At 47.4% G+C, this 58,377-nt stretch overlaps 4 protein-coding genes across 7 annotated transcripts; 2 read left to right on the plus strand and 2 right to left on the minus strand.

Annotated features, from left to right (window-relative positions):
• Positions 1 to 439: 439 nt before the first annotated feature.
• Positions 440 to 9,280, plus strand: RHOC (ras homolog family member C). Of its 2 annotated transcripts, none has more exons than XM_040535670.1 (5): positions 440 to 458; positions 7,317 to 7,474; positions 7,792 to 7,912; positions 8,190 to 8,320; positions 8,545 to 9,280. In XM_040535670.1, the coding sequence occupies exons 2-5, from the start codon at positions 7,319 to 7,321 to the stop codon at positions 8,716 to 8,718; spliced, it is 582 nt and encodes a 193-aa protein (XP_040391604.1). In that variant the 5' UTR covers positions 440 to 458; positions 7,317 to 7,318; the 3' UTR covers positions 8,719 to 9,280. The 2 variants fall into 2 exon arrangements, with proteins under 2 accessions (XP_040391604.1, XP_040391603.1); XM_040535669.1 differs by lacking the exon at positions 440 to 458 and adding an exon at positions 649 to 735.
• Positions 9,281 to 9,380: 100 nt separating this feature from the next.
• On the minus strand, positions 9,381 to 15,924 carry MOV10 (Mov10 RISC complex RNA helicase). The gene is made up of 22 exons (XM_040535667.1): positions 15,703 to 15,924; positions 14,835 to 14,931; positions 14,558 to 14,688; positions 14,227 to 14,465; positions 13,906 to 14,146; positions 13,543 to 13,665; positions 13,274 to 13,427; positions 13,010 to 13,164; positions 12,693 to 12,869; positions 12,448 to 12,595; positions 12,200 to 12,361; positions 12,005 to 12,108; positions 11,722 to 11,819; positions 11,513 to 11,632; positions 11,333 to 11,435; positions 10,979 to 11,102; positions 10,708 to 10,899; positions 10,550 to 10,624; positions 10,319 to 10,444; positions 10,093 to 10,181; positions 9,883 to 10,004; positions 9,381 to 9,809 (listed from the first exon to the last, which is right to left on the minus strand). Exons 1-21 carry the CDS (start codon positions 15,834 to 15,836, stop codon positions 9,890 to 9,892), a joined length of 2,907 nt encoding a protein of 968 aa, XP_040391601.1. The 5' UTR covers positions 15,837 to 15,924; the 3' UTR covers positions 9,381 to 9,809; positions 9,883 to 9,889.
• A 294-nt stretch (positions 15,925 to 16,218) lies between these two features.
• On the plus strand, positions 16,219 to 51,968 carry ST7L (suppression of tumorigenicity 7 like). Of its 3 annotated transcripts, XM_040536277.1 has the most exons (19): positions 16,219 to 16,546; positions 17,115 to 17,188; positions 29,110 to 29,319; positions 29,588 to 29,648; positions 31,135 to 31,217; positions 31,895 to 32,054; positions 32,590 to 32,644; positions 33,315 to 33,430; positions 34,970 to 35,048; positions 35,819 to 35,973; positions 36,497 to 36,594; positions 37,235 to 37,349; positions 39,134 to 39,206; positions 39,891 to 39,993; positions 43,046 to 43,196; positions 43,334 to 43,426; positions 46,166 to 46,305; positions 51,123 to 51,194; positions 51,426 to 51,968. In XM_040536277.1, exons 4-18 carry the CDS (start codon positions 29,639 to 29,641, stop codon positions 51,174 to 51,176), a joined length of 1,485 nt encoding a protein of 494 aa, XP_040392211.1. In that variant the 5' UTR covers positions 16,219 to 16,546; positions 17,115 to 17,188; positions 29,110 to 29,319; positions 29,588 to 29,638; the 3' UTR covers positions 51,177 to 51,194; positions 51,426 to 51,968. The 3 variants fall into 3 exon arrangements, with proteins under 3 accessions (XP_040392211.1, XP_040392210.1, XP_040392209.1); XM_040536276.1 differs by lacking the exon at positions 17,115 to 17,188; XM_040536275.1 differs by lacking the exons at positions 16,219 to 16,546; positions 17,115 to 17,188; positions 29,110 to 29,319; positions 29,588 to 29,648 and adding an exon at positions 30,632 to 30,863 and having other exon boundaries at positions 46,166 to 46,307; positions 51,125 to 51,194.
• On the minus strand, positions 18,553 to 30,400 carry CAPZA1 (capping actin protein of muscle Z-line subunit alpha 1). Its single transcript, XM_040536280.1, has 10 exons — positions 30,256 to 30,400; positions 25,090 to 25,153; positions 24,792 to 24,843; positions 23,868 to 23,931; positions 22,380 to 22,586; positions 21,884 to 21,963; positions 21,372 to 21,450; positions 20,820 to 20,891; positions 20,136 to 20,198; positions 18,553 to 19,555 (listed from the first exon to the last, which is right to left on the minus strand). Exons 1-10 carry the CDS (start codon positions 30,292 to 30,294, stop codon positions 19,415 to 19,417), a joined length of 861 nt encoding a protein of 286 aa, XP_040392214.1. The 5' UTR covers positions 30,295 to 30,400; the 3' UTR covers positions 18,553 to 19,414.
• Positions 51,969 to 58,377: the final 6,409 nt, after the last annotated feature.

Genomic DNA, 58,377 nt, shown 5'->3' on the forward strand with positions numbered 1-58,377 from the left:
TGGCTGCCGCTGGCTGGGAACCAGCTCTGCCTCCCGCAGCTGCTGGGTGAGGCGAGGCGGCGTGGGCACAGGCTGCATTTAGCGTTGCCTCTGCGGTTCCCTTTCTTACTACGGAAACATTTCTTTTGGCGCCAGCTCCTGGCCTGGGGCTTGACAAATTAAGGAAAAGTTGTCCCCGAGACCTGAAAATAGAAACCGTTCGTAGGCCGGGGCCCGGGCCAGGACCGGGGCTGCCGCTCCCTGGCTGCGCCGCAGGGATCGGCGGGAGCCGTGCGGGGCCGGGGGAGAGCGGGGGCTGCGGGCCGGGGGCCAGGGGCTGCGGGCCGGGGGCTGCCAAGGCACCGCCGCTCTCCGCCCTCGGCGCTGCCCGGCGGGGTCTGGGTGAGGCAACCCCGGCTCCCCTGGGCGCGGCCGCTGCTTCGGGGGCCGGTGCCGGGGCTGCCGCTCTCCTCCCGTCGGTAACGACACCCGGGGGCAGCTCGGGGGCGGGGGGGGCACGGGGCCGGGCCGGGCCGGGTCGGGGACCGCGGGCGGCCGGGCTCAGCCCGCCGGGGGCGCTGGCGAAGGGGGCAGCGCGGGGCCGGGTCCCAGCTCGGCTCGGCTCGGCTCGGTTCGGCCCCGCGCGCTCCGCCCCCCGCGGGCGGCCCCAGGCCGGGGCGGCCCCGCCCGAGCCGCGCTGCGGAGCCGGGGCTGGAGCCGGGGCCGGGAGCGGGTCCGGAGCTGCGGCGGAGCGAGGTGCGGGCAGCGCTCGGGGCGCGGAGGCCAGGGGAGCCCCGCGGCGGGGGGAGGCAGCGACGGGGCCGGGGGCTTGGCGGGGGTCGGGGCTCACCGGCACGGGAGGGGGGGGGGGGGGGGGGGGGGGGCAGCGCTGGGCGGGGCAGCGCTGAGGGGGCCGCGGCGGGGCCGGGCTCGGGGGGGTCCCCGGGGCTGCCCTGGGCAGCGGCGAGGCCCGAGGGGGCGAACGGCCCCGGCCCCGCCGTGCCTGCTCCAGAAAAAGGGACAAAGTCGGCTCTGCTCGCCGCGGAGCTCGGTGTTAAACATTTATACGAGGAGGGTGGCGGACAGCTGTGTAATGTCTTAGGAGCAGGGGCGCATTCCAAAAGCATGAGCGCGCCGCTGCCCCAGCGCCCGGCGGCCCCCCAGCCCTTCCCGAGCCCCCCCCAGCCTTTCCCGCGGCCCCGGAGCCCCTCGGAGCCCCCCGAGCCGTGGCCGGGCCCTGGGCGGCTCTGCGGGCGGCTCTGCGCCGCCTTCCCCTTCCTCCAAGCGCCTTCGGGGGTCCCGGCAGTTTCAGCGCACCTTTCGGCTCTTCCCTCTTGGCTGCGGCTGGCAGGGCTAATTGCACGCCTGAAACTGAGCCCGTGTTCCTTACAGCCTCGGCGTCTGCAGGGAGATGCTTTTCCAAGTGGAGAAGGAGCCAAGTCACTGCCTGCCAACAGGTTATCCGGGGCGTTTAACCGTTCTTACCTGGTGGCCTGCAGTTTGCACTGGGGAGGCCCCATTGACAGAGTAAGAAAGGTGTTAGCAAATATTGGCTGGCCCTGGGGCAGCGGCTGTGAGGCACTGCGCCACTCCGGGCATCCACTCAGATTGGGGCACCAAAGCTTTCGGCGAGGTCCTCGTGCTGCTGTGAGCTGGGGAAGGCTGGCCCTTGGCGGGAGGCACAGTAAGGATGTCCTCTGGGGTAGGAGGTGAGGGCAGGAGGCGAACAGACACCGAACGGAGCCCAAAGTGGGAAGGAGGAGGGCTCGCTGCCACCTCGGCTCGCCGGAGGGGTGTTCCTTGCTGCCTGTTCCTGCTGTGCCACGTATTTTGCTCATATTGTTTTCAGTGTGCCCAATTAAAATAAAATACAATCGGTAGCTTTAGCAGTTCAGCAGCAATACATAAAAAGTTAGCTTCTCTTCGTTAGCTTCTTCTTCTTTAGTGATACCCAAAAGTCCGAAGTCCACGGCTGTTGTCCTGAAGTCAGAACTGTGAGCTTCATTTCAAAGATTCTGTGCACTTGTGGTGTATTCACTGCTCCAAGAGCGGTCATCCTGCTCTCGCTTCCTTGGGTGTTATCATACGACAGAAGACGTTTAAGTTAGTTACAATAAGACTCCTTGTTCCTGTTAGTGTTTGTATAATGCGTTGATTTCTGAGTATCTGCACACAAACTATCAGCCCTGCAAAACAAGCCGTGTGGGATCTGCTGAGCAATAATCCCACGGGGTCCCGGCTGGCACAGGAGGGGCTCTGCTGCTCTAAGGGGCTGGAGGGGGTTGAAGAGGGAGCTGTGTGCTCCGCGGCATTTCTCCCTGGCAGCAGCGAGCAGCAGGCACAAGTTTTCCCACAAATACAAGCACTCCGGGTATCGTGACTGAGATACGCCCAGGAGCTGGGAGCGGAGCTTCACTGCCATGGTGTTTCACTTTGGCATTGCTCTTCCCTTCCAGCTGTTGGAATGGTTTTCTGCTTCTGTTTAAGAATCCCCCTGATACCCGAGCCAGGAACTTGTCTGGCGCTGTGGGACTTGCTGCTGGTGATTCACGCACATAGCTGCGTACCCCTGCCATTGTCCCCAGACGCCTTCAGTCCCCTTAGAATGATTTTAGCTTCAGGGACGGCAGTAGCCGTGAAACACTCTTGTGAGGCTCCCCGCTTTGCTGTCGCAGAGCTGCATGCAACCGGTTGGGGGGGGTGGGAGCCTCCCCCCTGCTGGGGTTTCTGGGGGTGCTGTCACCAGCCCCGGCCCCGTTGGGCTCCGGCAGCGCCAGCACCGACTCACGCCTGCCCGAAAGCGGCTCCTGTTTGCCTCTCTCCTGGGGACCTGTCCTGATGTGCCCTCGACTGGCGCGTTTCGGGATGTGGCAGCAGCCCTTTGCACACACAAAGCCATGTTTAGAAGTGGAGACAGCCTGTCCTCGGCTGCTCTGGGTATAAAACCTTGTTTGTGTTCCCTGATAGTGTTTCGTGCTCTCTGGGTGCCGCGAGCTCCCTTGGATCTTGTCTGCGTTACGGGTTGCGCTGCCTGAGCTGAAGGCCTGTGCTTTGGGGGATTTGAAACCCAGTTAAATTCCTCGTGAATATTTTAGCCTTGAACCTGGTTTGTGTTGCAATTAGCTCGGCTCCTTCCCAAGCAGAAGTTAAATCAAAACAGTCTGAGTACCCAGGATGCCTGAGTACCCAGGACACTGTTGTTTGTTAAACCTCTGGAAGTTTAGCAGAAGCTGAAGACACAGCAGCGCCAAGTGGACGGAAGCCTATCTCGGTCCCTTCAAAGGCTCGGTTTCCTCCCATAGTGCTGGGGGGGCCCCCATGGCCGCAGCCCTGCCCGGGGCCGCAGGAGCTGGGCCCTTGGCTTCCCCCTCCAGCTGTGAGCCCTGCAGCTTTGGGGACGTAGTGAACTCGGCGTCTGAAGTGGTGGGGTCCGAACGGTGGTGCTGAGTGTTTCGTTAGCCCGTAGTCCTAGAGGAGTGACTACAGAGGTGCCAGAGGTGGAGAAATATTTTGGATGGTCTGTCAGGAAGCCTGTAGGGAGTTGTCTTCTGACAGCTCAGCAAACTGCCGCGGCAGGACGTGGCCGCGAGCCCCAGGTCTGTCCTCCTGCCTGTCCTCCTGCCTGTTCTCTGTCTTCTGCCAGGAGAGGCCGGCGGCCGTGCAAGTGCTGCCTGATGCTGGGCCTCTGTCTCGCCCTGCTCACCACTGCTGGTCCCAGGTGAGGGGGGCTGCTGAGCGGGGCCGGAGCCAGCCCTGCCGTGGGGCAGCGCCGGGTGTCCCTGCAAAGGTCCGATGCCTTCTTCAAAGCGTTAATGTCTCCCTCTGCCATTTCCTGAGATCCGGTAACAGAAACTAGATGAAAGATGCATCCTGCTCCGGAGGAATTGCCCATTTCCTGCTCAGCAGGAACTTTGCTTTTTGAGGCATGAGGCTCAGGAGAGGCTGATCACATAACAGCTGTGCCCGAGCCCTTGCTATTTTTATGATGATGACTTTAGAATAGCTGCTTGGAGGATGGAGCGGAGCAATTTTGTTTCGTTTTGCAATCTCTTGGCTTGCTGGAGGAGCTGCCCGTTCAGGGCTGGGCTGCGCTGACCCGCGGCAGTCAGCGCTGGAGGAAGCGGCGGTGCCACGAGACGCGCGTTGTGCCTGCGTGCCCGAGCACGGCTCGGCTGCGGAGCTGCAGCCCCAGCACCCTGCAAAGGCTGGGTCGGTGCTGCTCAGCACCGGGTGCTGGCAGGCAGGTGCCACTCTGTTTCATGCGCTCCATGGAGGAGCACAAGGCGTCTGAACTGAGGCACCCGCAGCGCTGCTCCCGCTGTGCCCTCGGGTGCTGTGTGCGCCAGGCTCGCTGTGGCCAGGCAGCAGCCCTTACAGGGACTCCGGGCGGTTAATGGTAGAAGAGTTCAAAATCTTCCCGGCCTCCTCCCGCCCTCCCTTTGGAGGCCGGCCTCGCATTAGCAATGGGCTATTTCTGGGCCACTCGGCTGAGTAATGGAATGAGTTGTGCTGAGATTTTGGGCGGGTCGGTGCCTCTGCCCTGTGAGTCACCGGCGGGCAGGGCTCAAGGCGCTGCTGGGGCCCCCCTGCTCAGGGTGGGTGCTGGCCCCAGCCCCAGCCCTGTCCCTGTCAGCTCCTGCTGGGGGCCGTGGGGGTGGGCTGGGCTGTGCAGCCCCTCTCTGCTGGGAGCCGGCAGCCCCCAGCGTGCCGCGTGGCTGTGTGCAGATCAGGTCTCAGGTCAGATATCCTGCGGGCTTGGCATGGGCAGACCTCGTCTCCCTGTCTGGCCCGGGGCTGCCTGCCTCCGCTGCTGTTCTCTGTTCCTTGTGCTGCAGATGTGTCTCCCCCTGCCTTGTACTGAGTAGATACCAGCACTTCCCACAGCACCTTTCTTCCTCCATCACTCTGAGGTGCGGAATACCAAAGCAGCAAATCGCATTTTACTGTGGGCAAAGGCATTTTCTAGTAGATATTTTTGCCCATGAGCTTTCCTTTTCCTGTGCTGTGGAGATGGTGGCAGGTGAGTGGACGAGTCTTTGCCCAGATGAGAAGGCTGGTTTGCAACAGGGGGGATGCATTTCTTGTATCCCCAGGGATATGCCACCCTTGAGCCCCCCCTCCCCGAGGGCAGGAGACAGCAGACTGCTCCATCCCTTCCCTGGCTCCATACCTCAAACGTGGTGTCTCCTCCTCGTGCCCTCCCCGGCTGGTTGCCCATGCGTGGGGCCGGGGGGTTCCTGGCCCAGCTGGGGAGCCGTGGGGCGGCAGGAGGAGGAGGAGGAGGGCAGGGGGACGTGGGGTGTGAGCCGTGCCGGGGGGCTCCCCTCAGAGCTCAGCCTGGCAGAGGAGCCTGCTGGGCACTTCAGGTGCCTTCTTCAGCTTCGGCGGCGCACAAACATGCTTGCTCTGTGCTGGGGCACACTGCTCACCGGGGTGAGAGTTTTACGTGTGAGGCTCTGGTGGAGGATTGCTGGATCCTGCCGGGCCCTTGGTCCTCTCTCTTCTCTCATTACAAGTGCTGCCTTACTCTTTTTATTAATGCCTCTACAGCAGTCTGTAGCCACAAAACATTCGTGCTTCACCTTGTTAGCCCAAGTGCTTATAACTTGTGGAGATCTGGGGCTGTGGCCAGAGCCCGTATCTGGATGAAACCTTTCTGTCTCCTGCTCGGTCTGCGGGAGCTGTGGTGGTGCTGGGCGCCGGGAGGGTTTGTGGGAGGCTGCGGAGTGGGGCACAGCCCTGGGAGGTTTCAGTGGGGCAGAGGCAGCTTGGCGGTGACCTGCTAAGTGTGCAGATAAGAGGAGCTCTCTGCAGCCTGCTTTGAAATGCAAGTCAGCCACAGTGTCTAATTTCTTAATCCCTCGCTTGCAGCTAATTACAATGCAGCCTTACTCGTGTTTTTCTCTTTTCCTTCCTTTATGTCAGGGCAGGGTGTGTGTGTAATTGCCCTGGGAGACGCTGGCTTCTCTCGCAGGAGCTGTTTGTGTGCTGGGCTCCGGCTGAGCGCAGCGTGGGGCATTGCCAGGATCCCGAGCGTGCTCTGGGGGAGCGGTGGCAGCTCCGAGCCGTGGGTGTACGCATCCCTCCTGCGGGGTCACGGCAGCTGAATCACCCCAGCACCTCGAGCAAACACTTGCCTGCCAGGGCTGCCGCAGCTCCGCAACAAGCGGAGCCCCTGCCTTCGTGCCTGGCCCCTTGCGAGCGGCTTTCTGGTGAGCTGCAGCCTCCCCAGCCCGCAGAGCAGTGCGTGCCCTCCCAGGGATTAAACCGTGAGCTATCGTGTGCCTTGCCCTGGATTCCTGCAGGGATGGAGAAGTAATGGTGTCATGCGGGTGCCTAAGAAATGGGTCGGGCTCTGGACCGAACTTTCTGGGGCCTGGAGGTGTCAGAGGGCTGCTGGGTCCCAGCCTGAGGGTGAGGAGGGCTGCGATCCCAGCCCTGCTGCTCGATCAGACTTCAGGGCAGGCATTTCCTGGCATCCTGCTGGGCCATTCCCAGCTTCAGCTGTAATCGCATCCTGTAACTCAGGGATGCGAGGCGTAGTCTTACTTACGGGGGAGCATCCATTTCACTAGGGGCAGAAGGCAGCTGGCTTGGCTGGGGGGCTCGGCTCTGCTTGCTGAGCCATGGCTGGCAGCTTCTCCTGCCCCGGTGTCAGTTCCCAGCCGGGTGGCAAAGGCTCCTTTGTGACAGGCCTGGGACAGGGCCAGCCCAGCGCCCGGTGCCAGGCACAGGTCGGGCTTGCTCAGGGCCCCGAAAGCTCAGCTTGGCGTGCTCCTGCCACTGAGCTGATTATTTCGGAGCCAGTGAGCATGCCCGGGTGACACCCTGAAGAATTTATAATCTGAAAATAAAGCCAGAGGGTGTGTGCGACTGAGGTCACCACACAGCCCGTGTGCCCGGGTTGGTGGCATAGCGAGGAAACTCAGCTGGGGGAGTTGGTGGCCGGGGCTGGGCAGCCGCGCTCTGCAGCGTTACGGGCTGAAAGACGCTCGTCTCGGTAAGGCGGAGCTGGTGCTTTTGCAGGGGGCCCCCACATGCAGCCTCTGCACCGCTTGCGGCGGCTGGGCCATTGCACGCAGCGCTCCTCGCAGTGGTGGGTGTAAATGTGGGGCTGGTTCCAGCTGCACTGCTCCCTGCAGTGCCTGTGGGCTGCTCTCCTGCTGCCTGCCTCCTGCCCTGGAAGCTGCTCACGCCGAGGTGTGCTGACGTGCCCGGTCGTGCGCTCTCCGGGGCAGCTGCGCAAGAGACCGTGGGGTGTCGGGGCCAGGAGGGACCGGGTGTGCGCACTGCCTGTGGCCGCGGCCCTGCTCACCGGTCCCCTCCCGTTCCCGCAGCGATGGCAGCCATCAGGAAGAAACTGGTGATCGTGGGAGACGGTGCCTGCGGGAAGACATGCCTGCTGATCGTGTTCAGCAAGGACCAGTTCCCCGAGGTCTACGTGCCAACGGTGTTCGAGAACTACATTGCTGACATTGAGGTTGATGGGAAGCAGGTGAGGGCTGTGGCTGGGCACCGGTTCCCGCGGCTCTGCGGGGGGTGGTGGTGAAGGAGCTCCGGGGACAGTGCGCCCTTGCACACCGCCACCACCCGGCACTGCAGCGTGGCGAGGTTCGGGCGGCTCCGACGCTCCCTGCACCGGCAGAGCTCGGGTGGGAGCCCCGCGGCTCCTGGGTTTCTGGGTCACCCTGAACCTGCCCCAGTTTGAAAAGGACCCTGGTTATAGCCGAGGGAGATAAAGTGATGCTCCGGGCCCGATGAGCCTGCCTCCAGGGTCTGCGAGCTGCTGAGCCATGTCCCTCTGCCCCGCAGGTGGAGCTGGCGCTGTGGGACACGGCAGGACAGGAGGACTATGACAGACTGCGGCCCCTCTCGTACCCAGACACGGACGTTATTCTCATGTGCTTTTCTATCGACAGCCCGGATAGCCTAGGTAGGGTCCAGGGAAAGAGGGGAAACCTGGGGTCCTGCAGAGCTGGGTGCTGCTGGCTGAGCCCCTGCCGCCACCCTGAGCTCCGGGAAGACCCTGTGCCATTGTGTTTGGGGGTGTCAGGTCTCCCCACTGCACCCCGTGGCTTTATGTGCACCCTGAGAAGATGCTGGGAATGCACAAGGTTGGGGAGCTTGGGGAGGGCACAGCCTGGGCTGGGACCGTGCTGCTGCGCATCCCAGCGCCCCTTGGCTCAGTGGCTGCGCGCCGCCTCCCGCAGAGAACATCCCGGAGAAGTGGACCCCGGAGGTGAAGCACTTCTGCCCCAACGTGCCCATCATCCTGGTGGGGAACAAGAAGGACCTGCGGAACGACGAGCACACGCGGCGGGAGCTGGCGAAGATGAAGCAGGTGGGGAACGTGCTGGAGCTGGGCGCGTGGCTGTCGGGGGGGGTCCTGGCTTTGCGGTGTGTGAGGGGCTGGGGCCTGGGGGCCCCGCTCCCTGTGCCACCTCCCCGGGGTTCCCTCTTGCAGCGCCTGGTCCAGGCGCTGGGGGATGCCCCGCAGGCCGTCGCTGTGCTTCTTGCTGCTGTTGTCGGGTGATGTTCCTAAGCCTCCTTTTTGATGCCGTGTAGGAGCCCGTGAAGCCAGAGGAGGGAAGAGATATGGCCAACCGCATCAACGCCTTCGGCTACCTCGAGTGCTCGGCCAAGACAAAGGAGGGCGTGCGGGAAGTCTTCGAGATGGCTACCCGCGCAGGGCTGCAGGTCAGGAAGAACAAGAAGCGCAGGGGCTGCCCGCTGCTGTGAGCAGCCGGCCGGCGAGGCGGGCACTGTCCCGAGCAGCGTCCGGACACCACAGCGAGAGCTCGTCCTGCCTGCAGCTGCCCCGGACCCTCCTCCCGAGAGCTGCCCCAGGTACGCGGGCATCCCTGTGTCCTGCCGGGGGGGGCAATGCCTTCAGTCCCTGCCGCTCCCCGCGGGCAGCACGGTGCGTTCGGGCAGCTCCGTGTTGCCCCGTTTTACACCGATCCCCCTGATTTCGCCTGTGCCGTGCGCTGGGCAGGGCTCACGGCCCGGGGGCTGCTGGCCGCCCCCCACGGCTTGTGGCCATGGTCTGCTCGGGCCCCCAGCTCTCTGCCCCTGCCCGGGACGGCGCCCACCGGGGTTTTATAGGGACTTGCCCGGGGCAGCTTTCAGCCCTGTCCGGGCACAGCCAGGCCCGGCTGCTGCCAGGAGCACTCCCCAGGCCTGGTGCTGGGGCAGGGCCTTGTCCAGCCGCCTCCGAGGCTGAATCACTACGGACTTAGCACCAGTAAATTGAACTGTGTAATTGGGAGAATAAATGCAAACTGGTATTTCAGTAATTGCAGCGCTGCTTCCATGGCCTCCTTTGGGCTGTCCTTACTGGTCCTGGTCCGTGCCCCTTGTGCCCCCAGGCAGGCCCCAGGACTCGACACCAACACTCTAAATGTTTTGTCTAAATGTTTATTCGGGGAAAGAAAGTTGTGTGTGTCTGCACACCGCCCAGTTTGGGGGCTAGGTGAGAGCAGTCAAAGGCAATTGGTTTTCTTTGGCTGTATCAAAAACTGATTAAAATAAAATTGGTCCATGGTCCCATGCTGCGGGGGGGGGGGTCTCTGCCCTGCGGTCTGGGTCAGGCTCGCGGCTGGCAGCCACAGTCACCTCTCCCCTGCCACAGGGACCCCAGGCAGGCCCCGTCCCCAGCGCACAGCCTGGGCTCTGGCCCAGTGCTCGGCTCCACAGGGATGCGTGGGGTGGCCGGGGGGTACCCGGGGGGTGCCAGGGACACGGTGGGGGGGAGCAGGAGGCTGCTGCAGCCAGGGGTGAGGTCAGGGTTGCTGGAGCTCCGTGGGGCTGTTCCTGCTGAGGGGGGTTTCCTGTGGGGAAGACCCACGGGTCAGGAGCGTGGGGCAGCTCCTGAAGGAGGGCCCGCGCGGAGCCCGGGGTTACCTGGCTGCTAAGTGCTGAGGTGCAGAGAGTTGAGGTGGGCCGCAAGGCTGTCCTCCTCGGGGGTCTCCTCCTCGTAGGGGTAACCTGTGTAGCCGCCCTCCTCCTTGCAGTACCTGAGGAACCTGGTGGGCACAGCAAGGGGTGAGCATGGTCACGCGTCCTGCCCCGGCCCTGAGCAGCGGTGGCAGGGGGCAGCTGGGCGAGGCTCACCTGTGCCAGTGGGGGTCCTTGCTGAGGACAACCGGGTTGCCCACCACTATTAACAGAGCCTTGGCCCTGGTGATGGCCACGTTGAGTCTCTGGACAAGGGAACAAGAGTGAGGGCTTCACCCTGCAGCAGCACCTCCTGCTACCGGGCCACATCCTGCACCTGCAGCAGCTCCGCCTGGCTGCAGGCAGCGGGGAGCCGAGGGGGCTGCTCGGGGGGGCGCCGTACCTTGGGGTTCTTGAGGAAGCCCAGGTTGAAGGTCTGGTCGAGTTGGAAGTACTCACTGCAGCTGCGCACGGTGGAGATGAGGATGACACGGCGCTCCTGGCCCTGGAACTCCTCCACAGAGCCCACCTGGGGCAGGTGGGGGGTAAGCAGCTGCTGGGGCGACGCTGTCTCCCCCAGCCACACACGGGGCCCCCCCGGGCTGAGCTGCACCGGGGCTGGGACCCTCTGTACCTTCAGCTTCCTGATGTCCGGCAGTGCCTTCAGGACGGGGTCGTGGACGGTGATGGCTTTCTGGATTTTCTCCACCTGCAGGGAGACACGGGTCATGCTGCAGCAGCACTGGGGGGGTGGGGGGGCTGCGCCACCCCCTGCTGCTGCCTGCCCCTCACCTGCTTCCTGTAGGGAGAGATGATGCCGATCTCCTTGGGCGAGATGGTGGGGCAGCCCCGCTTGCCCTGGCTCTGCAGCAGCTTCTTGAGGTATTGGACCAGGATCTCAATCTCAGCCGTGTTGAAGAAAGAAGGGCTCTTGGCTTCTCTCTGGTCTTCCCCGCAGACCCCGTGGAAGATGATGGGGAAGCCCTGGGGGCGCAGAGAGTTGGGGTCAGCTGGGCTGCAGCTCAGGGACTCCTCCCAGCCCCTGCCCTGGTGCCCCCTCACTTTTTTTTGGAAGCTCCTCCCAGGCACAGTAGAAGTTGCGAATATCAAACTCGTCACCCTTGCAGGCCTTCAGCTCGCTGTCGTAGAAGAGCTCGTTGGGGATCCTGAGGATGGCCTCGTGGGACCTGGGAGAGGTGGGACAAGCGTGCAGGGGGTGGCCCTAATGCTCTCCCCAGGCACTGTGTGGCCAGGGCCATGGGTTTACCCCATCTCCTGCACAGGCTGGGGCACCGCGAGGCTCAGGGGCACCCATGGGAAGGGGAGCTGGAGCGCGGGGCGCACGCACGCACGCATCCTGCGCTGAGCTGTGTGCTGCGACAGCCCCGTCCCAGCCCCACGCTCGCCCTGTCCCCACCTGTAGTTCCAGAGCAGTTTGGTGACGAACTGCGGGTTGTAGCCATCGCTCGACTTCTCGTACAGCACGTTGTGCAGCATCAGCCTCTCCAGCAGCGAGGTGCCTGCGCACAGCCAGACCCGTGGCTCCCCGCCGTGCCGCTCGGGCACCGGCATCGCTCCCACCCCTGCCCTTGCTCACCCAAGCCGTGCTGCGTGGCCAGCGGCGACCTCAGGACTGGACCCAGCTGCTGGGGGTCTCCTGCCAGCACCAGCTGCCCCCCGTTGGGGTTGGTCTCCTGGTCCATGGCAGTCAGGAGGCCTGGGCAGAGGGAGCTCAGCACTGGCTGCGAGGTGGGGAAGGGAGGGGGGGAGCCCCGAGGCAGTGATGCTGACCCAGGAGCCACTCACCAGCGATAGCGACCACGCTCTCCGGCTCTACTGCATGGCCGCACTCGTCAATGAAGACGTGGGAGAAATACCCTGGGGAAAAGTTGGCCGATGCCAGCCTGGGGAAAGGCAGCGTGAGGCTGCGTGAGTGGTTCTGCCTGCCTGGCCAGCCTTCCTCCCCTTGCCATCACCCTCCCTGGGGCTGCCCCGCTCTCCCGCATCCTTCCCTGTTGCACCCCAGCAGAGAAGCCCCTCACGGCCCAGGCACGAGGCAGCCCCCGGGGTTGGTCATGGGGACTCTGACCTTCCCGCTGTCACCAGTGTGGTGATGATGATCCGGTAGCGCCCCAGGAACTCCTTGCTGGGGTACACGTAGCAGTTCTGCTCGTCGTCCCAGTTACAGCAGGGCTGGAACAGGGTGTTAGATGGGAGCCCCCTCCCTTGGGGCCACCAGCCCGGCCATGCCACAAGGGTGCTGGGCAGAGGGGCACGGACCTACCCTGATTTCTGCAGGCACCTCCCGGTAGCTCCTGGAGCTGGCCATGATCCTGTAGATGTAGCGGGGGGCGATGTCCGTGATGAGGCGCTGGCACAGCAGGTCAGCGGCGCTGTTGGAAGGGGCACAGGCCAAGATCCGGGCATCCTTGAAGCACGCCCACACCTAGGTGGGGAGGAAGGGGTGAAGGCGCTGAGCCCCACAGTGCTGGCAGCGATGCCGTGAGCTGGTCCTGGGCCCTGGCCGCTCACCTGCTTGATGGCCTCCACCAGGGTGACTGTCTTGCCAGTCCCAGGAGGCCCAAAGATGAGGTATGGGGCCGGCCTGGACATCCCCGTCACGATGCGTGTCACGGCTCTGCACTGCTCCTCGTTTGCCTGCAGCTTGCAGTCGAACCAGCTGTGGAGGCCGAGGCTGAGTGTGCTGGGTCCCTGTCCCCCCCGTCCCGTCCCATCCTGTCCCCATGGGGCAGCTGGCCCCAGGCACAGGGACTCACCGGGGCTGGTAGGTGCCTGTGAAGAGAGACCTGTTGCAGGAGGCAGAGGGGAAGAGGAGGCTGGCCAAGCCCTGCTGCATGGACAGGGCTGCAGCCCGGTGCTGGACCTGCAGCGGCAGGCGGCTGAAGGTGAAGGTCACGTCGAACTTCAGCTGATTCACAAACTTCTTCATTAGCCTGGGAAGGAGCGGTGTGAGCCGGGCACAGGGGATGCTGCCCCATGGCCTCCCCTGCCCTTCCCCACCCGCGCCCGGCCTTTGGCACTGAGCGGGGCTGCCGGGGCCCTGCCAGCCCAGCTGGGAACGGACACCACTCACTTGGAGGAGAAGCCCAGCCTGACCTTCTCCAGCTCCACGTCGTGCACGTAGCCCTTGTACTGGATGAGCGGGGAGCTGTCCCGCTCGCTGCTCAGGCTGACGAAGAGGTGGTCACCCCTCAGCACAGACGGGCGGTTCTCAGCCACGCCAGGCACCTGCACCAAATGGCCGGCGTGATGCCAGCGTGCTGCCAGGGCCACCCCGAGCCCCTGGGGCTGCCCGGCCGGGCGGACCACTCCTGCCGCAGCAGCTCTCCCTACTCACATCAAGGACCAGCAGCGTCCTGTCCTGCACCATGGTCACCTCCTGCATGTCGTAGCGGCGGATGTCCACCTCCATCTGGATTTCCTCCAGGTGCAGCAGCAGCTGGAATTTCTGCTGGTAGTTCTCAGCCTGCAGCGGTGCCTCCAGCAGTGACCTGGGGGCCAGCGCAGGGGATGTCACTGTGCCCCACGTGGCCCCATAGGATGCAGGGGCAGCAGAGGGGACATGCGCAGTCCGGGGAGGCATTGTCCCTGCCCATCAGCACTCACTGCATCTTAACCCAGCTGGAGGCAGGGTCGGTCTTGGGTCCGAGCTTGATTGTCTCCTTGAGGCTCTTCGGGTATGGGTAGGTGCTCAGTGGGATTTCTTTCTCCAGCTCGTTTTTCAGGGAGCTGGGTGGAGGAGAGAGCGGTGCTGTGGGGACAGCCAGGCTGGGTTCTCCCCAGGGCTGTGACCACCCATGGCCCTGGCAAGTCACCAGCGCTGTCCCCAGCCACCGCCCGGGGACGAAACACCATCACAGACAGTCCAGGTGCTGGAAAGCCGGGTCCCTATGAGCTGACCCTTGCCCCAGCCAGGGGAAGAGCCAGGGCCCACCATGTGGGATGGCAGCAGGCAGCCCCACCACGTACCTGCTGGGGGGCACACCCTCCTCAGTGATGACCGTGACAGCGCGCTGGAGGTTGGCCTGGTAAGGCTCGAAGGATGACGAGGGCCCCAGCTCCTTGGCCAGCTGGCTCTGAGCGATGGCAGCAACGGAGCGCCCGATACTGAAGGACTCGCCCGGCTCCTTGGTGAACTCGAACACCACCACGGCACGGAAGAACCCATTGTACCTGGTCAGGCACCGCACCTGGATGGGGTACGTGCCGCCTGCGAGGAGGGGAGAGCTGGGGGCCGGCGTCCTGCATCCCCTACCGGGGCCGTGCACCGAGCAGGGGCTGGGGCTGTACCTGGGTGCAGCAGCAGGGGCTGGCCCTGCGTCGCCCCTTGCTCGTCCAGGAAGGAGAACTCCCGCACGCGGCGGAGAGACTGGCAGCGACGCAGCGTCACGGCCTCCGCGCCCTGGTTCTTCACCTGGACGGTGACCGTCCGGGGCTGGCCAAGTGTCACATCGAAGCGGATTTGCCCGTTGGCCCGGTCATGTTCTGAGACGATCTCTACCCCGTGCTTCCCACGGATGAACTCGGCCCTATGGGAAGAGTGGAGTCAGGCTTCCCTGGCTGGGGCAGGGGTACCCAGGTCCCTCCTGGGCAGCCACGGGCAGGGTGCCGGGGGTCCTACCACTTCTTGGCACGGCTCAGTGGCACTTGCGGACCGGAGCTGGGCTGCTGGCCTGAGGCAGCGGGTGCAGATGTCTCTACATTCGTTCTGGGTCTGCGGTACTGGTCTGCCACCACCACTCGCTTCTTCCCCTGCAAGGAGCGGCGAGCATCAGCATGGTGCCAGGCACAGGCCCTCAGTGCGTGCCCGGGTCCTGCCAGGGGCTGGGGGCTCCTGCAGAGCCCGTCCCTAGGGCTGTGGGAGCTGCTGCACGGCCCCAGCCCAGGCCCTCCCTCACCTTCTTGAAGTGCACAGACTCCCCGTGCACCTGAGCCTGGTGGGTCACCCTCAGGGCATACAAGATGCAAGAGAAACTGGGCATCTTTGTGTCAGTCCTGCACATAAAAGAGAGAGAAGGTTTCTAGTGGGGGCTGAGCACTGGGGAGCTGGGAGGTGCGGAGAGGAAGGGGGTGAAGCCGGGCCCCTCACCCCAGACATTCTCCCTGCTCTGGGGGACGGAGGGAAAGGGAAAAGGACCGGGGCTTTTCCACCGGCCCCCACAAACGTAGCAAATCCTCCATCCCTGAAGGCTGCTCCAGCAGCACCCTGCTGTGCCACGGCACCGCTTCCTGGCCCCTGCGGTGCCTGTCGGTGCACGGGCGGCCCTGTCCCCAGACCCTCGGCAGCGGGGGCTGCCCAGGGGGCACCTACGTGGCCGGGGGGGCTCCCAGGCTGCGGTGCCCCCCGCAGCTCCTCCCGCAGCGCAGCGCGCCTCCAGCTGAGCCCCGGCCGGGCCCGGCTGTGCCGCTGGGTATCGACGGGGACGTTGCCCCGGGGCCGGCGGGACCGGGGCCAGCGGGCGAGGAGGGGGCGTGCGGGCGGCGATACCCCGGCCGCGCTCGGGGGGCTGCTGGGGGTCCCTGCAGCCGGGATCGTCCCGGCACGGCTGAGGGGAGGCGGAGGGGCGCGGGGGCACGGGGCCGGTGTCCGGAGCGGCCCCTGCCGTGCCCGGGGGGAGCGGCCGCCCGGCAGAGCCGCCCCGGTTGCTCCCGGAGCCGGGCCCCGGCGCTTTGGGCTTTCTGGCTCCCCGGGGCTCGGCAGCGCTCGGGGCTCCGTCCGGCCCGGGGGGGGGACGAGGCGAGCCCCCGGGGGGCCCCGCTGCTCACCTGGCGCGAAACTCGCCGCCGTAGATGGTGCGCAGCGCGTCCCGGCGGCTCTCCTGCTCCCGGCCCGTGTCCCGCAGGAACTGCACGAACTGCTCTCCGCACCGCTTCGCCTCCGCCACGCTGAACCGCGGCATGGCCGAGCCGAGCCGAGCCGAGCCGAGCCGTGCCTAGCCGGGACGTGCCGGGCGGGGACTGGCTCCGCGGGGAGAAACGAAAGCGAAAGGGGCCGAGCGCTTCGCGGGCCCGCCCGCCCGGGGCCGGGGCCGGGGCCGGGCCGTGGGGGCGCTGCCCCCGCCCGGGGCCGCTCCGCCGCCCCCGGGCCCTGACCCGACCCCGGCCCCGACCCCGGGGCCGCACCGCGGGCCCCGCATCCCCCGCCCGGCCCCGGGGCCGCAGCTGGAGCGGGGGGGGGGCCGCGGGGCTCGGCCCCCGCCGCAGACGCCGGGACCGGGGGCAGGGGCCGGGGAGCGGCGCTGCCGGGTCCGGGCCGGCCGCTCCCAGCGGTGCGGATGCCCCGGCGGGCAGGGGCGGTGGCAGCCGGTGCCGCTGTCAGGGCTCCAAGGGCAGGAGCAGCCAGAGCCCAGGTGTGTGGCATTGCTCGAGCCAATGATGGGGGGTGAGAGCTCCCAGGGCTCCCGCGGCTGCTCTATAAATAGGGCGGCAGCAGCAGCTCTGCCTGGGCTCTATGTTTGGCTCTGCCTCTGATTTCTTGTGCTGTAGCTCTCCAGGCTCTCCAGCCTGCCTAGTTAAGGATGGGGATCCTTGGCTTGCTTTGGTAAAACAGCTCAGGCCTTGGGACTGCTCGCGGTGCTGCTTGTGCTGTCTGTGGCCAAAGGACGCCGGGGTAAGTCTGCTATTTTCACCTCCTTAGGTCTGGGCGAGTGGCTTTCTGACTCAAGCACTGCTGCTGATATAGCACGCTGTGGAGGCGGCTGCTGGAGTGTGATGGGGTAGGGCTCCCACACAGGCTGTGGGAGGGCGCTGAGGCTTCAAAAGCATGGACGTCACTTGGAGAAGTTGCTCGTAAGCCTTTTTGTCACTTTTTGCTGGCAGAATCCTGGAACTTTAAGCTTTGAGCTCACAAATAGCTAGGAAAGCTCTTTCCTTGGGGGACAGCCGGGTAGCCCAGGGGCTGGCAGGGATGCTCCGTGCTGTGCTGCGCTCAGCTGCCCTGGCTCGGTTGAGCTGCAGTGCCTGCTCGCTGTGCCTGGCCTGGGGTCAGACCCTGACTGATGTACGCTTGAACAGTGAGCCCGGAGGAGTCGGTCTCTAGCTGGCCTTGGTCTCATCTGAAACCTCTGGGCCTGAGCAGACAACAGCTAACAGCGTTAAAGATTAGAGTGTGTCACTGCTGGCAATTGCTTGGCGGCTCAGTTGCAGTGAGTTGCAGTGCTGAATTTTGTTTCTCCAAGGAGCTAGGAGGTAGCTGAGACTGGGACGGCTGAGTCTGCTGCGGAGAAGGCTGGTGAAGGAGAAGGGTGAGGAGGTAGGTGGGGGAATGAGTTGGCCCTGGAAGTTGGCTAGCTGAAGTTTGAGAAGGGCAGAGAGATAAAAATTGTCTTCCCACTGGAATGAGTGGGGGTGAACTTGCAATTTAACAAACTAGGATCAGTAAAAGACTAGCCTTGAGACAGGCTGTGCTGGTAGATAAAAGCTCTGCTGTGTGCACAGCCTTATCTCAGCCCCCCCTAACCCCCAGCTTCGCATTGCTGGAATTCCTGCAGTGCTTGCCTGGATGGGGCCACAGACCACAGCACCTTAGGCACTTATCCACACCTTTCATCTCCTCCAAGCTGCAGGGAGGAAACAGTTGCTACAAATGCTGGTGATAGAAGTGCTGTCCTTGAGTAGCTCTTAGCACAGCTGTGTGCAAACTGAGCAGAGGACAAAAGCTCCTAGCACTAAGGCAGTCTTGCTTTGTCCAATGCAAGTGACATAAGATGTATGGACTGGATGATCTCTGAAGATCCCTTCCAGCTGTACTATTCCCCGTATGTTATATATGCATTTATCCAGCAATGAGTTTCAAAAGTGGAGTGTAAGAAGCTAGTAGTAGGTGTTGCAACAAGACCCAGGTGATTAGCAAAAAACCACTTGTTTTACCAAGGTGAAGTGCTTCATTAGAGCAGTACGATTATTTTTCTTTCAACCTAAAAGGTCTTACGCCCCCAGTTCCCAGGTCTGCATACCAGGATGTGAGCACCTGAAGGTTTGCAAACATCCCCATCGCTGCTTTCAGCTTGCCACCTGCACTTCTGCCTTCACCAGGCATTAACAGAAGTGAGACCAGGAAAGAACAGACACAAACGGCTTTAAAACAAAGACCCGTGTATTTCTACTAGACTATACAGAGGATGCCTGTAGGATGAAAGGTCAGTCTCAACAGCAAATACAAATATATTTTATTTTGACAAAATTTCTCACAAAGGGTAGACACTCATTTTGTGGCATTACTGTGCAAAACCTCAAGTATAATGCACAGGCAGTTACATCCCTATCTTCTCAACCCCTTTCTTTGTGTACTAAAAGATAGGAAGACACTAACCAGTTTAAAAAACAGAACCTGCAAAAAGGCCCAGTGATAACCAAGTGTAAACAAAGAAAAGTGAATTAACCAAAGGGGTTTCATTTTGCAATGAATCAACTTTCCAAGTTTAAATTGAGGAAAGCATACACGTGCCTCTTCAACCTCCCCTTAAGAGAAACTGATAGGACTGCTATTTTTGATTTTTACAGAAAAACAAAGTAACATCGAGCAAGCAGTTAGAGAGCAATGAAGTAATTAATTCCAGAATCTCCCATTAAGTATGACAAGAAACTGGCCACAATAGAGACAAAATGGAAAGGTTATTTCTCTCACTTTGGTGCAAGTTTATTTATTTTGTACACTATCCATCCATACACCTGTGATACAAATTCTATGAACCTGCCACAAAGCATTAAAGCGCAACACACCTATTATTCTGTAGACATTTGCATTTTAATCTTCATCCAGTCTACATGGATCAGCAGTGATCCAACACAGATGCTTGCAGCCTGTAAAAATGCAGACGTCCGATAACCGTACATACATGAGGGAAAGAAGAGCAAAAACGTTCACTTTCAGAGAACGTGGCTCAAATCTTCAGATTAAAAAGAGACCCTGGAAGAGCTGGCTTTGTAGGGATTTCTGTAATGGATTTTGTAAACTCATTTTGTATAGTAAAATCTAAGCCTACAGGCTTTTTGCTTTGTGGAGGTCAGTAGTAAGGATACATAGGAGCACTTACTGTCTCTTGCATTACTATATCTTGCAGCATAGCGCCTTGAGCTGTTGGCAGATTTGACAAAGTTACTGGAGTACCTGGAGTGCTGTATACAGGTGAAGGAAATGCTCTGCACCCTCAGCTGTATTTATAGTAGGGCTTTTCCAGCTAGGAAGTTTTCCAACCAGTACAATTAGTGATTGAAAACAGCTATACTTCTGAACCATGAATGTGGTTTAATTAAAACAACCTATCAGTATATGCAGTCACAACAGGAAGTTTATGCGGCAGGAAACACAAAACACAAAGACAACGCTATTTGTTCCACAGTTTTCTCTGAGGCTAGAAAACCTGTTAACTTTGAAAGCCCTAGAAAAATCCTGCACTGGTTTAGGAACCATCTACTTGGCATAGGACCACATTTGTTTTTTGCACACAAACGTTTCATAAATCTCCTTATTTCCACATTAAGCATTCTGCATTTCTTTGCCAATCTTGTAGCTGAGGATTTTGTTCCAGTCTATCTTGGTGCGGGTGACAGGTAGCTGCCGGCGTAAGGCTTTGAAAGTGGTGTCTGACATAGTCTGGTAGTTCTCGCTGATTGCTGTCTGCAATGGCAAAAGTAGACTCAGTTATAGTCGTAAAAATATACTCTGGAAAAGAGACTCTGTTAAAGCCACAAAACCCTTTCTACAAGGGGAAGGCATGCTACTGACTAGTTAATGCTGTCACCAGTGTGTGTGCAAGCAAAGGGATTCTATGAAACTCTCCTAAGGAGACATTGCTACACTCACAGGTGTTTCTGAACTATCTGTATCTCATCTGCTTCTTGCACACAGGCTGGGACAACATAAAAAGCTTTCACGCATTTCCTTTTCACTATTTTTACCTGTCAGGAAAACTATTAGACTTGTCCACTCCCCTTCCATGCTTGTTCCAGGCATCATTTGTAATCCTTTAATAATCAATTTTGCTGTATAGTTATTTTAATTACACATAGCTTTACAACTAGATTCTGTCAACAAATACTAATGCCCTTTTCAAAGTAATTCTTCTTAACAGATAAGAACAGATAACAGTCACAGTAAGTCAGAAACAGAATTAGAGGTCAATTTTTTGTACTTCCTTTAACCGTAAATGGAAATTGAAATGATTCAATTGCATTTATTTAACAGCTACTGATCTTACCTGATACTCGTTTTCTGCGTTTTCTATTATCTTAATAAATTCCTTAGCTGTCTGGACATCACTCTACAAAGGGGAAAAATAGATATTTATATGTTCAAAAATAACTTATATGCAATGGATTTCTAATGCAATGGATTTCTCAAAAAACAGACTGAGTATAGATGAAATGGATAATGTGAGGTGGCAGCTGCTATTTGTAGCTGGGTTCCTTCCACTCACTACACATCTCCGTGGAGTTCAAGATACTAGCTTAAGCTTGTGTTCCAAACTGAAACAGGACTGCACCCTAGTGAGCAAAAGGGAAGTAGGCCTTCATGGTACAGATTAGGGATTTTATGACAATTGCTCCCTCTACTGTACTACAGGACTGCTTATTTTCCTTTAGTATACTGCTTTTACGTCTCAGTTCTCTAGGATGTATACAGAAGGGCATATTCTGCCATCTTTAACTGACACTCATAAGATAAGCTGTTCAATGGAGATTGCACTTTTTAAGTAGACTTCTTTTTAAGCAATTAAGAATCTGGGTTTTCCATGCAACAATAAACGCTACAACTACACTGACTAGGCACTCTAAACTTACATTAAAGTCAATGGAATGTAGTCATACAAGGGTATAATTCATGAGATATTCAAGAAACAAAATAGGTGCTTTATCATTAAAAATTATTTTGGCATACTTACTGAAACCTGTACAGAGTCCTGGATATCTTTATGACTAACCAGTTGAACATTACCATCTTCATAATAATGAACCTAAACAAAGACAGACAAAATGCAGGTTATCATTAACGCTCATTTTATAATCCCTAGAGCCCCCAAATGCTACCAGAATGGCACAACAGCTTTGTTGTGCCAGTCTTCTCTGCTTACGTGGAGACAAAAAGCAGTAAGGTTTCATTCTTTGTCAAGACTGTTCAAGATTATGTTAATGAAGTAAACGCCTAGAGTTGAAATAAGAGCAATTTTAAAAGAATTCATGGAATAGGTTTTAGCCGTACAAAGTCAAGCAGGCTTGGAGGCGTATAGGGTAATGCTATATAATAAGCCACAGGCCAGGTTGTAAGCAATGCCCAAAACACTGAAGTTTTAAGAATTAATTTCCTGAATTGTTAGCTTAATAGTATCTTGACTCCAGGAGGACATCTCTGCTGTATTTCAGCATCTTGTTTTGAGTCGCATGCATTAGTGTAAGGCAAGCAGCCTCTCCTGTTATTTCCAGACAATGCAGCTCACCTGGATCTTGAGCACTGCAGCCACCTGAGCTGTTGGTGGGGTGATGGTAAACTTCCATTCTGATCTCCAACGACCATTCCTAAGAACAATCAAAGCATGTAAACTATTTCCAGTAGGTGCTAACAAAGAGCTACATTAATGAGCAATTTATTCCTGCTATCTTGTGATCAGTATTGAAGTGCCTTATATGCCACTGAATTCCATTTCTGAAGCCTAGCTTGCCACAGTGCAGCTTCATTACAGGCTGGCTCCAATGTACTCATGCTTTGGAATACATAAGGGGGTGTCTATTCAGCTCTGCTAATAAATTTTTCTCTAGGTAGGTCACTGAGCCTCACTGGAAGCTTTAGGGAAGTGCCAAAGGGCTTGCAAGCAAAATAGACTAAAGAATGAGAATCAGAGCTCCTGGGGAAGCCCAAGGCTGCTTGCCCTTCAGACCCCCAGTAGAGATAGAGGAAGGGTTTGTTTGAGGACTAGTAAAGGAAGAAAATGCACTGTTTAAGTAGCCTTACCAGAAATTTTTGGGCTGGAACTGGTGGCTCTCAATACAGGCAATAATTGTCTGCTGTCCATCTATAGATTTACCATAAACCTGCATTCAGAAAAAGAGTTAAAATGGCACAAGAGCTGAAGAAAACCACTTGCAATTTCTGTTCTTGGTAGCACTGTGGAGGTTTGGCATTGTGGTATCCCACTGGGAATGTTTACCACTAGTTACATTGTCCAGCACCTCCACTTGCAATCATGTGCAAATAATGCCTCCTTTTCTTTAATGGCAGGTGGAAAGGTGTTTGGCAGTCATAAATATGAACAAGGTGGTCTAATAAATCTCTACCACTATGTGCATACCAAGATATTTGCACCCTTTTTGAAATTTGTTGTTCTAAAGTTAGCAAAAACACTAGTGAGGATGGAGAATTCAAACAACACTGCTTAGCACAAAGTCCACTCAAAGTATTGAGTGACACCGAGCAAAGAATTTTCAACAAAACAAGATGGATACTCAACAGTACAGAAGCCATTTGGGTAATGATCTTTCACATAAGCTCTCAATGCACTGTCGCAGGCATCTCTCCATTGTTTTAAAGCTGATTCTGTGTCCTCAGGCTGGGGATCACTTGCTTCTTTCCTTAAATGATCAAACTTAAAAGAGATTTTGTTTCTTGGGTCTAAAAATCTGCCGTTGCCCAGATCACCATGTTCTGTGATTAACACCTGTAAAATAAGAAACTGAAATTAATACATTCTTATGCTGCTATAAATGTGTTTTGTCTATTTGAATAGTTATCCATGTCTCAATGGATGGTCATCTAACTACAAAATCACATAAAGAAACATGGATTTTCTGTAATAATTTCAACTAAGAGTAGTTGTGGTGAGGCTGTGAGCTGTCTGCTCTTCGCAGTTAATATTGCACTAGTCTTCTGTCCCAGAAATGACTGTATTACAGTAACATATACACTTAGCTTAAAGTTGGGCACCTTACAATACAAACAAGTGGTCTTGTTTTTAAAATTTTGTTTTTCTTCCCCATATCTGAAAGAAACTAAGAATTTTTCTCTGGAATTGACTGTTTATTGTCATGTTCCATGTTGTACTAGATCTCTTTCCAGCTGAGGAGGGAAGGTAGACATGGCTACTTCTGATGCATACAAACTAAACAGACAGCAAAGCAGCACAGTAACTTCTTTCTCCTTTGTCTTATTCACCAGATTTCTCTGGTTTCCCAAACACTGGCTCACTTTGCAGGTTGTACAGTAGCTTCCTCTCGTCAAAGCTATTTCTACGGACAGCCCTCTTAAAATATGTCTCCCATGAACATATCTGGGACACCAGGAAAGCTAGGTCAGTACTTAGCTCAGAATAGAACAGATGGTCAAGCCAGCTTTCTATCTTCTGTAGCACTTACTTCTTGCTCTCAAAAAAAAAAAAAAATCCTGTAAAAAGTCCTACTTCAGTGTGTAGGCATGTTAAAACTAAAAGCTTGGGCCATTCTAGAAAAGACATTGTTCCCTAGTCTTTTTATAAGAAGCATTATAAAAGGGAAAAGCTTTGCTGACATGGATTGGGCAGTATTACATTGATATATTCTAAGATACAATGATTTTTTTTTTTTAGGTAACTGGGGATGGATGAAAATGCAGACCATAGCATAAACACTACTAAGAATCCACTACTGAATCACAGTAGGAATGTGAGCATGTAGTAACAATCTTTAATCAATCATACTTTAACTGGAATTGCAGTGACTTTGATGTGGGGCTCTACTTAGCAATGAATTAGTTACCAGGCAGTAACAGACAATGCTTTAAGGGAACACTTCACCTATGCCTCTCATACAAGAACAAAAACTTGGTAACATGAGGATGATCTAGTGGAAGGAGGAAAGATGATTTGCAGGTAGAACGAAAATCATCAAGATATTGATGAAACAACACATTTATTCCTTCTGTATAGTGCAGTAATACAAACATTCAGTGTAAAGCTTTCCCTTACCTGGTCATCATACCCTTCTATCTTCACAGGAGTGAACTGATCCATGTTGTACTGTGCAAATGCACTGTTAAGAATTAAGAGCATGAACTTCAGCTGTACATTCACATTTATCTTCACTCAGGGATAAGTACATGGTGTGATTTATACTACAGAAAACTTCAACTTAAACTTGCAAATAATACACACTACCACTCTTAAAGGATTTTTCAATACCTTTTATTGATGATAGCTACAAAAACACCCGGTCTAAAGTCAGATTTATTTAGTGATGACCATGAAAGTACAGAGTTCAAAAGTAGAACAGCAGGCAGCCTGAGGGATAATGAGCAAGCCAATGCAAAACAGGAACACACCAGCTAAAATTTCGCAGTAAGGTAAACAAATATGAGTAGACTAATATTTACAGCAAATTTTCTTCTGTCAAGACCTGCTCACTGATCTCACAGCTCAAGGTAAAACCTTAGCATCAAAAGGCTTGTATGCATAACCTTGAGACACCTGATGAGACTGCACAAGTAAACAAGATATTCTGAAAGTATTTTTTGAGGGCAGTTTAAGAACTAAGAACTAAGTTCTTAAGAACTTAGTTCCTTAGCTCTTGCTAAGGACTACTCAGTATTTCAGGCTTCACTTGCTTAACAAATCATGCTTCAACAAGATCAGACATTCCTGCTGCTGCAGAATTACTCTTTTTGGCAGATTGCCTTCCTGTCAGTTTCATATGGCCTCTACACCACAAATTCCAATTTAAGCCTTTTAAAAAGAATCAGCCATGCCTTTTGTTATATATTTTGTTTGGGGATAACGAACTACAGCAGACTGCTCTCAATAGAACAAATGGCTTGCTCTGTCACAGAATCATGGTTGTAAGTCAAATAATAACCACAGAAGCACACATTCTATGTTTGAAACATTAATACTTACTGTGCTGCTCCTTCCCTGAGAAGATTGTCATTGTTGAGCAATAACCGGACATCTGGAGAAAAAAGGGTGTTCAGACAGGTTATTGGTTTTGAACAAATGTTTCTTTATTTCATTTTCAACTGTACAAAAACATGAATGATTAAAATCATTTCATCAAGCATAAGTAGTCACAGAATGAGTGCATGCTTTTCCCTTGCTTCTACTTGACCTTAAAAACAACATATCATGACATAACCATAGACTCTCATAGATGAAATGTGAAGAAAATGCTACTGATCGTTTTTCTTCATTTACTTACCATTGAATACTTCATTGAATTCTCCAGGGGGTGCATGAGTGATGAATTTTGCAGCTATACGCACCTACAATGATGCAGAGAAGTAATTAAAGACAAAAGATCGTTTACTGAATTCATACACACTGCAACCTACACTGAAGCAATTCACCAACAAACCCAAATCTGACAGTAATAACAAGCCCCATGTTTAGGGAGAAATCTAGATGTCTTTTCCAAGTAGAAATCATCATTCTCATAAGCCTAGGCATTTTTTTTTCAGTGCAAAGAAACCCCAAATGTACTCAGCAAGAACACCAAACTCCACATGGGCACCTGTTAGAATGGGAACTATTCAACCTTTGTAGTTGTCTTTTTATTTTTTTTAAAGAATATAAATGCTGGCTGCCCACTCTTGGTGACGTTTCTAAACATTTTTTCCTGGTCTTTGCTAGTAATCAGGAACCTAAATGCCAACATATATAAAGAATAAGAAACCACTGCAGTAAAACTGATGCTTTAACTAGACGGCAACCTACAGGGTGATCACACCGCTAAGGTGTGTCTGACACACTGCAAGACTTGTTGACTCCCTGTGATGCAACACATTTGCTGCTTACTGCTGGCTGAAGGAGATGCCACTGACTCACAGCAAACAATGGGTGGAGGATGAGAGGTTGATCGCTCTATAAACTGAGCAGTAAACCAATTACATCAACTGCCATTGGATTCTATGTGGATCTGTTTATTCTGTCATTCTAAATATCTCCTGTGGTACAACAAACACCCAGTGCAGGATCCTTTAGTTCATCTGAAGTATTCGTGTACTGCAGAGAGCACAAGCTACAGCCTAGCTATTAGCAACCATAAAGAAACTTTTCAGGTGGAATCCCTCTCCAAAGGCAAGTGCAGTATTATAAACTTTGGGAATACAAGGCTAGGAAATGTAAACCAACCCTGTTCTTGCTACATCTTCAAGTACCTCTCCAAGCCTTGCAATGTTGTGTTTAAGCATGTCTGTATGTATATTGATTATAGAAACAGAACCATAGAATGCTTTGGGTTGGAAGGGACCTTAGAGACCATCTAATTCCACCCTGCCCTGGGCAGGGACACCTCCCACCAGACCAGGTTCCGCAAAGCCCCATCCAACCTGGCCTTGAGCACTTCCAGAGATGGGGGGGGGTGTCTACAACTTCTCTGGGCAACCCGTTCCAGTGCCTCACCACCCTCTGAGTGAAGAATTTCTTCCTAATATCCTAATCTGAACCTACCCTCTTTTAGTCTGAAACCGTTACTCCCTGTCCTATCACCACATTCCCCGGCAGAGCCCCTCTCCTGCTTTCTTGTAGGCCCCTTTTTAGGGACCTGCTCTTCATCTGCATCATGTGTCCTGTGCAAAACCATCGAGTGGACATACTCAAACTTTTAGACCTTAAACCTATTAGGAAACAGTGGAAAGCTTGTTAAAACTCATGCTGGCTTATCAAAAAGGTGCTGAATTTGGAACTGGCCAGGGCTTGCTTTCAGAACATGCTGGTTTCTTGTTATCAAAGCCATGCTGTACTTTCTTCAAGAGCTACTGCCTGCTTGGAGTCTCTGGGTAAGAAAAAGAACTGAGAACTACTCCCTGTAGTGTGCCAGCATTTCTGGCATGCATTCTCTTGAGGATTACTTGGTACCCTTCTTCTTTGGCATGTTACTCCTTCCCTTATCTTGAAATAGCATTTTATTGGAAACTGTACCGTAGTCTAGCTATGAGCTGTCACTAGTGAAAGAATTAAGGCATCTGGAATTGGAATTGATACAATCAATAAGTGAAAAGTCCAGCTGGCAGGAAAATACCTGACTATCTGTAAACTTCGAAGCTGTAAAAGCAAAAGTAAAGTTTTTTTAAATTTTTCTTTAAAAAAAAAAAAAGCCTTCATTGTATTCTGAAATCCAATATACTTGTCTTGGATTATTAGGGTTTAGGTGGCCTTTGTTTGATTCTGTTGAAACTAGTAAGAGTTTGCTTTTATAACCAAATCTTTTACGGTTTTTACAAGATAGAAGGGAATAAAATCTTCTTGGACAAGACTTGAAACAGGAAATGTCACAAAACTGGATCTTTACCTTACAAGGATAAAAATGTCACTCTTCTTCCAAGCACAGCTAACAAGGCTGTGTAAGAGGCCTTGCTCAACTAGATGCTTATTGAAGATGACTACAGAATGTTTGCTAAAACTCTGATTACCTTCCTACTTTCCATTTGAGCAGTAAAACAAAGGTTTATGTATACGTTCAACTATTTCATCTGAATTACTGCCACAGCTGGAAAAACATTGCGGCTTCAAGTCTTCCACGTTTTTAATTAGAAAAAGTTGTATCACTTGTGATGATTGTGATGATTTAAAGTAAGCCATGAAAGGAAATGCACACCTTTCCAAACAAAGGGTATATTGCCTTATTCCAGCAGTATCAAGTAACAACTCTGTCCTTACTGGGCAGAGCTTCAGATAAAAATAGATCGATTTCCAAATTAGCATATATTAAAAAAAAAAAAAAAAAACAAACAACACAGCACGTTCTTTATGCCTGAAATAATTCTGCAGTATGAGTGGAAAAAAAACATGTACTGAATTTTTTCAACTTGTCAATGACTTGTGTAGTTCATGTGCAAATATACAAAACGTAAAACCATTTTCTCCTGATTTTCTGCTTTTAGATAAGGTTGGTAAGTATACAGCAATCCTAAAAATGTACTACTTATTGTGTGAAAACTTTCACGATTTGAAGGACTGGAGTTAGGACTTATTGGTCACATAACCATGTTAGATTTCACTATTGAAAGCTTGGATAGTGATGAAGATAACAGCAGTAATTAAGAAGGATGCTTCTGCTTTCTATCCTCTGTGGACTTCACTGTGAGAGAGCCCTAATGTCTGAAAGACTTGACATTATACCATGTGCTTTTCTGAGAAAGTGCAAATGTAAGCATTAATAGAGGCATATCAGACTGCACTAAAGCATTTACAGATACCCACTTCATGCCAAGATCCATTTCAGGGGAGGACTGGACTAGACCATGCACTGCGAATTAACGCTCCAGATGAACAGATTACTTTTTATAAGGCGTTTAAATCAACATATGGAAAACCAAGGCCCCTAAAAGCCATAAAAAATGACGCTATGCACTAAAGCAACAATGATGTGGCTGCAGAATTGTGCTGTACGTGGAACCTTCATAAAAGGGACAGGGGCTTTAACAGGTTGACTTTTAGGTTGATAGTTTCTGATAGACATATCCTTGGGGAAGGGAGCATGAGAACAAAAAAAATATTGCAGGAGTTTTAGCCTTCCACCTCAAAGGATGAGCAGAACACAAAGGGGGCTCTGCATTTCGATCAAATGTTCTCACAGAACCAGCCGTGAACAAACAGCAACCACTGCACATGAAAACTGTTCACTCTTTTAGAGCATCCTGTGCACCAACTCTCCTGTGAAGCAATAAAATATAAAGTACTTAAATCAAACTACTGAAATCAGGATTTGAGTGCAGGAAGCAGACTGTGAAGTACTTAATCCTAAATGTCAAGCATTTGAGTTGCTGTTGTCATTTTTTGAGTTGATTTGTTTCAAAGCGGTGTCAGCACAGCGACAGGATGTTCGTTTGCAGAAGCACAAAAAGACTTTCTGTAAACTGACCTACTTCCTGGCCATCATTACCATTTCAGGTAGCTCTGCAGTAAGCTAGCAAAACTAACTTCCTTTTTCTAAAATGGGGAAAGTAGCTGACAGGGAAGCTGCTCAACTACTAGTTTAAACTGGTAAAATGGCAGCAGAAAACAGACAACAGGACACACCGCAGTAAGGTTTAAACTAATGAACCCCTAGCTTTCCTAAAATGCACCTACAGAGAATAAAGCAGTGCAGTTTATAGGGGTGGGAGGTGTGAGGGGAGGAATTAACTTTATTGCTCTTTTGTTTGATTTTCTTTGTTGTTTCCTGAGTGGTTATAAAATGGATACTATAATGAATCTTTACTGCATGTTTCTTTTTCAGAATCCTCACAACCTCGCTTTCTACCTGTGCCAGGCATGGAGCTACTTTAAATTGATGCCAGGTTGCCTGAGCCAGGACATGAAGTAGAACACAGGGTCCAATTTCAAGTGAAATCCCAGCTGCTTTGACAAATAAAATATCTGGACACACATAGTCCTAAAGGGCCTCCTGCAGGCTGTGTCTTCCCTGAAAGTGCTTTGAAAGAACTGCAGATTTCAGGTGAATGTAGGGGCAAGGGGAACAAGGCCAAGCTGGCCCCAGAGCCTTGCACCGCTGGCTCTCTTTCCCAGACTCAGTACCTAGGCTAAGAGTCAAGTTCAGATGCAGCCTACAAACGGAGTCCCCATTTCTATTTCCAGCTCTGTGATGACCTGCTGGATTACCAACAACTTACCTCACCTCCTCTGCTCTGAATGCTGTACTGCCATAACCCACAACGTGATAGAGCTTTACCTTTGTTTTAATTTTCAGATTGAATGCAATGAAGTGATGGTTTCCATTGCAGCAGTTCAAATGAAATTTCAGCTAAATGCCAACAGGTTAAAGATTTTTATACTATATCGGATAGATTTCAGTAGTGTACTGATGACTACACGTTCTGCTCTGGAATACTTGTTTCAAACAATGGTCTAAAACGTTAACGGGTGAAGGGGACCTCTGAGGTTCTCTGTCAGAACGAATGTCGCCATAATGAAACTGAAAGCGGCAGTTTAAGAGAGAAATTAAAGCCGGCTCCAAACTCCCAGATCTTTGAAGATCCCCAAGCCTCGACGCCCCGCAGGATTTTAAGAAACGAAACGAGCTCATCTTCACGGCGCAGGGAAGGGAAGGCGGCAGCTCTGCCTTCAACTACCGCCCGTCGGTGCTCACCGCTTCGGAGGAGGCTGCCCCGTCCTCTGTGGCAGCTCGGGGCTGCCCGTGCGCCGCCAGGAGCGGGAGGCACGACCCGTTCCCCGCCCCCCCCTCCCACCCCGCTCGGGACCCCCTTGAGCGGCGCAGCCCCGCCGTGAGGGCGCCGCGCTCGGGGGCGGGCGGCCTGCACCGCCCTGTCACGGCGGCACCGGGGCTGCGGCCCCCCGCCCCGCTGCGGCGCCCCCCGGCCTCCCCCCGGTCCCGTTGCGGCCCGGCGCAGCCCCCCCCCCCCACCTTCTCGTCGTCCGACACCCGCTCCTCCAGGTCCGCCATCTCGGCACCTCTGGGCCCGGCCCGGCGCCGCGCGGAGCATGCCGGGCGCTGCGGCTGGGCGCCGGGCAGGAAACGCGGCCGGCGCCATCTTGGCTGCGGGCAGACGTCGCGGGGCGGCCATCTTAGGGGCGGGCGGGACGGGCCTTGTTGGGGGGGGGGGCGGTGAGGGCCGACCCGGCCGGGGCGGGGGGGGCTGGCGGGGCGCGGGGTCTCCGCCCGCGGTCTCCGCCCGCCGCCGGAGCGGGGCCGCGGGGACGGGCGCGGGGGATCCCGGCCGGTGAGCGCCGAGCCCCGAGGGCGGACCCCGCCCCGCCCCGCCCCGCCCCTCTCCCGGCGTTCCCCGGCGGCGGCCATGGCGGACGGCAGCGGGACAGGGACCGCGACCGGGAGCGGGCGGGGGCCGCCGTGCCCTGGGGCGGCCGCGGCGCTGCGGCGCTGGGAGCAGCTGCGGCGGCGGGCGGCGGCGGCGGCGCCTTGGGCCCGCGGGCTCCTGGCCGTGGCTGCCGGGCTCGGGCTGTGTTACGCCGTGCTGCGGGTGCCGCTGCGGCTCCGGGACGGGCTGGCCGCCGGTGAGAGGCGGGGGGGCCCTGCCCGGCCCCGTTAAGAATTTACACCGATTTTTTTTTGGGGGGTGGGTCACGTGGAACCCAATCGGCTGTCACAGTTACGGAAGGACAGTAGCAGACTGAAAGGGTTTTCTAATAAAATGACAACCTGTGAAGTTACACGGGCTGCGCTGTGTGTTATGTTTGCGTAGTATTTCACGCAGTGTTTAATAAAAAGCTCTTTGTGTTTTTCAGTTCTGCTCATTAAGTCTTTGTTTTTTGTGTTTCTTAACAGTGACTGTGTTCTTAAGCACTTTGACTCCAAAATTCTACTTTGCCCTTACAGTGACCTCATCTTTCATATCTGGCCTGATATTTGTAAGTAGTCCACTATTCTCCTCTCCTTTAACAAATTTAGCACCTCTAAGATTCTTTCATTAAGGGTAAATGGTAAGGAGTAAAGTACCAGGTAAGGGTAAAAACAGGCTTTTATCAGACTCTAGAGGGTGCCTTTGTACTACAAAGGAGCTTGTTACCGAGTATCTTCTCCGATGTATTATAAGTACTCTTTTCCTATGTGTCTTGTACGTTTAGGTGTATCTGGGGAAAATAACTTGAATCTATTTTAAGGAACTCAGGCTTGTTTTAACTGTCCATTTTGTGCTTTATTATTTGGGATTAATTTTGTAAAGTGAAAAAGCTATATCCATGTTGTGGCTGCATATGCAGTTTCCCTGTACAGCACACTTTAGTGTATAAGATCAAGGCACTTTCTGAAAGGGTTTAGAAGTTATCCTAACAACCTGGGGGGAGAGTAACATGATAAGACTAAAATTTACTTTTTTTCCAATCTCTTCTATGTTATGGGGGTAATTCCACATGATGAGACAGGCCCGAAACAGATAATTAGTATTAATTTGTATGTAGATAGGTCCTGTCTGTAATAATTTGCAAGGGGATGTCCTTGCTCTGTGCAATTTACTTTTCATCTCTGATGTTTATGTTGGAAGGGTGTTGCCTAAGGAAATTTCTGATGCTTTTTTCTCCCGTAACAGGTATTTGAGTGGTGGCATTTCCGAAAATATGGCACATCTTTCATCGAGCAGGTATCTGTGAGTCATCTGAGGCCCCTCATTGGCGGTGTGGAAAATAGCCCTCCAGCACCAGCAGCATTCTCAGTTGGAGAGAATGAGACAAACAGGCAGAATATGCCAGGTGATTGTTAATGTGTCCGAACAGTTTTCATTAAGCTTGCAGGCGACTGGTTCAAATGAGTTGAGTTTTAAATGGCTTTGACTCAGCATTGGTGCTTGTAGTAATTGGGGAAAGGCCTATGCTTACGATGCGTTTTATTAATATGATAAAAGAAATCGAGTGATAATGTATCTTTGATCTAAAACATTCATTATTAAAAACATCATCTAGAAAATATGTTACACGTTCAGCTAAAACTGTTTAAGTAACCCTAGATATTAGCTATTCTAAACATGTGCAAGGTAAAATTGCTTGAATGTAAATGGCAGTGTTTAATCTTTCCCACGTGCTTTTGTACCACAACAATGGTGGGGAGCAAAAATATTTAAGTGATAGCAGAAATTTAGGGAGATGATAAAGGTTGTATGATTGTGCTCAGGTCAAATAAATCTAAGATAAAAATTCCTTTTTAAAGTAAGATTGCATTTGCATTACTGCATTTTAAATCAAGCTGGTAATATTTCTGCTCTTAACTCAGTAAGTACTTTCTTTTCAGAGTGCAAGGTGTGGCGAAATCCTCTTAATCTTTTCAGAGGGGCAGAGTATAGCAGGTATTAACTATCTTACTTTCCATTGCATGTTTTTAAAATTAATTGGGAGCATACACATGACTCCTTTACAGGGCTTGTACTAGTAATATTGGGAGACAGCTGAAACCTGTGAGATTATAGGGGTGATTGATGCCAATCCTGTGTTTAAAAGGCACCTCTCCAAGCTTTGGCAGTTTCAATGTAAGAATGCAAATATTATTGTAAACATCATCATTTATTTGAAAGTAAAGTAGGAGAAAAGTATTCCCGGAATTATTTTCATCTTATTTCAAAAACTCTATGAAAGTCATGATCTTACAGCTGTTACAGTTTTATTCAGAGGCTGAGACTGACTCAGAATCTTAAATCTCTCTTATTAAACAGATACAACTGTATTTAAGTCTCCTAGTGTTATTTTGTAGAAAAAGCTGCTTCATAGGAAGCTGTTTTTCAAGTTGATTAGGACTTCAGCCTCAGAAAGACTTTCCCTCTGCAGGAAGTCTGCTGGCAAACTGTTAAGATTATGGAACAGGAGTACTTGAAAATTTCTGATTAGTAACTCCAGTCTTTTATTAATAATAACAATAATGAAATCTGCACTAGCTTGTAGTTAAGCACATCAGATATCCTTTTTTGCATCAGCGTTACTATTTACTAGCAATGCATCTTACTGAAATTTCTCCCATTGAAGATACACGTGGGTGACTGGGAAGGAGCCCCTTACATACTATGACATGAATTTGTCTGCTCAAGATCATCAGAACTTTTTCACGTGTGATACAGATGCCCTTCGGCCTTCAGATACAGGTACCAGTGTCATATGCATAAGGTACATAACAGTTGGAATATGTAGAGTGGATATATTTAATACACTTCAAGGTAGTACAAGCTGTCTTGTCAAATATTTTCTGAAATAGCCTTTCTCTACTATCTAGGAGCTTTAATAGGTGGTGTTAGAGAAAAGATGTTTTTTACTTTGTGTTATATCTACTAAGACTATCAGGATCCTGACATATTTTAAGATCTCACGCTTTTTAAGTAATTAACAACCTGGACTGTATTCTCAACAACCAATGAAGTGGTCTCATTTGAACTGTAATAATGAATAGTGCAGTCTCCATTATTTTGTCATTGTATTCCAAATGTTTAGTGCAGAATATGCTCTCTACCTGGTTATTGTCAGACTAGGTGTTAGCTATTACCAATTTGTCAAGTTCCGGAAGCATTACTTGTCAGCTAGTTGTGACATGTTTGATATGAATGATGTGTTTTTGTTTCACAAATGGAGTGTATTGTCTCGCTTACTAAGCCAAGACTAATATTTTGTTTCCAAAAGAAAACTCAAACATTTTTCCATGGTGTTCTTGCTGGACAGCAGAAGGTTTTGTTCCAAAAGAAACATGTATAGATTCCTCAATTTTCTTATCATACTTTGAGATAGGCCAGATATGTAATTCCATGAACGTAAGGTTTTGGACTTATTTCAGAACTGTTATTTAGCGTGAAAGCTGTTAGTTCTGCACTGAAAATGGTAGCTATAAGTAAGTTGAGCGTTTTTTGCTAGAAACTGGCTTCCAGTTTGGGATTCCCATTTTTCCCTAATGGAAGAATAGTGGGGAAAGGTTTAGAGATAATTTCACCCATTTTTGTTGCCTCCTGTAACGCTTTCTAATAAGGTGATAATGTAGTGTATATTGAATCGGCTTTGCCGTGTGGCTATGCTACTCAGATGTGCTTTGTACATTTAGAAACAAGCTGTTTAACCCTTTATGATCTGGCAGTTGTCTCAATACTGAAGCATTTTATGCTTATTTCATACTTAAGTATGCCTGTGCAACACAGAGCTTACCTCTATCATTGTTTCTTTGAAGCTCTGTTTGAAAGCTTAAATTAAAATTCTGTGCAGGTCTGTGCAAGAACCTGTGTTTAATGATCGCTCCTGCCAAGCTTTCAACAAGTCTTGGGAAATGTTGCCAAAATCTGTAGCAATTTAGAAATTGTACATCTGTCTGGTTATGTAAGCTGTCTTTGCTTCTCAGTGTTGGAGTTTTTAAATGGTCAACGAATAATCTTCCTGACGGTGTTGCTATCTTAAGTTAAGTTTCTGACATAATGAGAAGGTACAAGATTCTGCTGCTTTTGGTAGAAACTCTTGCCGGAGTTAAAACATTTATTTACTGTTACCTACAACAGTTACACAGAAAACAGGAATTTTCAAAATAGACGTGAATGTAAATGCAGAATTGAGACTTGAGCAGTCAGCATTGCCTCGCCTTTTCTGATTTGCTACCAGGTGTTTCACCAGCCTGTCTGTATCTCACCAGTCTTTAAATGTTTTTGCAACAGTAATGCAGAAAGCATGGCGAGAGAGAAACCCTCAAGCCCGGATTAAAGCAGCGTATCAGGCTTTAGAGTTGAACAATGAGTAAGTTTAGAGTATAAGATCATTTGCTTTGTTTCTAATCTGAAAGAATAAATGGATTCATGTTGAGCACACTGTCAGTGTCTTCTAATAATAATAATTAGCAAAGTTCTGCATAGCTGAAGGGGGATTTCTGTGAGCGTGAGAATTCACACATGGCTGTAAGTTACACTCAAGTATTGAACTATTTTAAATTTAAAAATAGCTTTTGTTCTCCACTTTTATTAGAAAAGATTCCATAGCAATAACAAAGGAGAAATCTTAATCTTATATGAGATCATGTGTGTATCAGTGGTGGCATTGTGATAACGCTATATTTGAGGTTCATAGATGCCATTCCTGTAAGGGATTTAAAAATACTCCTACAACACAAATGAAAGAATCCAATGCACTTCTCTGATCCATTTCTTTATGTACTCTGGTTGTTTTTGTGTAATTAGATCTATCTACTGGTTTTAAAATGCAAACCAAACAAAAAAAATCACTAGAAAATTACCAGAGCATTTTTAATATTTCAAGGAAAATAATCTTATTTGCTGTTAGAACTTTCTTTAGTTTTTCTCCTAATATGTGTGTTTCTGTAAAGCTGAAAAGTCTGTTTTCCTGACGCTCTTTTAAGGTTACTCAGTCAATAATCTGGTAGTTTAATATTGTCGATGTTTAGATACCTAACGTATATGAAAACTCCCCGTTTCTGATTCTTCTATACTTATTCTACTAAAATAGTGAATGTTGTCCCTCTGAATGATCTGTGGCTTTTTTCCTTATTACAGTTGTGCCACTGCATATGTTCTTCTAGCAGAGGAAGAAGCGACAACTATTGTAGATGCTGAGAAGTACTTTAAGCAGGCTCTGAAAGCAGGAGAAATGATTTACAGGAAGTCTCAGAACTGCCATTCCCAAAGTCCACAGCATGAAGCACAGCTGAGTAAGCACTTTTAAATCAAAAACGCTTATTTTTGTGTGAGCAGAAACGTACAACTAAATTCATAATTAGCGATTCTAGTTTGATTTTCAATTCAGTGAGGCACTTCCTGCTTTTTTTAGTATGCTTGTGCATGTGCTCTATGATCTTATGTAGTACCCAAATGAATCTAGAAAGTGGCAGGTGTGCTATGTATTCATCATAGGTTGTCTTGCTGAGGCTGGATGCGTTATTGTCTTGGAAAGCAGGGTAGATAGATAGAGCAGACTAATGGAACAATTAGCATTTGGCCATAGCGTCTTCTGTTTTTACACCACTGATTCGGAAAACAAACTTTTTTTTGTCATTTAACCTATTTAAAAGTTTCTGGGATTGGTCTAGACGGGCTTTGGTTGGGACAGCAGTAGTGACTGTTATGCTTTTACATGTGGTTAGGAAGAACGTTTTGGGATTTTTGGTGTGTTTTCGGAAGAGGGAGAGTAAAGGATTAAAACTGGTAGATTATTGTTTTCCTCTTTTTCGTCAGGAAGAGACACCAATGTACTGGTGTATGTGAAAAGGAGACTAGCTATGTGTGCAAGAAAACTTGGAAGAATACGAGAAGCAGTCAAAATGATGAGAGATGTAAGTAATTAGAAAAAAAAATGGGAGCAACTCCTGTTGTTTTCAGTCACGTCGTTCAAACTGTTGGTTTAAAATCCTTTTGTAGGCATCATAGTAAATCTAATTGAATTATTTCCCAGTGAGATTTGCACATCACACTTTATGATTTTCTTGAGAACAGTTTTTTTTATTTCTCATATCTGGGGTTCAAATTTTTGTTATATAATGTCGTAAGTTCAAAGCTCTGTTGTCCAGTTTCCTTTGTGCTTGGCTTAACAACTAACCTGTCAAAACAGCCAGCTTTATACCTCCTCCTAATTTTTCTTTCACTTGACAAAGGTTTATCATAGGCTGTTTTTACATGGGAAAGTATTACTGACCAAATCAACCCAGTGTGGGAGATATGCAAATCTGGGCTGAGAGCATGTTTTGTGAACCTCAGTATATGTATTTTCTAGTACGTGAATAGAGGGAAAATGTGATGACTTTAAGATAGGAATAATGCGATACTTTTCATGTTGTTTACATGCCAGTTTCGAATGCTAGAAGAGAAAAGAACATTGAAAAAGCTTAAATTATTATGCTGATTTCTATTAAATATTTCTGGGATTCAAGTGAAAATCTGTATGTGCCTAATTTATTTCTTTGTACCGATTTGCAGTTAATGAAAGAGTTTCCACTTCTCAGCATGCTGAATATTCACGAAAACCTTCTGGAGGCGCTACTGGAGTTACAGGCTTATGCAGATGTTCAGGCAGTTTTAGCAAAGTATGATGGTAAGTGATGTATACTGGGAAATACTGGTGGTTTTGTATAAGTGCATAGGTGAACTGGGCAAGGCTTGCCTATCCAAAAGCAGATGTCTAACCAGTATCTCAGCTCTTTGACTTAGATTCCCTTCATCAGCAACAAGTAGGTATTTCCAGAGCGTGGGTTGTTTCTTTTATTTTGAATTGTGAGCTCAAATTTAGGCGACCTATAACCCACGCACACCTTTTATGTTAAGTTAACACTAATTCGTAAAGATATCTTGGAGCTCACTTTGCCTCAGCTCAAGGATTATTTTAATTTTTAATCTCTTCTGCATCCATGGTTATGCCTAATTTCATCAGCCTTTCTCAGTTAGCTCATGGCCTCCTAAGTAATTGATGTAAATAGGCTGAAAAAGGTAGTCTTCCCCTCTCTTGTGTTCCAGTCTTGGCCTCAAGATTCTGTAATAGCGAGGCTGCTTGCCAGAGATTAGTGACATATAAGCATGCTGCTTGCCAGAGATTAGTGGTATACAAGCTTTCGTTCATTAAGTGGCAGTGGTTTGCTTTCACTTTGCATCTGAAGTAATACATTTCAGGTGTTGTACAAGTCTAGATAAAGGCTAATAAAGTATATCCTTACTTTCTTACTGTCCTCAGAGTTTTGCCACCTAGATAGTGCCCACATCATTAGTGTACAAAGTGCTGCTGTCAAATCTGTCCATTAAATCATCTCTAAAATGGAGGAACATGGAAGGAGGATGTTTTTGGCAATTGTTCAACGCCCTTGAGGAGTCGATATGTCCTCTCTTGTGTTTCTGTTCTTTATAGCTTCAGGGAATAAAAAAATGTTCTTGTCAAAATCCTGTGTCCATTTTCTGTGGTCACTTTAGCTCCCAGTTTCTTTTATTTGATCATCTGTGTTCTTCTGTGTGGGTTTTTATTAATTTAACAAAAACATTTGCTTTTTTCCTGGTACTTCTTTATCATAGCATCAAAAATTGTGACACTTTCTTAAGAAAAGGTTTCTGATTTTTTTCTAAGCATCTGGAAAAATGAGTATGAACTTCAAACTCTCCATAGACTCCCTGTGTTTTGCTTGACACGACAGCCAGACTTCTAGTAAGTGATGGACAAGCCCAGGATAGGATTTACAAAAAAAGCAAGAGCCATCTGACTATACACAACATGGTACTTGGGAATTAGACCCCAGACTTTGTCTGCTTTTAAAGTAAACTTGTACTGTGGAGTGCTAACATTCTAATCTATAATTGTCAGCTCAAACTTGGCCTCAGATGTTCTATAAAACCTACAACTAATAGAATTTTTTCCTATGCACCTGGAAAAGAATGGAAATTGTGTTCTCATTAAAATTTGTCTACCTGTCTGTAATGTAATATTTTTTTGGTCAGCTTCTAGTCGGTCTCTCAGTATTTTGTAAAACTCCGTGTTAATGTTGCAAAATTAGGTAAAGATTGGAAGCTTATTTTAAACCTTTGTGGGTTAATACAGGCACACTGTTCTTAAGCGTATATTTATACATGCGTTTCTCTTTGAATTCAGTTTCAGTGTTTTGGCTTGTTTTAGTCTCTTTACCATCTAACTACAACTCTGAGTTTTTAATCTGACGCTGACTGGTACCAGAAAGACTTGTGCACAGAAATTCAAAGTTTCTAATCAAAGTTGAAATGTTTCAGATGTTACGTTTATTGTATGGTGTACCAAAATAAAAATCTCTAAGCTCAAAGGAAATGGGTTTGAAAATGTCTTGCCTAAAAATCTTACAGTCTAATTATTTTATTTTATCATAGATATTAGTCTTCCAAAATCAGCAGCAATATGTTACACAGCAGCCCTGTTAAAAGCCAGAGCTGTTTCAGAAAGGTAAGCAAGCACAACTGTGAAAACAGTGGTTTGTTGCTAATCTTGGGTCATGCTGTAAAATACGAATTTAAAAGGTCTAAATCCAGTATGTAATATTTATATTTCTAAGATCAAGTTATGCATATTTTAATATGCGTATATTTATGTATAATAATTAGCTGTATAGTTTTGTATAGTTAAGCATAATTTAAGGTTTATTTTAAGCATCCATAGAGTTAATACAGGTGAAGGCATTTTTTGAAGACCAATATACATGTATGCCTTTGTATAAATCTTGTTTTCAGTATCTTGCTTGTGGCATTCATCAGTTCTTTAATTTGCGGATTGGGTGATAGGTAATTGTGGTGGATTTTATGGCATTTCACTTTCATTCTGATCCATTTATGCAGCTGATTTCAGCTTTAACTCCTGCTAGCTGTTATTCTATCAATCTTATGAAAGACTTGGGCACTCAATCACTTGGGTGATTGACATGAAATTTCAAGAAGTTTAACATATCTTTGTCATATGGGCTTGGATGACAGTCAAGATACCTAAATTAGCATGAACATTTGTCTCCTAGAAGCATTTATCTATCTTGATAAATCAGTCAATTTTTAATGAACTCCAAGCTTATAAAGAAAATAAACATCTGGATAGCTTTTGTTAGTTATTACTTTTGTTCAGTATGAATTTCCTCTTTAGGTTCTCCCCAGAAACTGCCTCCAAAAGAGGGCTTAGTACAGCAGAAATAAATGCCGTGGAAGCAATTCACAGAGCTGTGGAATTTAACCCTCATGTTCCAAAAGTAAGAATATTTTCTTTGCTATTGGACCACTTTATTGTTTTCTAAAAGAAGTCATGTTATGTTAACGTCTGTTTTGAGCCTTTTTAGCCCCATGTTTTCCTGAAGTTGATTATAACTCTTGAGTTATTAAACCGTCTAGTATTTATATCATAAAGGTTTGGTTGCCAGAATTAGTTTTTTGTAATAGCTTATGTTCTAGTAGTGTTGTTACAAAAAAAATTAAGATTGTCTAACTTGTTGGAAAATCCAGTAATGTGTTACTGAAGGCCTTCTGTTGGGTAAGGATAAATATTAACAAATTTAGATATTGAAAATCCCTGAAGCCAAGTTAAGTTCACCAAACAATGACCACTCATAGTATTTCAAAATACTTCGTTATGCTTAGAAGCAAGGCTGTGGTACTCTGGTTAGTGATAGATCTGTCACTTACTCTCTTTGTTTTTAAACAAGAATAAGAATCAGTACTTCTACATTTAACGCCTGTCATTACGTGAAGTGGCCAAGGTGAGGATTCCACTGAGCACTGTGTGAAAATAAAATTCTATGTGGCTTTTTACTGTACTAGCATTAGTGATGTGTTCAGTTTGAAACCTTGAATGCAGAAGGTTGGCTTAGTTCTGGACCTAATCCTCTGCAAATGATCGTGGAGTCCGGATGACTATTGCTATGAAGGCTCGAATTATCCAACCACTCTATTCTGTCTGCCTGTCCAATCTAATAGAATGTGCACTGGGGAAGCTAATTGGTGGGAGAAATTGCTGCTTGTTTGCATGACTGATCAAGAGCGTAGCAAGTTCATTTCAGACAGTCTCAGACAGATTTTTCTTTCCCCTCTGCCTTTAGGGGAAGAAGATTATAACGCATTATCATCGTCTAAAAGTTTTTTTTAAGTTTTGTTTGTCCTTCAGTTATTTCAGGAGTCTCATATACCTTTTTAAAGAAGTTAGATATAATTTCAAACAGACTGTTTGCAAAATATGCTCAGTAGTTTTACAAACAATTGTGGAAACTGAATCCAGGTTTCAGTAACTTGATCTTCCTTTCTAATTGTATCTGTCCAGTTTTCTTGGTGAGTTTTTTATTACAATGTTACCTTGAAACACTACTTTATTAGACTGCATGTCAGAATTTTATTGAGAACTCCACAGAGTTCTGAAATTCTCGTAGTCAAATAATAAAAATAATAAAAAGGAGGAGAGGAAGGTTACAAACAAGTGTAATAGCATACCTAGTGGATTGCAGTGGACTATTGGGGAAGAAAAACTGGTTTTTGAATTTGCAATCTGTTCTGATCCATAGGCTGAAAATAAATGAGTTTAGAAAGTAGAAATCCCTTTGCTCTGGTATTCAATGAAAGTGGTTTTCTTTACACATAACGTTTTGCATAAGGAAAAGAACGTCTTTTTCTCTTTGTTCTCAGTTATGCTTTTACAAGGATGGGTTTTGTTTGGAAAGTAAGGAAAGCATTTTATAGTGCTAGAAAAATGGTACTCTAAAGCCGTTTCAAATTAGAGATCTGTAACTGCATTATGATAACATATGAAATATTCATTTCCAATGATCTTCTGAGTATCTTCTAAATTTTTATTGGGTAGAATGACTTTCTGAAATCTGCAAAAAACCAACATTTTCAGTGCTAATACCTTGCCTGTTTTATGGTTAAGTATGGACATTAAAACCTTCCAGATTCTGGAATTTTGCTGTTTATGTAGTAACATATGGGTGTTATATATGACCGCCAAAACATGGAGTTTAACATTGGGATGTTGTGGCGATATTTGCAGTGGGGCTTCATCACAACTTTGTATTCCCTTAAAGTAGTTGGGGCTATTGAAAACTGGGCACTGGGGAGAGCATGAGGAGTCAGGTCAAAGGGCAGATATTTGAGACCATTTTCCCACAGCAGCCCTGTGTGAGTGATCCTTTACTGTGTTAAAAAAAAAAAATGAAGAAGATTAGAGGGGATTAGCAAGAATATTACCCTCCAGAGTGTGGGCCCAAGGCACTAAGAGAAAAACCTAGCCAGGCAGTAAATGTGCTTTATTTGGCCGGGGCACAACCCCTACTACATTCCTTCAAGAATCTGAATGGGAAAAGTTAAGTCCTCAAAATGGATTAGTAAATAATCTCATAGTTTGTGGCATCTGCTGAAATAAATCGGTGAGTTAGCTGCATTCTTACACTTTGGGAGACAGTCAAAGGAATTGCCAGCTACATTGATTAAAGATGTGGATTAGCTTTGGCTGTTACTGAATGAGACACTGTATGCTAGGAGAGACCAACTCACAGGTACATACTAGAGCTGAAACCGTCACTTAATTCTTTTAAAAATACTCATCTGATTTTTAAATTGAAGTTCAAAAGGAATAACTCTTTTTTAATATAACATGAAGAAGCAAAATTGCATGTCTTATGTTTCAAGGAAAATGGAAAATTATTAATCCTTGTGTTTTTTAACCCTTCTGTGCATCGCATTCTGCTGATGTAGGGAGAAGGTTGAAACTGGAAAAAAACTGAAATCAGAGATTCTTTGTGATAGCACTGAAAAACCACATTAAAATAAGACTTTGGGTTTAGTTTTTTATTCTTCCTTTGGTTGAATACTTTCTGATTTGCTGCTGATACTTGGGAGCTAACAAATATTTATCCTCCTACATTGAAACTTGTGCTGCTGAAATGATCAGCAAAAATATGATTTTTTTATTAGCCTAAACTTGTAGTTCATTGCTATTGTACATGTGGCATTATACTTTGTGTATATTCCACAAGAATTTTTTTTTTTGCCTTGCCATAGGTGCTTTTTTCTGATATTGTATGTGTGAAAACCCCAGTTTGAGCCTACACTGATGTGACTTGCAGCTTTTCACTTGCAGTAAAAATGAGTGCTGCCTAACCTGTGTCAGGATTGAGCTGTGGTAGCAGCAGGTAGAAGCTGGTCTCTGTGTGGTGCTCACCTGTGCCTCAAGCAATCCTGTTTAACAGTTTGTAAGGATTTTGGAATATCCTATGTAACCAGGTGTGCTTTCCTTTTTTTTTTTTTTTTTACTTTCAGTACTTACTAGAAATGAAAAGTTTGGTTCTACCTCCAGAGCATATCCTGAAACGAGGGGACAGTGAGGCAGTAGCATATGCTTTTTTTCATCTCCAGCACTGGAAGAGAATAGAAGGGGCTCTAAATCTGCTGCACTGTACATGGGAGGGCAGTAAGTATCTCTCCTTTTTTTTTTCTGTACAATAGGCTAGTCTCTGCCTCTATTCACCTCAGTCACAATCGGTTTTGTTTGTGAGAATCTGATCACTTGATTCAGATACAGATCTAATGTCATTCACTCTTTTTCAGCATTTAGGATGATCCCGTACCCATTAGAGAAAGGTCATCTTTTCTATCCCTATCCAAGTTGCACAGAAACAGCAGACAGAGAACTGTTGCCAAGTAAGTGGTTTATAAGCGGTAACGATAATAAAACATAACTTAAGGACATGTTCAATTTGTGCTGTTCTTTATTTACCTTACAATGTTTTTCAGTTAAGAGCTTCCCTTGAAGGGGGTTCAGCTATTTGTTGATGTCCCTCCCAAACGATCCTTAAGCATATCACAGGTGTGTAGGCCAAACATTAGCTCGATTCTGTAAGAACATAATGGCTTCTTCAAATATAAAGTTTGTGTGTGGTACCTTCAGCCTGCATTTGACAATTTTTGACAGCAACTAAATGGACGAGTTCTTTAAATTACTTATAAAATCCATGACTTCTTTTAAAACTGTTGTAGAGGAGTTGTTTCATTTTAGTAAGGAAGGAATGCATGTTTTCAGTCCTGCATTCAAGTACCTAGCAGAATGTGTTTGTGATCCTACAGGGAATCTTCACAGAATGTATTTTGGTTTCTGTCACTAATTCAGTGATACATATTAATCTGTTGGACACTATGCTGCTTGGAAATTTTTATCCATTTAGATCATCTTATAGATTTATGTTAACACTTGACACTGAAAAGTAAGTCTTCTCCAAATGTCCAGTACTTTGAGATTACTTCATGGGAGTATGAATCTACAAGTTTTATTGCTTTGGTAAGGCAACCTGAAAATAAACCATTAATGCCCGTGCTCATCATACTTAGGAAAATAGCATTAATTTAAATTAGAATTGGACTCTTTATTGTACATGTTAATAGAATTCCTTTTGTGAAGAAACACAAGTCCCGCAGGACTGGAAAGAGCTACTGCAAAAGCACCATCAGACCCACTGAGACCACAGCTGTGGAAAGCAGAACTGCACATACGTGTTTCTATTTAAAAAAAAACTGAAGTTATATTTAAAATGTGTAATTTAAATTTGCCCCCAGACTGCTTTAAATTACTCGTTTCTCACTTACGCAGGATATTGCAGAAGGAATTCCTCGGTTAGTGACTAACCCTAACTTGTAGACTTCTCAACATAATTAAACACCAACACATGCAGATATTTCAACACGATCATTCACGCATTCCTGTTATGTTTTAAATATAAAACTACCCATAAATAAAATCATCTTAACACTTTTATTGCAGTACTTCCTCAAGGAATCTTGATACTTTACTTTAAATAGATAAATTTAAAACAAATTATATTGGCCATATTAATAATGCAAAAATCCTGGATTGATCTGACTAGTGACAATTCCCAAATGGCTGTGAACGTATGGAATTGCCTTTTGTTGTCCTTACCTATTTTGGATTTGATTGTAGCTAACGAATGTAGGAAAAACTAGTGCAAAAAGAATCTTTCCAGCTTAGGTTATTGCTTTCTTTACATTATATATCTCCGTGTTTTAAAAATCAGGTGAGATTCTACATTCTATGAGAGCATGACATTTATTCCTTAGTAGACAAAGTAATTTCTTTGATTTTTCAAGTAGAGACTGTGTTGCTGTCGTACTGTGTCATGGCATAGCAGGGCTGATTGTCTGTTAATGAGTGAACTGATAATCTCTGGGATATCATTAAACATCTCTGACTAGATGGAACTCCAAATGCTCTGCCTAGTTGTGCTCCAAAATCATACACTTAAAAGCAAAACAAAACCCAAATACTTATGAATTGCAATAGCACAAGTCACTTTTGTTGGGCTTGCTTTTATGATAACTTCCCTTACGTGCCAACATTCAGAAACAGTAACTGAGGATTCATCTTCAGACTTCAGTCTGTTGCGTATCAAAACCCTACAAGTACAAAATGTAAAACAAATACAGTGAGAATTAGTGCAGTTGTATTTTTGTGTTTTCCAAAAAGGTATACTTAAATTTCGAAGCTTTTGTTAGATTTTAAAACCAGCTTGTGAAGAAATATGCAGCCCTTTCATAATTACTTATGTCTGTAGAAAGGTTTTTCTTCATTTGAAAACCATTCAAAATCATTGGTTAAAAGTCAGAGCTGCAGGTATTCACAGCCGGTAAGTAATTGCAAATTCACCAAACAGGTTCTCAGCTAGCAACCAGTTGTAGTGTCTTGAGTGCTGAAAGCTCCATATGCCAGCCCCTTAGCCTTTCTAATCACCTTCTTGTGATTTTGTTACCGTAGATTGGAAATAGCAAGAAACTGCTATGTGGAGAATTTATAACCTCGTCCTGGTACTGTTTTCTTTGAGGTCTACTCTGTCAGCTGCTCTGAAAAATTTACTGTAGTCTACCAACCAGAAATCTTTGAAAAGTATTAAGTAGCTACTTTGCATTTATATATAACATGATGGTTGTTTTGTACATGCTGTGCATTTGATCTTATAGGAAGGGCAGATAACAGAATTAATGCTTCAGGTGGTTGAAAACACCTGAATTGTTTAAAATAATCTTTGTAATTTTGACAGCTTGTGGATTTTGTAACTCTTCCCTGTGTCTTGTTAAAAGAGTACCAAAATCTACGGCTGGTGAAATGCTTCAGAAATAAATCCCATGCAAGTGAAAAAGATGGTTGGGAAGTGTACTGACTATCAATAAGTAAGATGAGCCTTTAATATGGGGGGAAGATTTTTGAGAAGTTTGAATAAAGTACTGGGACTTAATATGGGGTGCTGCACAATAGTCTTGACACTGAATTTATGCATTCTGTAAGTCTGGAATTAAGCATAAAACTATGTAAATAATTCAGAAAACTGTCTTTGATTGTCAAATGTCACTATTCTTATTTTTTTTCCTTTTCAGCATTTCACGAAGTCTCCGTTTACCCACAGAAGGAACTTCCCTTTTTCATCCACTTCACAGCAGGCCTGTGTTCCTTTTCGGCAATGCTTGCACTCCTTACACACCAGTTTCCTGAGCTGATGGTCATTTTTGCTAAAGCTGTAAGTATTGGCTCTGTCATTTCTATTTTACCAACGTTTCCCACATGTCTGTATTTTAAAAATCGAAGATGCCAGCTTCCATATAGCAGACGTTTGCCATGTTTCACTGTGTCTGCTAAGGGCTTGGTATAGGACTTTCTAGCATGCTTCCTGCTGCATTATTACTGTTGGTTAAAAAAAAAAAAGAGCTGCTTGGACAGCTACTATGCCTTTAGGTTCCTACTAAAGGAAGGTCTTGTTAATGCTAAGTTGAATTCTTGGGCAAATCTACAAAGAGAATAATTCATACAATTCAATAAAATGTTATTGAGGTCTGCCTCGTTTCTGGATTTTTTTTATGCCTGCCTTAAAGAACCTAGCTACAAATGATTGGACAACAGCAAACAGCGGAATACGTAAGTGTACATATGGGTGGGTTAGAAAGCAGTGATTTAATTGCAATAGCAGTTATGAAATATTGAAGTTGGTAGAATGCGAAAATGATCTTTGCTGCTTTAAATATATTTGTGTCTTCTATGAGCTTTTTCTTCATGTGAACGGCTTCTGTGCACCTCTCTTTTTTCCTTCTTTCTGCGTCATTCTTTATGGGTTTTCTTTTCGTTGCTTACCTGTTAATACTGGTACTGGCTCTAATCTTAGAATCTTTTCCTGGACTCTGAAAGGTGTACTGTCGTACTTCAACAAAGAGGAAATAACTGCATAGGCAGCTTCCCTTACCCACAGACTCAACTGTGTAATATATTAGGCCTTTATTGAGCTATGGATCTCATGCAGTGGAGTGGAGTCAAAACTCAAGAGCACTGAACTCTCAGTGAATTGTTATTTCAAACTTTGCTAGTCAAAATAGAAAGTGAAAGAGGTTTTGCTTTCTTGCTGTTTTAATACTTCAGGTAACGGAGACCCAAAAGGCAAGCCCTTTTTCTTAAGAATACGTTGCTCCTAAAAGTGTTGGCTTTGCTAATAATTCCAGTGTACAACATCCAAATCATGCAGGTCTGAGAGTGGGGCCCCGTCTCCACGTTTCTGTTGATCTTTATGTTAGAAAATGTAGTTGGACATGCCAGTGACAAATTTCAGTGCTGCTCATAATTGGCCGGATCCCTAGTAACTAAGGTCTAACTATCTGCTTGATTAATTCTGTAAGGACTGCATTAGCAAAGTTGTGTGATTTCCAAAGAGATACAAGGTCAAATGTTATGCTAACAAAGAATTGCTTGGTGAAGTTCTCTGCTAGGTTTCTTGAACCAAAAAAAGACTTTGTACAAGTTAGTTGGCTTTATATAATGGCATTTCGAACGTCAATTGACATGTCCAAATGTGGGGAAAAAATCACAAGGTTTGGTCATTTGGCAGTGTATTTATTTAACGTTCTGTAGGAAAGGATGGATAGTGCTTGCTCAGCAGAAAAGATGATCAAGAAGCATGCATATTGCTGCATAATTCCACCAAGCAATTGACAGAGATGACAGGCACAGATGAAGGGGTTCTTGCCACTCACTGTTCTTGTTTCATACTGGCAAAAGTGGAAATTACATTGTTAGATAAACAGAAAAGGAGTGAATTCTGTATTAATCTATTGAGATTGGCTGCTGGGAAGGGCATCGTCTTCCAGTATTCTGCTATTTTAGAAAGAATTAATGTTAATTTTTGTTCATACTCTGACTAATAGTCTTTCTTATCTTAATTATTAGATTATTGTACTCTTGATCCTATTCTTGTTGTTTTCAGAACCATTCAGAAAACCTGTAAGAAACAATGATATTCAGTATCAAACTCACACTTTCAATTTTATTCCTGAATTGCCTCAGATCCTTTGCAAGTTGTTTCTGTATTTTAACTATAGATAGTGCTGTGGTGAACACTTCATAAAACATTATCTCTTGTGCTTTGGAGGTATGTGGCATCTAGATGAATTTTGATAGAATTATCTAGGTTGGAAAAGATCTAGATCATGAGGTCCAGCCATCATCCTGACTTACTGAATCCCATCACTAAATTGTGTCCCTTAGTGCCACATCCATGTCCCTTTAATACCTCCAGGGATGGGGACTCCACCACTTCCCTGGGCAGCCCATTCCAACATTGACCACTCTCTGTGAAGAAATTCTTCCTAAAAATAATTTTGTACTGAAAATGGAAACTTATGTTTAATGACACCCCACCCACCCAAGAGTACTGGGATAAAAATGTATCTGTATCTAGTGTTATACCTGCAGGTAATTTCAGTGCTTTAAACTTTCTAAATAAAACAAAAACCCTGTGTTTTTCGTGATTTCAAGTACTATTTCATGATACTATGTTTTAACTTATTAAGTATAATCATTTGAGATGATAAAGTTCTGGATGGTAGATACTTGGAATGCTTTGGCCTTAGTGAGAAAGTGGTACAAAACAGATTTCTAGCAAATTGCTGGAATTGTTGAATTTCAAGCAAATCTAAAGCAGGGTTTTAAGAATGACAATTGAAAAGTATTGTGCATATGGATTTTTTTCACTATAACTAAGTGATTTAAATACGACTACTTAGATTATATTTCAGTTGCTTCTTAAACTGTTGTTTCCAACAATTGAATCTAGTGAACTGCATGCCTCTAAACAGCTTTAAGAAGTTGAATACCTTTCTATTGACTTTAAAAAGTCTGAGTTTACATATTTTCATTTGTTAGTGCTTGAGTTTGTTTCCTCCGTAATAAATCACAGGGTAAACCTTGGCAAATTGCTAAAAGTATTCCAAGTGGCCAAAAATCACAATGAAGCGTTTGCTAGTTCCAATGTATACAACCTAATACACCATCAACAAAAGACTTTAGCACTGGCACCTACTCGATTCAGCTCCCTCTGAAACTGATGGCAGTCTTTCCATTGTAGTCGCTGGCCCTGGGATCAGGCGCCGGCGGGATTTTGGTTGTTTTATGCAGGTGGAAGGATTTGCAGGCACTAGGGACTGATGCTCGCAGAAGTGCTTAGCATTTACTAATCTAGTTAGAGCCAACTATGGCTTTATTAGTTCTCTTGCAACTCGAGTTTTAAGATGTGTCAACTGTAGGAGTAGGGGAAGATGTGCCACGTGAGTCATTTGGGTGATGACGGGGCAGAGAACCCATGATCTGCAAAAAGACTGCAGGGGCTTCAGAGGGTGCTGTGGGTAAGGGCTGGCCTTGCTGTTTGGTTCAGCTAAATTTCTGATCTCTTAAGAGTCACTGTTACCGATAACCTGAGACAGGTCTGTGGCTGTTCGGAATTCTCTTGGTAAGTGGCAGAAGGGAGGAGGTACAGGATTGGATGACAGTAGGATGTACAGCTCACTGAGCAAGCTGAAAAATGCCTTCTGTCAAAACGAGACAAAAGGATCTTGTTTCCATTCAGTATGAATTTTTATTTTTGAATAATTGTGTAGGTGGAGGACTGGGTAGCTGTCTAGGACCTTGCAAAGGTGATGTTGCAAAGTTCCTTTTTACAAACTGACAAAGACACTGAGAAGTCTGCTTTCAAGAATACTGCAGACGCAGTGTGACAGAAGGCACTGTAAAGAGTCTCGTCAGAAGTTCCCGAGACCAACTAACATGCTTAACTTAAGAACAAGTCAATCCCGTTTTTTTAAGTCCTAACCTTTTTTCCAATATACGCTACTGGAATAGACCAGTGTTAGTTCATTTTGAAGTATTGAAAAAATACAGCAGTGTTCCAGTATCCTACTGAAAACACGTTCTTGTTCAGAGAATTGTACAAAATCCTGAGACAATTCATGTTCCAAAGTATTTTGATATGGGTTGCTTGATATTTTCACAACAAAGAAAGAAGTCATGGGACTTAAATTAAGAATTGGCTAATTTTTATGATTGCAAGATAAGGAGAAAACATATTTCATTCTGGTTGTGCTGTAGCTCCCCATTAGAGGATTCCTTGCCCTTCTCCTGATAGCAGCCAGCTAGAGACAGAATATAGGACTAAACAGACCCCAGTCTGTCAAGTCCTGTTTTCTGTGACAATCTGCTTTACTTTCTGAACAAATCCCCCTACCACTTTCCCCAAAGCTCATTAAGTGAGACTGGAGAATTAACTTTTTAGCCAGCTGCTGAACTTTTCATATTTATAAACACTTGAGTCTTTTGCTTATCTAAGAGAAAATGTGTATAGTTTGGAGATGTGCACTTCCCTGCCAATGTGTAATGAGTGGTTCTACACTTCATAGAAAAAAAGCCTGAAGTTTCCTGTCACAGCTGAGTGTCGATGCCAAGGGCAAAGGTTTCTTGCCTTGCTAATCTACATCTTAACTCATGCACTTAATGTGAAGGTGCCACACGCACGCAGGCAGGGAAGAAGCTAGCTGCAATGAAAAGCTCCTGCGCTGTTGTGAATGTTATGTTTTAAAAGCCTTTTTAATGTAATATTTGAGGTTATGATAGAAGCCAGGAGGGCCAAAGTAAAACCCTCAAAGTAAATGAGTCCTGTCACTGCTGCCTCATGAAAAGAGGGTTTGTGTGAGGATAACACAAGTCCCGGTGGAACGGTCGGGGGGATGGGTTGAGAAGGTGCAGGGGAGTGTGCACCATTTGTTTTAGCTTAATCTTTATTTCTGGAACTGTTTAGATGGCATCTAGAGTATGGATCCTGTCTGGAAGAACGGGCTGGTCTTGCTGGGTTGTCTGTTCAGTTTTCACACGTTTGAATCGATGACCAATAAATAATCTGTGCCTGAACGTACAAGAAAATGCACTACCCTCCTTTCCATCTGGTTAACTGACGGTGTGAGCACGGAGCTGCTGGCAGGGTTGCAGCACAGAAACGCCATCCTAACGCGTCCTGCTTGTGCCTAGGTGCTGCGAGTGCTTTGGCCCGTGAGTGCTCCCAGCGTGCTGGCCTCCGGCTGAGCCCTGGACATCCCCTGGGTGAGTTGTGCTCGGAGCCGCGGCTTTCTGGAGAGGTTTCTCTTTTTTTTTTTTTTTTTTTGGTCTTGGTTTTAAAGTCAGACACTTCTCTGCAGCAACACACTATAAGATAGAGGTTTTCTTTGTTCATACCTTGAACCTATGAAAGGAAATTGTTTTTTGAACTTGAGCTCATTTATTGCTGTGATCTGTTTGTTTGTTTGTTTTTTTGTTTTTTTTTTGTTTTTCCAGTTCTTTGGGACTGTCCTTTTACCCTTCGCTATGGAAAACACTGAGGTCCTCATGCTGTCCAGTCTGTGGCATCAGCTGACTCCAGTTTGACCGGAGCATGCTTTCCACGATGCTTCGATTTCATTGTTCCCACAAGCGTCTCTGCCAGCACCAACTGGGCATGGTTAGCTGACACCAGGGTGGGAAGGCAACAAAGAAAGGTGTGCTCTTCAAACTGGTGTCTTTCACAGGCTTCCATGTTGGTAATGGTGCTTTATGTATGAATTTCTTCTTTGGCCTTGGCGTCTGTAGTCATCTAAGAAAATAGTTTTTGTTGAGCAATAATCTCATTGCTCTCTTAATCGCTTGTACAACAGGAAGCTAATACTTCCTCTGTAAAAAAATGAGAGAACACAAATTGAGCAGATGTTTTGAGTATTGACACTTCTTTCTCAGCTGCAGAACCACCAGATAACTGGCTTAGATTTAATTTTGTAAGCCTTTTTCAAAATATTTGTTAAGAGCAAAGTATGGCTCTGCTTTCTTTATTAAAAGGTTACTTCTTAACGCATTGAGTTTCATTGAATTCATAAGCTTCTGTTTTAATATAGATTATAGCGTACAAACAAAGATTTGTTTCTTCTGTATCCTGTAAGCTTGCATTACACAAGGAAATTGTGCTATAAGCTCCTCTATTTCATATTGTTATTTCTTTAGATTTAATTGTACATCTTTTGTCTTTCAAATCCCTTTGCCTTGAAAAGCAGGATGGTTTCTGAAACTGCCAAAAGGGATTGTGGTATCTGCACGGGAGTCTGCTTGGGAGACCTGAACTTTCAAGTGTTAGTCCAAAGAAAAAGTACTATCATTGTTGATATCAAGTCTTGAAGAGAACTGAGGTGTGGAGCACTCTTCAAAGGAATTACTTCACATATGGACCAGCCACAAGGGTCTGTTTACTGCAAAGGTGAAAAGATAGCTGTGGCAGCCAAGTGCTTTGAGGTAATTGGTGTGACCTCCATTTCCACTCTTCCCCCATTAGAGAAAATGTCAACTCTTTAACATTCAGGTCTGCTGCTCAGTATTGAGGAAGCAGACTCATGTTAGACAAGGCGTCTTAAAATGTGGAAGTGGCAAAAATAGCACGGGCTTGTGGATAAATGCTAACTCTGAGCACATGAAGTTGCCCATCTTCATACATTTCACAGACATACACATACAGTTATCCATAATAAATAGGGAGATTTTACATGCTTAATCTACACTGATCTTTGTGAAAGATTGATGTAAGCTGTGACCTCGATGGGTTCTTTGAAAGGTGTCATAAATTATTCTAGTTTTTAAATCCTGAATGGAAGAAGCTTGCTGTAGCCTACACTATTTTCTGAAGTAGTACCTAAATCAATCAGCAGATGTTTTTTTTTTTCCATCCTGAAGTTATTTAATTCTTTAACATAAGCAGGACTCCTATGAAAGAGGGGATATTTTAATTAGTACAGATAAAGTATTCCTTAATTCTGATTCTCTAAAAGTCTTCTTTCAGCACAGTTGCAGCTTCTAGTACTCTCTGTTCTGCAAAGCCCCCTGCCAAAGGTCTGGTTGGCACGTGCAAATAGTAGAGTTGTCATTCCAGCTTTTGGCAGAATATAAAATGAAAATATGCAATGTGTATTATCCTAGATCATTTGAATTGACCTATAATCTACCTTAATGCAGAAGGCTGAGTTTTTCAAATTCTTTACCTTGTAAACAAAGGACTATAAAACGGATGGTCACCTATGTGTCTCCTGTTTGCGAGCGTGGCTGAGAGGATGCACACATGTTTAGGTAGAAATGCCATTGTTATTCTCCACTGTATATTTGTATTGACTGGGCTTTAATCCAAGCTAAACACTTGAATTCATTGAGGAGTCAAGAGAGGAGCCCTACAGAAGGGTGCTACCAAGATGTTTTTGAGTTGCCTTACTACTAGTAGGTGATTTTCTCAACTCTCTTTCCAGTTGAGTGTGAGCCATTGGGGTTGTTTCTCACTGTGGAATCGTTGTGGTGATTAATAGATACGTTGTGTTCATGCAATTTCACTTCTTGGTCCACAGGGGCCCATAAGGTAACCAACCTAATGCTTTTTAAAGTTGAACATTTTCCAGCATTTGTGTGGGGTTATAAATGAAGCAGTGCCTCCCATGTATCATCCCAAGAGCTGCTTTCTTTCACTGTCCTCCCCTGACATAACAGTAACAGAAAGGGGATGGGCTTAGGCTGAAAGTATAGCTGGCAACAGTCTATGTAATGAAAATCTTCCTGTCTTTCTAGAAGTGCCAGTAATTCTTGAGGAAGGAGGAGCTCTCTGTATGATTTCCTAGCAGGACTGTTCATGCTTTATAGCAACATTCCTTAGCCACTTAGGAGCAGGGACTTACCACCTGATGCATACCATAGCAATACCATATCAACCCACGTGCAGTTAGGTTGCTTTTATATATATATGTAACAAGACAGTTATGACTCAGGACAGATAAACATTGATTGTTTTCCCTGAAACATGCGCTATGGTAACCGTATAGACACCGGGATGCCAAAAACCTTTTTTGTAGGTTGTATGTAATGTAGTAGACTTCTCCAATTTTCATTTGGAGTAGCCAGTGAAGCAGCATAATTGTAGTCTCTGATTCTTACTGGCAGGATTTGAATTTGCATGTGTTTTTTTTTTGTTGTTGCTCAAAGTGTCTTAAAACATCTCACACCAGAGTAATTTTTGGTCAGAATGTCCAGGTAGAGGAATGTTGCATTTCTTCCTGCTAACCTCTTTTGTGTAAGTGATCTCCAAAGAGGACAGGCAGGAAGGAAAGAGGGAAATGTTATTGTAGGTAGTAAAGCTATTGAAGCAGTTAGGCAACTAAATTCTGATGTGAATTTGCCCAGTTTTACCACTGATTTTAATGAAAAGTATCTAAATATGTTTGTGGACAGGGCCTTTATTGCACATGCATCTAGAGAGATCACACAAACATGACTTATTTTCTTACTGGAGCAGAACTTCGTAATATTGGCTTACTTCAGATGAAGTCTTTGGAAGTTCAACAGCCAAATACTATTTGATATTTGATGTAATTTAGATATGCTAATCCTTTAAGCCTGACAAATGTCCATCAGGTATATTATTCCTATAAGCATACTATCTGAGAAATTAATAAGCTCTGTAACTCTGCCCTGTTGTACAAGGAGGAGTGTTCCAATCCAGTTCATAACAGGCATGGTGGGTCCTACCAAGGATATACAGTGGCCCGTGCCAGTTGCCTGGGAAGGATGTGAGAGCGAGCCAGGCATGTGACAGTGCCTCCAGAGCACTCTTCAGGCACTTGCACTGCAGGGTTGTCTCCTCCAGAGGTGGTGACTTTGTGCTGAACAGCTTTCAAGGGGTAAAACTTTCCACTGGTTTATAATATTAACATAATCAAGCTCTTAAAGCAGTGGTGAGGCAGGTTAGGCTAATAAATATTTCTGGTTGACAGAGTCAGCCTGAAGCAGCTCTAGTTTGGTTGTGCTAATAAACCATATCAGAATTATCCTCTCGGTAGCGAACTCTCTTACACTTGTATACTCTGGTGTGAGTCCTTTGTTCCCGAAACCAGGGAGAGACACATGCACTGCTAGCTTGTGTGCAGGCATGTTTGTGGCAACAGGACTTCCCATCCTGTCCGAAACCGCAGTCACCAAAATTGTGTTGACAAATGTGTGCTGGAGGTGGTCCCCTCTTAGCCCTGGATGCCGCGTTGGAGCGGTTCCTGGCCCAGGCTTCCCGTTCTCTGCTTTTCCTTGCCGCATCTCCTCCAGCATCGGCCAGGCCTGTTTAGTTCCTGCCTCCTTGTCCTGAAATTGTTGTGAGGGTGCCAAGGCTTGTAGATCCATGACTCTGAGCAAGGCAGGGTTTAAAGGTCATAGTCAAGACCATTAATAACAAGGTGCAAACGGCTGGTTTATATGTAATGTGAAGCTTTTTACTTATTTCATTTTTGCACTTTGAGGGCTCTGTTTGCTTATGGAGCACTTGGTGTCTGGTACCTATTTAGGCTGAGAGCAGGCAATTGGGTTCCTTCAGGCCTTCAGAGGAATGCAGAAAATTGTTCTCTGGTGTTGTAATTCTGCTGGGATAACTGGAGCTTATTTGTCTCACTGCTTATTAAATGCATACTTGTCTTGAGGTCCTCTTTTTTTTTTTCTGAAAAACGTTGGGTGAATCCCAAGGACCACAAGTGAGAGGAAGATTCCAGGGGGAGGGGGGCGAGTGAAGTGCTTGCACCTCTATGAACTGCATCAGCAGCCTCCTGTGCCAGCAGGCTGGAGGGGCTAAATATGAGCGCGAACTCAAGAGAGAAAAGGAGACGTACATGTGGGGGTCTTACAGACATAAATTAGTTTTGCCCTTCCCCCCTGCCCAGAGATGACAGGCTGAGGGGAGATGCACCTCCCAGACTACTAATATATGGGGTGTGTGGTTGGGAGCCACATGAAGCTGCAGTGAGACTTCAGAACAGGACCAGTTGTGGAGGTAGAGAGCAGATGTGCACTGGTGCTGTGCTCTTAGCAGAGGACGGTGTTGTTAGCAAGGACAGCGAGAGCAGATGGGATTGATATTCTGCCAGCCTCAGAGCAGTACCTGCGTCCCCGTGTTTTGCTGATAAAAAGAACGAGCAGGCTCCTTGTTTCTTTCTTCTGCAGTTGAAGGCTGCATGGCTGCATCGGTGATGTGCCTGCTGTTCTGGTCTGTGTATGGTGGGAAAAAGTCCCCTAAACATCAGGTTACATTGGCAGTAGCAGTGGGCTTCTGTGTTCAGTCTTCTGTGGTCTGAATTCCACCCAATTTTAATAAAGGTGGTAGAGAGAAAAGGCAACTTCACTTTCAAACTCTGCCTCTTGCCTCCTGGCTCCCTTTTCCCTTTCTAGAGCCTCAGAGGCGAGGCGTGCTCTGCATGCCCCAGCCCTTAGCGCTGCAGGAAGAAGACAGTGATCAGGGATGCTGCTCATGTGCTTGGAATTTTCCTCTTCTTTTCCAGCTTTGATTGTTGTGTCTTACTTTTTGGTAGGCTCTTAGGTGAGTCTGATCTTTGGGGAATACTCAGTAACACACCCACATTATTGCATCAGTAAGGGTGCTTCCGTGAAGATGAATACAGTTCTCTGTTGGGGATCTTCTTGCTTTGGTTATGTCTGGTCAATGACATTTTCCTTTTACTCTGGATGCATTGAATTGTGCAATCACACTGTAGCCCCATCAGCTCAGATTCTTCTCTTAAGAACCTCTTGATTTCTTTTCTAATCTGGCTGCAGGCTATCATCAGTTACAGAAGTGTGACAGTATGTGACTATTGCATTCTCCTACAGTGACTCATCAGCTGCGATTTCAGAGCAGTAACTCCTGCTGCTAGTTGGAGCAGCCCTTCATGACTCGTATTCAGTAATGAGGGATATGAAAGCTCCCACACAGATATTGACAGGTTATGCAAATGTTAGTCAAAATGCCCCCAGCAAATCTGTCCCCGAGACTTGGACCTGTTACAGGCAGTGTGGCTCTTCGGATAACCCCTGTGCAGCTCGCTCTCACTGGAGGAAGCGGCCGTTGGCACAGGTACATGAGCGAAGGCCTTTGTGTAAGCATGGATGTGGTGGTGAACAGGAAGGGTCTATGGCTGTGACGAGGGGTTTTTAGGACTAGGGTGTAACTGAGCAGTGTGTGCACTCTGGATTGCTGTAGGTCAAAAATCAAATCCATCTTCTCAGTGCGCCCATCCAGAAGCATGGTGGTGGTGCCTGGGCTAAGGCCCTCTCCCACTTGCGTGTGGCTTAGTAGAGAGAATGCCCTGTGTTTGTATAGGTCCTGTGGTTTTGATGTCTTCTGCCTCCTCCTCCTCCTGTGTGTCCTGTCCAGCTTCTTCAGAGAAGGTAATTTGTTCAGGAGCTCATTTAGCAATTTCTTCTCCTTGTTTCTGAGTTCAGCCGTGCTTTTAACTGGGACATAATTAGAACATGATCTTCCATAAAAGGTTCCCTGTACGTTTTAGATTACTTAAGAGGGGCTTGTGAGTGGAACCGAGTATTCCCCGACAAGACTGCAGCCTTCATAAACTTTTATAGATGGAAAACATCTGCTTTCTGAAGATGAGTGCACTGAAGGGGAGTTTCGGGAGGCCTCATATACAAGAAGACATCCAGCAGTCTGAATTACATTCAGCCTGCAATGGGCCGTCTTCCTGCGTAAGCACTGGAAGTTAGTTCTAGTTAACCGGCGTTCTGACTTCTGGGCATCGTGCTTTTCGTGCTTTTGCTAATCGCTTGTTAATAAACAAGAAACGAGCACGGTCGCACATAGCCCTCTGCAGAAGAACCTCACGCCTCTTCTGCCTGATAGACTCGAGCTACTGGGCTATCCCCGCAGCTGCTCCAGGTGCTTCTGTAATCCTCGTGCCTGTTGCGAAGTAGTTTTGCTCTTCTGATGTGGGGGCAGAAGAGCAAAAGGGGAAGGCAGTGAGGCCACGGAGTTCAGTCATGCCAGTGAAAACAGGTATGGGTATGGAGGGTTGCCTTCTCAGCTGTGGCTGTTCATTAAAGTGATAAAGGCATCCAGTTTTAGTATCTTCGTGCTGATACAGGAAGGGGGAGAGCCAATAAAGGCAAGACAACCTGTCCTCAAGAGCTCTTTCTCCTTTGTTTTACAACATTGAATATCTGCAAAGGGAAGAAATCTGTTAGCAGCAGACAAGATGGAGGTATCATTCGTCAGGTGGGCCTACAGATCTGCTCAGAAGCAGTATTTCTGCTGGGGGAGAACTCCCAGAAGTGCTGGGGAAGAAGAAATGTTGATCAGCAGCCGACCCCAGGTCCCAGGGCACTGGGGTCCCTCCCAGCTTGTGCTGCTCTGGGAGCTCGAGGGGGGAGAGGCCTGGATTGATTGCAGAGGGGGCAGCATTTTTTTTAA

Source organism: Cygnus olor, chromosome 24, assembly GCF_009769625.2.
Source record: "Cygnus olor isolate bCygOlo1 chromosome 24, bCygOlo1.pri.v2, whole genome shotgun sequence".
NCBI lineage: Eukaryota > Metazoa > Chordata > Aves > Anseriformes > Anatidae > Cygnus > Cygnus olor.

Coding starts and splice junctions, on each gene's coding strand:
- RHOC (XM_040535670.1), top strand. CDS start 7,319: ATGGCAGCCATCAGGAAGAAACTGGTGATCGTGGGAGACGGTGCCTGC. Junction 7,475..7,791: donor TTGAGGTTGATGGGAAGCAG/GTGAGGGCTGTG, acceptor TCTGCCCCGCAG/GTGGAGCTGGCGCTGTGGGA. Junction 8,321..8,544: donor AGCTGGCGAAGATGAAGCAG/GTGGGGAACGTG, acceptor GATGCCGTGTAG/GAGCCCGTGAAGCCAGAGGA.
- MOV10 (XM_040535667.1), bottom strand. CDS start 15,836: ATGCCGCGGTTCAGCGTGGCGGAGGCGAAGCGGTGCGGAGAGCAGTTC. Junction 12,109..12,199: donor AGGTGCCTGCAGAAATCAGG/GTAGGTCCGTGC, acceptor ACCCTGTTCCAG/CCCTGCTGTAACTGGGACGA. Junction 11,633..11,721: donor GAGCGTGGTCGCTATCGCTG/GTGAGTGGCTCC, acceptor CCCTCTGCCCAG/GCCTCCTGACTGCCATGGAC.
- CAPZA1 (XM_040536280.1), bottom strand. CDS start 30,294: ATGGCGGACCTGGAGGAGCGGGTGTCGGACGACGAGAAG. Junction 21,451..21,883: donor TTCCAGCCCAAAAATTTCTG/GTAAGGCTACTT, acceptor GATTGTTCTTAG/GAATGGTCGTTGGAGATCAG. Junction 19,556..20,135: donor ACGCAGAAAACGAGTATCAG/GTAAGATCAGTA, acceptor TTGCCATTGCAG/ACAGCAATCAGCGAGAACTA.
- ST7L (XM_040536275.1), top strand. CDS start 30,647: ATGGCGGACGGCAGCGGGACAGGGACCGCGACCGGGAGCGGGCGGGGG. Junction 35,974..36,496: donor ACAGCATGAAGCACAGCTGA/GTAAGCACTTTT, acceptor CTTTTTCGTCAG/GAAGAGACACCAATGTACTG. Junction 36,595..37,234: donor CAGTCAAAATGATGAGAGAT/GTAAGTAATTAG, acceptor ACCGATTTGCAG/TTAATGAAAGAGTTTCCACT.